The sequence below is a fragment of the Phascolarctos cinereus genome, unplaced genomic scaffold (genome assembly GCF_003287225.1).
Source record: "Phascolarctos cinereus isolate Bilbo 61053 unplaced genomic scaffold, phaCin_HiC Scaffold_3;HRSCAF=262, whole genome shotgun sequence".
Taxonomy (NCBI): Eukaryota; Metazoa; Chordata; class Mammalia; order Diprotodontia; family Phascolarctidae; genus Phascolarctos; species Phascolarctos cinereus.
Genome location: NW_027555736.1, coordinates 93,182,381 through 93,254,469, shown reverse-complemented (window position 1 = coordinate 93,254,469; position 72,089 = coordinate 93,182,381). Strand labels below are relative to the sequence as shown.

The following is a 72,089-nucleotide window of genomic DNA, read 5'->3' as shown; positions in this document are numbered from 1 at the left end:
GGTGTCTTAGCAATACTTAGTACAGTATGTGTCACATAGTGATTGGCTAAAATGTGCTTTTCCTGGAATGTATTGCATTTGAACCCAGCACAGAAATGGTGGGAACAAAAACAAAAATGGATTTGATGGGGTATCTTACCAGGGCAGTAAGAGGAATGAGGCACCTTAGTATTTTAAATAGTGTGCCTTTAGCACTTAGGAAAGAAGAACATGGATGTCCTTTATAATCATTTAGTGATTTTGAGGGGAGGGAAGTAAAATCTAAAACATTATTTTAAGAAGTCCTTCTTCTATGTAGCTGAGACCTCATCAAAACTGCCTTCTAGATTAATTTATTACTGAGATGTTCCTGTTTTTGGATGATTACAGGAAATGAAGTTTGCTATGCAAGAGTTGGATGCTTTACAGATGAGAAACCATGGGGGGGCACTCTACAAAGACCCTTTAAAGTGCTCCCCTGGTCTCCAGAAGACGTCAACGTCCGTTTTCTTCTGTATACCAATGAAAGCCCAAACAACTATGAAGTGAGTCTTGCTATTACTTTAGGATTTTTGACTTGTGTCTATTATTTAGAAGAATAATAGGCTGTCTATATTTCCTAGTTCCTCACTGAACATATACCAGAGAAGAAAGTTGGAATCTTTGGGGACTTTTTAAAAATCAATAAGATCCAGTTTTACTTTGCTGTGAATTTTCCCAGGAGTCACTTGTTTGTCTTATGACAAGTCAGGTCAAGTCAACAAGCATTTATTAGGCACCTACTATGTGCCAGGCTCTGTGCTACGTGCCAAAGACACAGAGGAAAAAAAAACCAGTCTGTGCTCTCAAAGAGTTCAGAGTTAATGGGGAAGACCACACTCAAACAACTATGTAAACAAGGTGAAGATCTATATTTCACATTTAAACTATCAATAATTGCCTTAGGTATAATAGATAAGGATCAACTCCTCCTTCTAGGTCATATTTTTGCACCTTTAACCTGCTCTCACTATCATTATTAGAACATACATTTCACACTGTATTTCCCATGTGATGGCTGAGTTGTGTGATATTTACCAATTAGGCAGTGATTTGCCATAGTGTCAGTGTAGCTATGAAGAACACCTCTTTCCCCTCATGTCAAAAGCATCATATGTCAGAAAACAGGTTGATGAGCAATTTTTCTCTTCTTAACACAGGAAATTCTTCCGGACAATTTGGTATCTGTCACAAGCTCTAATTTCAACAAGAACAGAAAAACTCGATTTGTTGTTCACGGCTTCACAGATAGCGGTGAAGGAGACTGGGAGACAAGCATTTGCACGGTAGGATAACATCAGTAGTAAACTCCACCCTCCCATTCTCTTATACTAATCTTTACAGAGCCCCTGAATCCCAACAACACTGTGAGGAGAATAGAACAAGTTTTAATGTCTTCTTTCTGTGAGAAACTGAGTGAGAACTGAGCAGTCAAATGTTATCCCTTATGCTCATACTCCCAAAAACAAGCTGTGAAGTGTAGTAGAAAATGCAATGGACTTAGAATCAAAGGAAGTGGGTTCAAATCCTGCCTCTAACGCCTCCTACTTGAGATCCTATGACCAGTTTGTAAGGGAAGTAACCAGCAAGATCTTTTGACTCCCTGACCAATGTCCTTTCTACTTTACCATTTTGCCCTTGATTATATCCTTGTGTTGCTATTAAAGATACTCTCTTAGTCTTTTTTCAGGGTTTTCTCATTAGTCTTGCATTCCCAAATGAAACGTTTAATTTGGCATAGGACAAAAATATTCCATCAGCCTTGATTTTTGCTCATTGACTTCTCACTGAAAACAAAAGATGTACACCTCTTCCATCCATTTGATCTTTATTTCTGATTTTAATATTTGCAACCTAGAAATGATTGTTTGCCTCCGATCATAAAAATTATAAAGAAAAAGAATTGAGAGATTTTGACTTTTAACCAAATATAGTCAGTTTCCAGTAGCTCAAGGATCTAAAAAAACATATAGTGTTATGGCCACATGCATCAATTAACTCATTCATTCAGAAAGTATAAACTGATAGCCTACTGTGTGCTGAGAAAATCATTGGCTTCTACAAAAATCCCAAACCAAATCAGTTACAGATTATGCCCATTTCTAGAGTTTTAGCCTAAAGGCTAATCCCTTCCTTTCATTTGTTTCCATGGATTATTTCTTAAACATTTATTAATTACTCAATATGCATAGAGATGCCTGGATGGCCCCAGGACATTTGATATAATTTAGTTCATTGAAGGGCAATCCACAATAATCATGGAGATCAGGTCAACTGTCCTTTTGCAATCTACTCATTTCACACTTTTACACATGATGAACTCTACTAATTTTCTAAAGTAAATGAAAACTGGACAGAGAAAATCTAGATAAAAACAAAGTAAAGCCATAATAAAATCATTTTTCTACAAGGAAGGATGAAAGCTACAAAGGAACATTTGTTGATACCCTCAATTTGTTCTAATATCATAGAACAACATTTCCTATAACATGGTAGGAATTATACGTGGAAAGAGCACTGATTCTGGAGTCTAGTCCTGGCTTTAGCATTTATTAGCTATGAGCCCTTTTCCAAGTCATCTGCCAGTGCTAGGCCTTACTTTCTTCACTGTTATGACAGAGAGCATGGAGGATAAGCAATGGATGTGTAGTCAGTGTTTTGGGGTTTAAATTCCAGCTCTGCTCTTCCCTAAGAGTGTGCTCTTGGGGCATTTTTGCTTCTCCAGACTTTGGTTTCCTCATCAATAAAATAGAGGGACTAGAGTAGATGACTACAGATGCCCCTGACTCTATTCTAAGGTGTTTGACTAGATGATCTGAGTTTGTGAGAGCTGGGTGGTACAATGGATAGTGCTTTGACTTTAGATTCAGGATGATCTGAGTAAAAATTCTACCTCAGACAGACACTAGCTGAGTGATCCTAGACAAGTCAACTAACCTCTCTTAGCCTTGGTTTCTTCCTGTATAAAATGGGGATGATAAAATAAAGTTAACATATGTAAAGTGCTTTGTAAATGTTAAAATCCTATACAAATGTTATTCTTATGTTTCCTTTCACTGCTAATATTCCTTTTGCAGTACTCTAACGGTTATAATTCTCACTTTCCCTTACGTTCTCAAGGAGCAGTGGCTCTAATGAGACAAATCTTAAGTGTCTGTGTTCTAGACTTCTGAAGCGAGGCAGAGGAAGGTTGAAAGGCTGTCCAATGAATGTCTAGTGGAGGTGAGGCACCTGCAGTCTCAAGGCCACATGTGGCCCTATATGTCCTTAAGTGCAGCCCTTTGACTGAATCCAAACTTCACAGAACAAATACATTCAGTTAAAGGATCTGTTCAGTAAAACTTGGACTCAGTCATAAGCTGCATCCAAGGACCCAAAATGCCACATGTGGCCTCAAGCCCACAGGATCCCCATGCTTGGGCCTCCTCAAGGGTTCTTCTCTAGGTGTTCTCTGATTTGTTGCTTGAGTGAGCAGGGCCTCAGGCCTCTGCTAGTGGGACATGACTGTCAGGAGCCAAGAGATCTTTTATTTTCTCTTCCTCAATGCCTCCCTCTTCAAGCATTTAGCAAACTTCAATTCAACAAGCATTTACATTGATTGCCTGGGTTCTCAGAAAACATAACTTCCTGTGAAGAAGCCAAGATGGGAGGGCAGGAGTCACCACCAGAGACATAACTAGAGAAATGTGACAAATTTATTTGGGTGTGTGAGGGCCATGGGGGCAACCTGCCCCCTATCCCCAAATGATCCTAGCACTTGTTCATACCAGGTTTGGGACTGGAGAGAGAGAGGAAGCTGATCTCCAGGAAAGGTGACTGTAACTACAGGGCTGTAGCCAAAGGGGATTGCATCCCATAATCCACTTCACATCCTACTTCAGATATCAGCTCCCTGGAGCAGGGCTCCATTTCCCCATTTCCCCCATGCTAGTTTTAGCTGTATAGAAGGTACACATGCCTAGAAGGGCCCAAGGTTTGATCTACATATCTGCAGGATATTATTTTTATGTGAAATACCATTCTGATGATATAGCTATAAAGATAAGTATACAGATTAGTCAAGAAATCCCTTTAGTTTCTTTGAAAACAGGGTATTTTAAAACAAACAAACTTTTTCAATTACCCATTATACTCATCTGTAAAGGGCCTAGTAGGAGAAAAGTCTGTACAAAGACAAATCCCGGATATTGCTTAATAATAGCAACACATTCTATATCATATTTCCTATAGTTTCCCATGACACACATTTTTTCAACATGCTACAATGGAACCCCGCAGTAAAGTCTTTGATGACCTTTAGATACCAGTTTTCAGGAAGGTTAGAATAATGGTTGGGAATGTTAAATGTCAAAGAGCGGTAATCCAATATTACACTATGCTGAAATGTTTTTATTATTGTTATTTGATGTATTTCTTCATCGTTTTTAAGATCTTGAACAGACCATACAGAAAATGAAGTTCATTCAGCTTGTTAGTAATAAGTAAAATAATCTTTAAAATATGGGTGTTCTAACACTCCCTTCATGGTTAAACTATTTCTGTTGTATTTGTTCTAGAATTTGTTGCAAGTGGAAGAGGTAAACTGCATCTGTGTGGACTGGCAAAAGGGTGCAAGTACTACATATAGCCAAGCTTCACAAAATGTTCAAGTAGTAGGGGCTGAAATAGCTTATTTTGTGGATTATCTTAAGGTAACAAGTGTTTTCATGTTATCTCATACTCTCTATTCATTATCCTCTGAATGCTGGGCTCATACAATCGCTAGAAGTCATTGTCCACCTTTCTATAAAGAGATTTTAGTTTTTTTGGTTGACGAGAAGGGAACAGTAGTGTGTCTGCAAAGAATGATGAAGGCAGCTCGGTAGACATAGAGCTATATCTTGAGTTAGGAAGATCGAGTTCAAATCTGGCCTCAGATACATGCTGGCTGTGTGACCCTGGGAAAGTCAGTTAACTTCTCTCTGACACAGTTTCCTAGTCTGTAAAGTGTGAGTAATAATAACATCTACTTCCCTAGGTTGCTGTGCAGATAAAATGAGATAGTATCTGTTAAGTGCTTTGCAAACTTTAAAGCACTATATGAATGCTGTTATTAGTGTTATTTTGAACACAGACCTATTTTTTTCATTTTGACTAAATACTCTGCTCAGTTCAGTTTTAAGAAAAAAAATCAGGTAATTAGTTTGATTTGGCCAACCCCCTAATCTCCTACAAGTGATTGTCACTTAGTTGACTGAATTTTGCTAGTTTTTAATATTACAGTGTTGAGAGTTGTCAAGGTTCAAATTATTTCTGCATGTGTACATATCAGCTTTTGGGAAATGTTGGGAAGCAGTGAGGTGCAGTAGAAGAACTCTTGATTCAGGGTCTGAGGATGTGGGTTCAAATCCCACCTCTACTACCTATCTTCTGTGAGCTTTGGCTAATCAATCTCCTGGGTTTCCATTTCTTAATATAGAAATGGCTGAACTGGATGATTTCCAAGGCCCTTTCACCACTAAATCTATGATACTATGATCAATATACCTTATCACCAAAAGACACAAGAAATATCTTAAGCTCAAACTGTAGATGGCTGGGTAATTTCTTCATTATCACTTCTTATTCCAAATCTTTGCTTTGGGAAGCTTCTAACAATTCTACATGGTAGATTTAGTATCAGATTTCCCCCTTCTCAAAAACAAGACCAAAGAATCATAAAGACATGTTACTTAAGACAAGAAGTACAGAATAAAAGTCATAAATCATTAATACTTTGTTATTTGCCCTCCCTGAAAAGTTAGAAATATCATTTCTCTGTTGAAGGGAAGTGAGAAGTCACTCTCAATAAAGACTGTCAAGGAGTGTGGCATAAACATGTCACTAATACCAACCTAGCCATTTCTGAAGGCCTTTTCTCTCATCAGACTGAGCTTGGATACTCTCCTTCCAATGTCCACATCATTGGTCACAGTCTGGGATCCCACATTGGTGGAGAGGCTGGGAAAAGGTCAAATGGTCTCATTGGACGAATCACAGGTAGGATTAAAATGGTGAAATCTGCAACATTGTGCTAATTTATCATAATATAATTGAGACATGAGGATGAACATGATGGGAACTTGGTGGTCTTTTAAATGTCAAGTAAAATATTAGAATGCTTGTTCATTTTGCCTGCTATGAGCAACATGTAGTGAATATGTATATAAAATTTTGTATTTTGTGGAAGAGAGCCTGGATCTCATGATATTTCCTGCCCTGGGATAATTTGGTTATTTTACCTCACAAAGATAATCTTATCCTTGACATGAGATGAAATTTGGGGGGAACATTGACTAAAAAGTTATTTTAGACTTTTCTCACTTCCTTTCTTTTCATCTCTGACATCATGGCTCTGTTAAACTAACCAGCAAAACTTACAGATTCTTTGAAGAATCTTTATTCTGCATTTTTATTTTAACAGCCTAGTAGGGGTATTTGGGAAAAAAATTACCTGGCATTTTCAGAGGGTTTAGATCAAAGTAAGAAAGTCTCCATAAAATTTTAACTTCTCTTGGTAGGCTAAAAGTAACCCATCCTTCTATTTCCCTCAAGCTTTATATCCCCTTAGTGTGATTCAATGATTGAGGGTTCTCAAACTGGTGAACCCTGCCTTCTATGAATTGAAACCTAGTGGTAATATCTGTGACACTCAGAAAAGTCCTTTTTTATAACCTAGATGGCAACAAAAGCGACAATGATATTCTAAAAATAATAAGAAATTCAAACAATCTTTCCCCACAATTATCCATATACATACACAAGTAAGATCTTGGGGCAAGTCACTTGAACTTCTTAGCCTCAGTTTCCTCATCTTCAGAAGGGAGATAATAATTACTCAAATTATGTATCTTAAAGGAATTTTGTGAGGGAAATGTGTTATATACACTCAAGCACTACTTAATTGTGAAGTATTATGTTATTATTATCATCATATAACATACAAATTAAAGTGAATATTTCTACAGATATTTTCTATAACACTTCTTGGGTGTAAGGACTATAACTATGATTTCATTGGATGTGAAGTGACCAATTCAGGTCAGTACTTTATAGTCTTAGAGAATTGCCTGAAACATAGAAAGGTTAAGTTACTTGCCCAGGGTGACCCATCTATTGTGTCAGATTGCACATCAAAGGGAGGAACAGAGCCCATGTCTTCTTGTTTGGCAATTACACCATGTCATAGCCACCACTTGACAATGGCTTATGTTATATAAGTTAAAAGAATATAACAAAAATGTAACAATATTTCTTCCAGGATTAGACCCTGCTGAACCTTGCTTTCAAGAGACCCCAGAAGAAGTTCGATTGGATCCCAGTGATGCTTTGTTTGTTGATGTCATTCACACAGATACTGCTCCTATCATCCCTAACCTGGGTAAGCCCTTCTCCTTGAATCTTGCAACTATGACCAGCCATAATTAAGTTTTGGCAATGCCTTCAAATCCACTTAACACTTGTTTCAAATGTCTTAGGTTTTGGAATGAGTCAGCTTGTGGGGCACCTTGATTTCTTTCCAAATGGAGGAGAGGAAATGCCTGGATGTCAGAAGAATATCCTTTCTGAGATTGTAGATCAAAATGGAATCTTGGAGGGTAAATCCAGTCAGCATATAACAAAAGTTCTTAGCAAAATGCATATGACCATCTTGCCAAATTCGTCAAGGTGTCTTGCAAACTCCTTGCCTTATTTTTCTATAAAACTATAGATTTTAAAGTCTGTTCCATAGTACTCTACTGTTGTATGAGACCTCCATTCTAGAGTGGAGGTAGGTAGTTATGAAAGCAAATGGACTTGTGAAAGATTTTCATTGGGTCAGTCTGGCTTGTCCTTTAATAAGCTATAGAACTCAAAGATATCCATTATACCTCAAAATAAATTCATGTGTATTTGGCCCCATTGTGTAACCATTAACTCCTTTTTAAAGCCAGAGTGGTCTAGTGTTTAGAGAGCTGATATCATAGAATGGAGACTTTGGGCAAATCCTGCCCCTGACAAGTACTGTTTATTTTATGCAAGGCAAGTCACTGACCCTCTTGGTAGCTCAGTTTTCTCCCTAAGTTGAAGAGAATATGCCAATCACCATTGGTAAAGAAGATGTCTTCCCAGGAGCTTTATATATTGATGAAATGATAAGCATGGTCTGACAGTGATAGTCCTAATGATAGCTGAATATATCAAAAATATAAATTATGATTTTTTAAAAGTATGATATGTCCTTAAACTTTGACCATGGTCCATGAAATCTATGACTTATTTAATGTAATAAATTTCCAACTATAATTTTGGATTCAAATAAATAATACAGTGTCCCTTCTGTATGATCCCATCTGCTTTCACAGGTATTGTTAATTTTGTAGCATGTAATCACCAGAGAAGTCACGAGTATTATGCAGATAGCATCCTGTCCCCAGATGGCTTTTCTGGATACCCCTGTGCTTCCTACGAAGATTTTGAGGCAGTAAGTTATTGCTTACCATGAGAATCAGCATTGCATACAGCATAGAGAACTTGGGTTCCAAGTCCATAAAAGTTGGGTTCTCTTCCTACCTCTGGCATACATTAGCTTGACCTTGGTCAGGTAGCTTAACTTCCTTGTGCTCTGGAAAGGTGCTGAACTGCTTTGATAGAGGGAATTTCCTTACCACAAGCTTTCTTATGATTGAAATCACTTGTTAAGAACAAGAAAAAAGATATTTCTCTACACAGAAAAACAGACTTGGAAGGAACAAGCACCATTACAGGGCATTTAATGAAAGCTATACTTGAGAGCAGTCTGTTTTACAACATGCCTGATAAGTGACCATCCAGGGGCTATTAAAGGCCTGCATCAAGGAGAACTCATCACCAGCCCTTTGTACTATTGGAAATTCTAATTGTTAATAATTTTTTACTATCATGTAGCCCCTTTATAACCCATAATTTCTGGTTCTGTCTACTGGGACTCAATAGAAAAATTTTAATCCCTTTCATTTAACAGTTCTTGAGATAGCTATCAAGTGGCTCCTGTTTCCACTTTTCTCCAAAATAAACACCTTTGATTCCTTCAATCCTTGAGAACAAGTAGATGGAGTATACCCAAGTCTACCATCCCCCCAAATCTCTATAGAATAGCTCAGAATATTGTGATACAGTGTAAAGAGTAATGAACCAGAAATTAGATGACCTGATTTCCAGTCCTATACTGATACTATGTGACCTACAGCATTGACTCTAGGGCTACAATTTATTTATCTGGAAAATGAGGAAAGTGGGCCAGATTTCTCTAAGTCCCTTCCAGCTCTAGCATTTATTGATTTCTGGTATCATCTTCCATACATGTTACATATTGAATCAATATTGCTACATGATTCTACCTAAAATCACATAATTTCACACAATGATATTAGCATTTTTCAGGGGAAATATGGAAATTTTCACTTTTGTTTAAATTATGCTAGTGATTGCCTCATCCTTCCATTCCCTTACAGGCACTGGTTAAGTATTTGTTTCATTAGATTCATTTTACAAACTTTCTTTGGAATAAAATGTCTGTCTACTGTCAAATTGAAAAATGTAATTAAATTCAGAAAGTTTATCAAAAATATGGATTATCTAAACATCCTAGTAACAGATTGGATTTTTCAGTTTTGTCCAGTACTGTAGCATAGTACACAGAGAGATTTAGATTCCTTATAAAGGACAAAAAAGGTTTGCTCAGGTATGTAGTACAGCATTACTGTGTTGTGATCTTGGACACAAATATTGATAAGATTCACCCAAATACTTTTAAAAGCTAGCCTTCCTTTAGTTCTTCCAAATGTTCATTCTAAAAATGATCAGTGCTGAATGTCATTTAACAAGGAAAAACAACTTGCATTGTAGTTGGTAGTTATGCACTGAAATTGGTGTTAGAATCACCCAAGTTTCAATTCTGCCTCAGAAAGATACAAGTGATGGGACCCTGGGCCAATTTAATCTCTCTCGGCCTCAGTTTCTTCATCTGTAAAATGGGGACAATAATCACACTTATCTTACGGGTTGTGCTGTAAGGACCAAAGAAAATGGCATGTCTATAGTGCTTGGCAATCTTTATGTGCTATATAAATGCCATCTATTATCATCGGGTGGGGGAATGGAAGGTGATAATTCCATATTCTGTTGTTATGTTATGCTAACACCCATTAGTACATGTTTGTTGAAAACTGCCTTCATCATTCACTTTAAGCTACCAGCTCAAGAAATATTTATTAGATTGTGAAGACTTGGTCTGGAGGATAGGATAACTCCTCCTTACATATTTTTTTCAACTGTTATAATGGTACCACAACTGTGTTTGCTTTTTAGGTAATTGAATGGATGAGGTGAGTGTAGGGAGGAAAAACTGGAAAAATAACACATTCTCATTAACCATTTGTTTATTTTCATCAGAATAAGTGCTTCCCTTGTCCATCTGGAGGGTGTCCACAGATGGGCCACTATGCTGACAGATTTGCTGGTAAAACGACCTCAGAGGGACAGGTCTTTTATCTCAACACTGGGGATGCCAGTAATTTTGCTCGTAAGTTTCCATTTCACTTTCCTCACTTCCAAAGCTCTGTGAAATTGTTCTGCCTATTGGAAAGACTTCCTCCAGTACATACAGAAAGAAGGAAAGGAGTGATCATATTTTAGAGATGACTACCAAATACTGATGGCAAGTTTGGAGGAGGTAGATTTTCCCTGGACTGAGGAATCTGGATGACAGCACAGCACGTTGGATATAGTAATGGACCTCTGTTTTCCAACTATTCTTGAAACAGATTGCTAAGTATCCAGAAGTTTCATAAAATAAATTTCCTAGATTCTGTAGGTGTGATATTGGTACATGCCCTTAGGGTCCTTAAACATACACTCATATTTTCTTTTGTAAATGTTAAAAAAACAATAGCTTGGACAGTCAGTTTCTTTATGCTGCTTCCCTAATAAATGTTGAAAGATCAACTCTATGAGGTGAAATAGTAGCTTATTCTTAGCTGAAAGTATATAAAGAATCTGACAATAGCTTTATATAGTAGAATGTGACATCGTTTTTATGTGCTCTGGCCAAAAATGAAAAAAGAGAGGAGAGTATAGAGAACCAAGAGGACAAAATCATGGAATACGCCTTTACCTCACAATTTTGCCCTCACACCGACCCAGCAGGATTGTAGTGTTGTATAGATGAGCCGTGTTGAGATAGTGTGGCAGAGTATGTAGAGTGAGGAACTCGAAATAAGGAAGACCTAGGTTCAACCCCACTTCTAATCCCTCTTAGCTGTATGACTCTGGCTAAGTCCCTTGATCTCTCTGATTCTGTTTCTTGATATGGTAAATGAGAGTGTTAGACTAGATGGCCTCTACAATCCCTTCCAGCTCTGAATTTTTGACATTACAATAATATTATACAGTTGAAAGATTGAAAGATTACTGGGCTTAAAGTCCAATATGAAGCAAGGTTCAATTCCAGTCTCCTCTAGATTCGTATATCAATATGTGACTTTTGTCAAATAACTCATACTTTCAAAGCCTCGGCTCTGTCATCTATAATATGGGGATTGAAACACTCTTTCATGAAGTTTTTTTGTGAGAAAAGCATTTCATAAGTTGTCAAGTATCATGATAGTGATCTCTAAGTTGGTGAAGTAACCATAAACAAGATAACTTTAAGATAAAATTTACAAATTTGGAAAAATTTCAGCTTGAGTCAGAGGAAAAATTAATTTAATGAAAAATATAAATTATAGACAATTTAAAAGAAATGCTATTTTAAGGAAGTAGAAGTCCCCCAAAAAGTCATAAAAATGTAGCAATAAAATGTAAAGAACAGGAGAGTAGAGAAAAAAATATTGGACAAAGTGTCAACAGACCACAAGTCTTGGGCTGGTTTTGCCACTAATTCACTGTGTGAATTTGTGCAAGACCGTGGTAGATTGAGTGCTGAAGTTGCTGCCTGACTTTAGTTTGAAATCATTTTATCAGTAAGAAGTGAAAATTTGAAAAAAAATGAATTACTTAAAACTTTGCATCCAATACAAATCCTTCATTGTATAATTAAATTATCATATATTTTACATTAGTGCCATCTATATAAAGTGTTTTGCTGAAATCTCTATTTCTTTCTGTTCATATATTTATATTTATACACTGAATATATTTATTTCTTCATAATTCTATTTCTACCTTCTCTACAGGTTGGAGGTATGGAATAACTGTCACATTGTCTGGAACCAAGGTTACTGGAACAATAGTAGTTTCTTTGTTTGGAAGTAATGGAAACAGCAGGCAATATGATATTTATACGTGAGTTCATATATCTTAAATGTTGGAATTATTACTTTATATAAATGCATGTTGCCTAAATTACTGGTTATATTTTCATTGCTATAACAATTTACATAGTACTAGGATATATATTTTATTAAGTTAATCACAAGAATTCCTTTTGAATAGTTCGCATTGAAATTGACTTCAGAATTGGTTTCTAACTTTGGTGCATTGCTACTTACTGGGCAAATCATTTATTTTTATTTCATAAAATGATTATTTTGTTCTTGTCACCAGGTGCTTAATTTATGATCAGAAAATAATTATGCTGCTAAGACAGATGGATGAAAGAGATTTAATGAGGTCATCAATTATTAAATTATAGAAGAAAGTTGTGACCAATACATGTTAAAATACTATGAGGCATTTGGGGCATAAATTACCACTATGCTTGTGTGTCTTTTTGCTTTTGTTTAGTACGTTACTAACACAATTTTATTAGCAAAAAATGTATCATGTATAGAATTTATAAGTAAATATATATGTAGAGATTCCTGTACTTGAAGTTGTTATCTACTTCTCTTCTAAGGGGGAGCCTAAAACCAGGTGCTACACATACTAATGAGATTGATTCAGATTTCAATGTTGGACCGCTTGAAAAAGTTAAATTTCTTTGGGACAACAATGTGATCAATCTAACTCAGCCAAAATTAGGAGCATCAACGATCACTGTAGAAACTTCTGATGGAGAAACGTAAGTCTTTTGATTGTGAACCAAGAGAGATAGGAAGTATAAAGAGGCATATTTGTAATATGCTGACCCAGAAAATCTACTTTGAGATAGATTTGTTTCAATAACCTTCTCATATTACCTTTAACTTAAAGGTAAAATATTTAAATTTCATCTTTAAGAAAATAGAAGTTTTAAAGATGTTTTGGTTGGTATTGTGCCATCCAATAAAAGTCCATGGAAAGGTCAGAGTTTGACCCTGAGACTCTCCCTTCATGAAATTCCAATTATTTAAGTAGGTCTCTACCTTACGTTCTTCAAAGGAGTAGAGAATCACAGATTTAGAGAGAGGAGGAGCCTTAGAAATCACCTAATCTAAGACTCTCATTGTACAGAAGAGAAAACTGAGGCTCAGAGAGACAAATGAACTTACAGTGTCATACAAGTAGTAAACATTTAACTGGTTCTAGGAAAACCTAAAATTAAAGGAAATGACATCATAGATGGCAGTTAGTTCCACAGAACAATGTGCTAAATACCATTATGAGTACAGTTGTGCCATGTTATCTTAGAGTTTGGTTATAATTCATTAATGATGCTATTGAAAAATGACTACTTTTTAATTAATTGGTTAAAATTGGTAACATGTGGTCACCAATAAGGAAATTAATTGAATGGTCATGTACCAATTTCTTCCTCCGTCCTTTCTGGGCCAAGAAAATCCTATTTCCATGTGTTTTGGAAAATGTCTAGTACAGTTCAAGTACTGCTATTGAGCTAAAATATGAGAAAAGCTAAACATAAAAAAAAAACCAGAAGTAAGAAAGGAATATTTTACTCTGGGCTGGTTTCTTGTGCTGCTTCACAGATCTATTTAACATTTAGCAAATATTTACTGAGAGCCCATTAAGTGCTGGACCAGGTTCTAGAAGGGAATAATACAAAGATGAATGAAAGTTTCTTAAAGATTTTTTCTGTATTTTTATATTCTCAGTACTTAGCAAAGGGCCTTGCATATAGTACATAGTAGGTGTTTAATAAATGCTGATTTAATTGTTAAATTGAATTAATCATGCTAACTGTCCTCACAGAGCAGGAGCTTCAGAGAATATGCAGTATTATGCTCAAATTCAGTTTCCCAAATGATGTTCCACAGAATCCTGATATTCAGCTCCCAACATGCATAAAGGTTCTAGGATAGTGTTTTAAAGCTAGCAATACTTTCCTCTCTAAAACATCAAGTACAAATTGTACCAAATGCACTTATTACCTGAAGTATTTTGAATGAAAAAAATAAGCTTATTTCCACTTTTTCTTTAAAATATTCTTGACGTTCCTTTATTCTGGAGGCATTCCATACCCCTAGAGTTCCTTGACCAGCACCTAGCACTGTGCCTGGCATGTAGTAGGTGCCAACTTCATGCTTGATTTTTTGATTGATTATAGTTTGTGTCATTATTTTTAAAGCCTATCAGCATTGTGGCCAAATTAGTTTTGCAAACCCATATTAAATAGTGCCCAGTGTTCTGGGCCTTGCAATTCTTAAAGTTCTCTGGAAGGTCCTTAGTTGGACACACTGGAGGCCAAAACTTAAAAATCAGCTGTTGTGAAACAATCCCTACCCTCTCCCCTTTTCAAAACAGTGGCTTTGATTCTGGAACCTTTCTTCTCAGTCAATTTTACTTTCTTCCTGATGAGGTCTAGAGGTTTAGGGGTGCTGGGACCCTGAGATCATGACATGTGGGCCCTGCCTGAAAGAATTCAACTGAAATCTTTCAGCCAGAGAAAAAGTTTATTGGAGATAAATCATACAGGCCAAGTGATGCCCATAAGGAAGAGTGGGCATGACAAAGTCTCAGAGTTTAAGTGGGGGCCAGGGTAGATCTTCTGTATACTCATGTAATTTTGGGCAACCAGAGGAGGGGCTGGGAAGAGAATCTGGGTAACTTAGGGAGATTTCTTATTGGAATATCTGTGATATTGAATAGACAATGGGGATAGATAGATTGAATAGATAATGAAGCTGGGCTGGGAATGTCCTGGAGATTGAATGGGAATACTAGGGCTTTCAAAGGGAGATAAGGAGAGTCCATAAGGAAAAGCCATTGGTTGGAATATAGCCTCAGGTAACCATTTGAGACCAGAATGAGGTAAAAAAAAAGTTTAAGGGTTTTCTGGGGCCTGTAGACAAATGGGAGCCAAATTCTTTTTAGGACAAGGAGCAAAGGTCTCTGCTAAGGTCCATACCCCATCATTCCCCCCTCAAATCACAGCTCAGGGTCTTATGGTGCTCATAGCTAGGTGACACAGTGGATAGAACATTGGGCCTGTAGTCAAGGAGACATGAGGTCAAATCCAGCCTTATTTTGCTAGCTGAGTGACCCTAGGCAAGTCATTTAACCACTGTTTATTTAAAATTCCTCATATATACAATAAGGATAATAACAGTCACCTACCTGTCAAGTTTGTCGTGAGAATCAAATGAAGTTACTGTTACGTGCTTAGCACAGTACCTGGAACACAGTAAGTGCTATATAAATGTCAGTTAATTAGTAGTAGTAGTAGTAGTAGTAGTAGTAGTAGTAGTAGTAGTAGCAGTAGTAGTAGTAGTAATGGTAGTGGTAATAATAGTAAAATGAGAGGGTTAGAAAAGATTTAATCCAATCAAACAAGCATTTATTAAATACTTACTATGGATAAGACACTATCCTAGGTATAGTACCTGACCTCAACATGACTTATACACTGTGTCTCTTCCGTCTTTAAGTCCTATAATAAAGGGACTAACAGTTTAATACAGGAGATATTACTTATTCAAATTACTAGAGAAAAAATAAAAAAGTTACAGGCAATATAAAATGCTGTGATATAGCTCTAAATATATGCATGTGTATAAAGGTAATAAGATACTTATAGTTAATAGTCCATTTTTTTTCCTACAGGTATGAATTCTGTAGCACAGAAACTGTAAGAGAAGAAGTTCTGCAAACTCTCTATGCTTGCTAAAAGCATGTTAAAGTGAAATGATTATTTCCTATAATAATAAAAGGCAAACATAAAGGTGTTCACTGTATTCATTCATCATTAATATCTACTTCATTTTCATAGTAATTTTTAGTGGTGAAACTTATTTTTATCAGGGGTTTGTTCTAGAACTATGCCTGAACATTTATTGAATTTCCCAGATTAACTTCTGGCATTTCACTAAGATGAAATATCCAAATCACCATTTATCATGATGGATTGGTGATCATTATTCAATTAATTAATGCTACTGTTGAGGTTTAGGGGTGCTGGGACCCCAAAATCACAACATATGGTTCCTGTCCTAAACAATTCAACACATGCAAAAAACAAGGTTTATTAGAACAACATTGGGCAGACTCTTAAGGAGTCTGAACATTAGTAAGGTATTGGCTAGATTTTAAGAATCTAAGCATCTTAATGGAGACAAGGTGGACCTTATATACAGAAAGACTATGGGAGGGACTCAGGAGTGGCCAAGTAGTTTGGAATGACTGGAGGAGGAGTCTAAGGAAGAGCTGAATGGAAGTGGCTAGTAAGCTATGGTGAACAGAACTCCTGGGACCTGAACCTTGTGGCCAAGGGAGAATGGAGCCCACCTTGGGTGGGAAATGCCTGGGGGTCATAGGGAGGTAAGACAATGGAGAGCTAGGTAAATTAAGGGAACAGAATTGGGAGATTGGGCATAGCCACAGTGAAAGGCCAGTTGATGGGATTATAGCCTCAGGCAAATGCCAGAGGTTTGCCCATGTGGAAAAGTTCAGGTCTAGCTCCCATCCTCATCACTACAATACATCACTATGTTTGTTTTACTATCACCTCGAGACAGAATGAGAAACAGGTGTAATTCCTACACTTTCTATGTTTAGACTGTTAGCAGGAAGGGAAGATAAGCATTTTTCTGTAGTTTTTGCTAATTTCACCACTTTTTTACCTGTTCATTTTACTTCTTGGAAGACATGACATTTAAAGAGATGAAAATATGATTGATATGAAACTACATAATAGTTAGGGTAATATGATATACAAGAGTGGAAGAAATTTAGTAGAAGATGAAAAAAGGGTCAAGAAAAGTTTAGTTTGAGTTCAGTAGAAAGAAATTGCAAAAGAATAGTCAGAATATCTACAGAAGTGACACTGAAGAGGAAGTAAGAGTTACCTAGAATTTAATGAGGAGTTGGAGGACATGAGAACTTAATAAGGATATATTTGATGGTTATCCCAGGGCATGAGTGTCAGGGACCACCATTTTCAAGGATATTGATGAGAGGTTAAATTCTGTACACACACACAAACACAGTAATGCACATGCCTATTATTTGCTTCTACTACTCATTTTCACATAAAGCATTAACTTCCAGATATCAAGAGTTCAGCAATATCCAAATAATGTCAATGCAATTTGTTGATAGAATATTTCTGTTTTTGTCCTTTTATTAAATAACAAGTGAGTCAATTAAACAACAATTTTATTTGATGGATCACAAAGCACTTTGATCAACGCAGGAAAAAAAATGTTTTGCATGACTTTATTGCACTTGGTCTGAAATATAGCTGTCCTCCAAGCTGTAATGTTTGTCCTCTTCACCTCTGACTCTTAGCTTTCTTAGTTTCTTTTAACACTTAACTCACAGCTCATTCACTACAAGAAGCTTTTCCCAGTTCCCCTCACCCCCACATAACCCTTGTACTTTCCTTTGAAGATGATATTTCATTTGCACTCTGTATCTTTTATATACAAAGTTATTTGAATGTGGTTTCCCACATTAGAATATGAATCTCTGAGGTGAGAGACCATGTTTTCACATTTCTCTGTATCCTCATCACATAGCAGAGTTCATTCACATGCACATACATATATAATTTATATGTATGTGTGTGTGTTTATCTATCCATCTATGTATGAATGTATATCTATCTGTATGTATGCCATTTAAAAATTCAGCACACATGAAATGAGGCAGCCCATCTATGAATTGGAATTTAGTTCCTGTTCATGGGCACAAAGAAGTCCAGCCCAAATAAAGAGGACTAAGAGAAACTGAAGATAGTTTAAAAAAAAGCCCTTTTTGCTAAAAAATCAATTTATTAAGATAATCTCTATTTTGAACCCTTTTTGAACTCAAAGTATTAATGCAATTTAAATATTTTAAGTTATTGTTAGGTGTATTTTAAAAATTAACTCAATTAATTTTGAACTCTATTTTTGAACTTAATGAAATGTGTCTGTTAAAAAAATTACTTCATTGCTTAAAAATTTCAATTCAAACTTTTCTCTGGAATTAGGGAAGATCTCATTTGCTAACATGTACAAAAAGGGTCAGCCTTTCTTCTTAAAGAGAGCCACTGGTGTTACATTCAATAAAGAGAAGTGGAAAGATAGAGTAAAATTAATTGGACACTAAATAATTTAACCCAAAGAATAAGTGGGTGAAAGAAGAGATCATAGAAACAACCAATAATTTCATTAAAGATTAGGGGAACAATATGACAACATATCAAAATTTGTGGGATGCAGTCAAAGCAGTACTTAGGAGATATTTTATTTCTCTAAATTCTTAAATGAACACAGAAAGAACAGATCAATGAATAGGGCATACAACTAAAAATAACTAGAAAAACAAAAAATTAAAAATCCTCAATTAAGCATCAAATTGGAAATCCTGAAAATAAAAGGTGAGAGTAATAAAGTTGAAAATAAAACTACTGAGCTAATAAATAAAAATAGGAGTTGGTTTTGTGAAAAAAAAAACAAGAATGTAAATAAACCATTGGTTAATTTCATTAAAGAAAACCATATTTCCAGTATCAAAAATAAAGAGTGAATTTACCATCAATGAGGAGGAAATGAAAGCAATCATTAATAAGTATGTCGCCCAATTTTGTTCCAATAAATCTGACAAAGAGAAATTCATGAATATTTATGAAAATATAAATCACACAGATTAAAAAAAGAGAGAAACTATAATATTTAAATAACCTCATGGTAGAAAAAAGAAATTAAACAAGCCATCAATGAGCTCCCTAAGAAAAAAGTCCCCAGGTCCAGAGGGTTCACAAATGTTCAATTCTGTATAAACTATTTGGGAAAATAGGTGAAGAAGGAATCCTAACAAATTCCTTTTATGACCCAAATACAGTCCTGATATCAAGACCAGGAACAACTGAAATAGAGAAAGAAAGCCACAGGCCAATTTCCCTAATGAATATTGACGCAAAAATTTTAAATAGATACTCACAAGGAGATTACAACAATATAGCACCAGGATAATACAATATGACCAGGTGAGATTCCTACCAAGAATGTAAGGCTGTTTCAATATGAGAAAAACTATTAGCGTAATTGACCATATCAATACCAAAATCACCAGAAATTGTATGATTACCTCGATGGTTTCTGAGAAAAACTTTTGACAAAATACAGCACCCATTCTTATTAAAAATACAAAGGAATATAGGAATAATTAGAGCTTTCCTTAAAATGAACCCTCAGCAAGCCCCATCTGTAATAATAAGCTAGAAGGCATTCCAATTACATGAGGGGTGAAGCAAGGATATTCATTATGATCACTATTATTCAATATCGTACCATAAATTTTAGCTTTAGCAATAAGAGAAGAAAAAGAAATTGAAGGAAGTAGAACAGGCAATGAGGAAACAAAATGATCACTTTTTGCAGATGATATAATGGTATGCTCAGAGAATCCTAGAAAATCAACCAAAAAGTACTTGAAATAATTAACAACTTTAGCAAAGTTGCAAGATATGAAAGAAATCTACATAAATCATCAGCATTTCTACATATTAGCAATAAAGCCCAGCAGTAAGAGAGGGAAAAAAAAATTCTGTGTAAAACAGCTCTAGACAATATAAAATACATGGGAGCCTACCTGCCAAGACAAACCCAGGAACTACATAAACAAGGCAAAACATTTTTCACACAAATGGAGTCAGGTACAAACAAAAGGAAAAATATTAATTGCTCATGGGTAGGCTGAACCAATGTAATAAAAATGACAGTTCTACCTCATTAATGTACATATTCAGAGCCATGCCAATCAATCTACCAAAAAGTTATTTTATAGACCAATGAAAAATAGTAACAAAATTCATCTGAAAAAAACCCATCAGAAGTAACAAGAGAATTTAGGAATGTGGCCAAGGCATACCAGATCTTTAGCTATATTACAAAGCTGAAATCATCCAAACTATCTGGTAGCAGCTAAGAAATAGAGCAGTGGATCAGAGGAGTAGCTTAAGTGCATAAGACATAGTTAAGTGACCATAGTAACCTAGTGTGTGATAAATCCAAAGACCTAAGCTTCTGGGATAAGAACTCACATTTGACAAAATTGCTGGGGAAAATGGAAAACAGTATGGCCTGAAAGTAGTATAGAGCAACACCTTTTTCTGTATACCAAGATAAGGTCCAAATGAGTAAATGATTTAGACACAGAGAATGATGCATACACAGATTAGAATAGCAAAGAATAGTTTACCTCTCAGATCCATGAAGTAGGGAAGAATTTATGACCAAAGAAGAGATTGATGATTGCATTGTAAGATATGAAATAGATAATTTTTTATTATATTAAATTTAAAAGGTTTTGCAAAAAACAAAGCCAATGCAACCAAGATTAGAAGGAAAACAGAAAGCTAGGAAACTATTTTTACAGTAAGTGTCTCTGATAATGACCTCATTTCTCAAACATATAGAAAATGGAGCCAAAATCAGAAGAATACAAGCTACTACCCACTTGATAAATGGTCAAAGGATAAGACTGTGCCGTTTTCAAAGAAATCAATGCTACCTATATTCAAATGGGAAATAAGTGCTCTAAATCACTATTGATGAGAGACATGTAAATTAAAACAACTCTGAGGTACAACCTCACCTACCATCTAGGTAATATGGCAAAAAGGGAAAATGATAGATGTTGGAAGGAATGTGGGAAAATTGGGACGCTAAAACACTGTTGGTGGAGTTGTGCACGGATCCAACCACTGTTCAGAGCAATTTAGAACTATGCCCAAATGGCAATCAAACTGTTCATAACCTTTGATCCAGCATTACTACTACTTGATCTGTAACCCAAAGAGATCATAAAAAAGCAAAAAGGACCCATATGTACAAAAATATTTATAGCAGCTCTTTTTGTGGTGGCAAAGAATAATGAATCAAGGAGATGCCTATCAATTGAGGAATGGCTGAACAAGTTGTGGTATACAAATTTGATGGCATACTATTGTGGTATAAGAAATGAGAAGAAGGCAGATTTCAGAAAAACCTGGAAAGACTTACATGCGCTAATGCAAAGTGAAGTGAGCAGAACCAGGAGAACATTATATATAGTAACAGCAGCATTGTGCAGTGACCAACTATGATTGACTGAGCTCTCTTTAGCAATACAATGATCTAACACTAGGGCTAGAGACTTATGGTAGAAAATGCTGTACACATCCAGCGAAAGAACTGATGGTGTCTGAATGAAGATCGAAACATACTATTTTTACTTTCTTTATTTTTTCTTTTTGTTCTTTTTTGTTCTTTCACAACATAACTAATATAGAAATATATATATATATGTATATATATATATATATATATATATATATATATGTATATATTTTAAGAATGGCCACTGTTTATGACTGTGCTAGGCCTTCTGGTTTAAATTGTTTCACTAAGGAAGGATATTGCAAAATTTGCTAGCAGAATAGACACATGATGGCCTTAAAAATTGAACAAAAAAAAAGGGGAGGACAATTTGGTTCAAATTATCTCTCCCCTGTGACTGGAGGATGGGAGGGAGGAGTGCCCAATTTCTCCTAATTCCTTCTGCTATAGAGGGCATAAACTTGACTTTGTCCACTTTCTTGCCCTGTTTTATGTATTATCCCTCCTCTCCACTCCCCCCTCCCACCTTGATTGCAAGCTCATTGAGGGTAAAGGCTATGTTTCTTTTAATTAACTGCATCCTTAGCATTTAGCACAGTGATTGTCACAGAGTAGGCACTTAATACTCACTGAAATAGCTCTGAAAACAGTAGCAAAAATAAACCCAAGCTCAGATTCTTTAAGAGTCTAGCCAAGGGCTCAGATTCTTAAAATCTGGTCCACTTGCATTAGCTTAGATGCAAATGCTTAGATTCCTTAAGAGTCTGGTCAATATGATGGATTCTTTAAATATCACCTAACCCCTACCAATGTTCTAATAAACCTTGTCTTTGATTGAAAGAAGGCTTGGGTCAAATTCATTTGGGCAGGACCCACATGTGATTTTGGGGTCCCAGCACCCATACACCTCTAAACCAACATTTTAATGGCACATATGGGGAAGCTGCCTAACCCCAAGGTCTTCTCCAGCCAAGACTGGAAGGTATTTAAGCCTTCTCTCCTCTTTCTTGCCCTGCAGTTGGGTTGCTCTCCAAGCACCTAGGAAGGCTTAGAAGCCCTTTTTGGGCAGCCTGTTACAAGGCTGTCTCAAGCTTGGGCTGGTTATTTCGGGCTTTTCATCCACTGGTTCAGTTCAAGGCCATGAACCTGAGTACACCTTCCACAGCACAGAGGACAAGGACAGATGCCCTATCCAGAAGCATGTTCCCAATTCTGTCAATTCTCTCAGTGCTAGGGAATTGGCAAAATTGTAGATGCTTTTTGGTTCCCTGAGGCTTACTTACTCCCTTCCCTTAACTCTTATGGATCCTCCTTCATGGAGGCTACAGGGAAAACTTAGAACAGCTCAAAACAGCTTAGCAGATTCTGGAAGTTTTGTGAATGATCATTAAGGAGTTTTGAAACTCCTCCTTACAACCCTGGTCAATCCCTTCTACCACTTCCCTCCCTTTAGTCAAGAAGGTATCTTTGTTAACACCTCTCATAGGAGAGGAGAGTTTCACCCCTCTTAATCCCCTTCAAATTTGCCCTCCCCCACCTGCCGAAAGGAAGAAGGGAGGAGGGGCAGCAGTTACAGCACAAGCCCCAATGGCAATGGCCTTGGGCCCTGGGCAACCTTTGCCTAGAAGCATCACCCAGGTTCAGGACATCCTGCTCACGCCCCACATCAATCCCCAGCAGACAGAAGGAGTGGGGATTGGTCAAGGTATAGAAGCTAGCCAGACTCCAACTTGGGTAAGGCTACTCTTTTAAAGTTGTAAGTTTAAATGTTAATGATGAGATGTTGATTCTCTGTGTAAAGAAATTTGGAAATGCCTTTAACAAAACTGAAGTCACCTGATTGGTAATGGGTTTGTTTCAAGTTTGAAGCTGGTAAACTTTTTGTATCAGTTATGTCAAGCAACTTTTTATAATTTGATTACAGCTGAAACAATTTGACTATCGTTTGTCATTGTTTTAATGTGTAAACTTGCCAAAAAACTTGTTTTGGTTGTAGCTTGCTGAGACTTTGCAAACATATAGAAATAATCTCTAACAATTGGCTTTTTACATCAGGACAAATTTAAATTTAAGATGTAAATGGAGGAGAAATTTTTCCTAAGTTGTTATTAATGAAACTTGCTGTTTGATGTAAAAGCTCATGGGACCATAAATGATTTTGTGTTCTCTGATGGATCATAATTACACATCCATTATCAATAATCCACCATCGGAGAGAAATGCCACAAGCTACTCTGAGAGAATGTGATACTGGTAGGAAATCAGCATCAGGAAAAGCTGAGAGGATGATCTTAGCCTTACTCTAAGATTGGATCCTCCTGGCTCAGTTTCCCCATTATGTTACTTTGAAAAGCAATGCTACCCACCTGACTATTTCCTGAGTCTGGCTATGAGTGTATTTGATACTGCATGATTGGAAAACTGTGAATTATCTGAATTCAAGAAGAGCTAAGGATGTTTTATCCTGAAATATTTGGGCCCTAAGTCTTGTCCCTGCTTTATCCTTTTATATCAAATTTCTATAGTCAGAGCAACTAGACAGCAAAGATATAAGCACAATGGAAGCGTGTGAGATCTTGCTGTTTTGACCTGATTGTATAATCATTAAATATCCACAAACTACTGAAATTAAATGAGAAACTTCTTCAGTTTGCTTTGGGGAGGAAATTTTCAGAGATAATTGAAGTGAAAGTCAGTCTCATGGTAAATTCATTTGTGTAATTATTGAGCCCATGGGTAGAAAACCTGTGCCTGTGAAAGTGCTACTTGAACTTTTGAAAAAGTGACAAGATCAGATAATCCTGCAGGTCAAATGTAAATGGTTTTAATGGGGATCTTACACTTTTACTTCTCCCTATATGTGGGCCCTGCAGTCTTTTCTGTCAGATTTGTCTTCCAGATTACAGACCAGTCACCTACTGTTGGTAGCAAACAGCAGGTACCAGCCAATGTCCCCCATTATCCCCTGTTTGCAGCCTGTTCTCAGTTCCAGTCAACCTCCTCTTTCAGATCCCCTCAAGGCAGGAGCAACTCTATGCCCCTTGCCAGTAGGAAACCAAAACCGTCACTCCTTACCCTAAAAGAATTTGGGTCCCATTTGTTTGAGGGGGGAATGATAAGGATGGGACCTGGACCCCTAAAAGGAAAAGGCCATGTCTTTGGGATCTGAACCCCAAAAAGGGAAAGCTCTGGACTTTCCCGCATGGCCAAATCTCTGGCTTTAACCTGAGGCTATAATTCTATCAACTGGCCTTTCATTATCACCTATGCCCAATCTCCCAATTCTCTGTTACCCTTAACCTAGCCTAGCCCTCCATTTTCTTACCTTGCTATGCCCCTCTCCCCTCTTCCCACTCTTAATCCTGTCTAAGTTCCATTCTCCCTTGGCCATGTAGTCCAAGTCCCTGGCATTTTGCTACCTCACAGTCACCCTAGCTTACTGGCCACTCCTATCCAGATCCTCCTTATACCCTCCTGCTCCAGTCACCCCAGACTACTTGGCCAGTTCTTGATCCCTCCCACAGTCTTTCAGTATATAAGGTCAATCTGAGCTCCATTAAGGTGCTCAGATTCTTTAAGAATCTAGCCAAGGGTTCAGATTCTTAAGATCTGGCCCACTTTCATTAGCTTAGATACAAATGCTTAGATTCCTTAAAGGTCTGGTCAACATGGCAGATTCTTTAAATCCCACCCATCCCTGATTAATGTTCTTACAAACCTTGTCTTTGGCTGAAAACAACAATAACAAAAAAATAAGCCTGAAGTTTGGGATAATGCCTTCTTATGCCTAAGTAAATAGAACCCAACTTTAGCCTAAAGTTCAAGGTCAAGAAATAAGATGAAAAAATGAGGAAAGAAAAAAGAAACAGAAAAGACCAAAGCACAAATTCAGGAGAAGACAACAGTGTCAAAATTCCTACAAAGTATCAAAGAAAAAAATGTTAATTGGACAGGAGCCAAACAAGAACTCCTGGAAGAGGGGCAGCTAGATGGCACAGTGGATAGAGCACTGGCTCTGGATTCAGGAAGACCTGAGTTCAAATCCAGCCTCAGAGACATAACACTAGCTGTGTGACACTGGGCAAGTCACTTAACCCCAATTACCTCACCCCCCCCCGCAAAAAAAAAAAGAATCCCTGGAAGAGTTAAAGCAATAAGAGTGGTGGAGGAAAAATTGGAAAAGAAATTAGAGTGATATAATAATATTATGAAAAGAAAATTAACAACTTGGCAAAAGAAGCACAAAAAATATTAAAAAAAAATCCACCTTAAAAAGCAGAATTGTCCAAATGGAAAAAGAGGCACAAAAATCCACTGAAAGAAAAAAATAAACTACTTAAAAAATAAAATTGTCCAAATTTAAAAGGAGGTACAAAAGCTCACTGAAGAAAATAATTCCTTAAAAATTAAAATTGAGCAAATGGAAGCTAATGACTTCATGAGAAATCAAGAAACAATAAAACAAAGCCAAAATAATGGAAAAAATAGGAGACAATGTGAATTATCTCATTGGAAAAACAGGTGACCTGAAAAATAGTTCTAGGAGAGATAATTTAAAAATCAGTGGACTACCTGAAAGCCATGATCAAAGAAAAAAAAAGAGCCTTGACATCATCTTTGAAGAACTTATGAAGGAAAACTTACCTGATATTTTAGAACCAGAGGGCAACAGAGAAATGGAAAGAATCCATTGATCACCTTCTGAAAGAGATCCCAAAATAAAAATTCTCAGAAATATTATAGTGAAATTCCAGAGCTCCCAGGTCAAGGAAAAAATATTACAAGTAGCCAGAAAGAAACAATTCACATATCATGGAGTCATAGTCAAGAAATATAAGATTTAGCAGCTTCTACATAAAAGAATCAGGGAGCTTGGAATATGATATTCTAGAGGGCAAAGGACTTAGGATTACAACCAAGATTCATCTACCCAGAAAAATTGAATATAATCCCTCAAGGGGAAAAATGGAAGTTCAATGAAATAGAGGACTTTCAAACAATCTTGATGAAAAGACCAGAGCTAAATAGAAAAGTTGACTTTCAAATATAAGGCTCAGAGAAGCATAAAAAGGTAAACAGGAAAGGGAAATCATAAGGGACACAATAAGGTTAAACTGCTTGCATTCCTACATGGGAAGGTGATACTTGTTACTCACTGGAACTTTCTCAATCTTAGTGCAGATACAGGAGTATGTATAGACAGAAGACACAGGTGTGAGTTGAATATGAAGGGATGATGTCTAAAAAATATATAATTAAAGGGTGAGAAAGGGATGTCCAGGGAAGAAGGGAAATAGAGATGTAGAATGGGGTAAATAATCTCACTTAAAAGAGGCAAGAAAAAGCCTTTACAATGGAGGGGAAGAAGGGAGAGATGGAGTGGACTGAGTGAATCTTACTCTCCTCAGAATTGGATCAAAGAGGGAAAAACGTGCACACTCAATTGAGTACAGAAATCTATATTACCCTACGGGAAAGTAGGAGGGGAAGGAGATCAAGAAGGGGGTTGGGGGACAAAAGGGGAGGTGATAGGAGAAAGGGAAGATTGGGGGAGGGGGTAGTCAGAAGCAAAACATTTTTGAGGAGGGACTGGGTAAAAGGAGAGAGAGAGAATAGAATAAAGAGGGTAAATAGGATGGAGGAAATATAGTTAGCAATAGTAACCATGAAAAAAACTTTTTAAGCAAATTTAAATAAAAAATCTCATTTCTCAAACATATAGAGAACTGAGTCAAATTTATAAAAATAAGAGTCATTCCCCAATTGATAAATATTCAAAAGATATGAACAGTTTTCGATGAAGTAATAAATTTTTTTTGTAGAAAAAAAAATTCCAACTCACTCGTCATTGGAGAAGTGCAAATTAGACCATTTTTTTTTTTTGGTGAGGCAACTGGGGTTAAGTAACTTGCCCAGAATCACAGAGCTAGTGTTATGTATCTGAGGCCAGATTTTAACTTAGGTCCTCCTGACTCCAGGGCCAATGCTCTATCCACTGCACTGCCCAGCTGCCCCAGATTAAACCAATTTTGAAGAACTACACATGTATGTGGCTAATACAACAGAAAAGGAAAATGGTGGATGGTGGAGGGGATGTGGGAAAAATGGGACATTAATACACTGTTGGTGGAGTTGTGAACTGATTCAACCATTTTTCAGAGCAATTTGAAATATGTCCCAAGGGCCATAAAACCTTGCATGCCCTTTGACCTAGCAATAAAACTACTAGGTCTATAGCCCCCAAAAGATAAAAAACCAAAAATTAAAAGGACCTATATGTACAAAAATATTTATAGCAGTTCTTTTCAGGGGCACAGGATTGGAAATTGAGGGGATACCCATCAATTGGAGAATGGCCTACCAAATTGTGGTATGTGATTCTGATGGAATATTACTGTGCTATAAGAAATCATAAACAGGATGATCTCAGGAAAACCTGGAAAGATTCACATGAGCTGATGCAGTGTCATGTACTGTGTACAAAATAACAGCAATATTGTAAGGTAAAAGAATGGCAGCTATTTTCAGCTATAAACTGATCCAGGAGAAATCTGAAGGCCCTTTGATGAAAAATGCCATCCATCCCCAGAGAAAGAACTCATTGTCTCTGAATACAGATTGAACATAAATAGATTTTTTTTTACTTTAGTTTTCTTTAAGGTTGTTTGGTCTATGCGTTTTTTCATGATGTGACTATTATGGAAATGTTTTGCATGACTACATATGTATAACCTATGTGTGATTACTTACCCTTTCAATGAAGGGTAGTTCAGAGAGAGGAAGGGAGAGAATTTGGAACTCAACTTTTTAAAAACAAATGTTACAAATTGCTTTTGCATATAACTGGGGAAAAATAAACTATTAAAAATATATTAAATATTGTATTAAAAAAGAACCTAAACATCTTAGTTCAAAAAATTATCAAGAAAAACTGGGTCAATACCCTAGATTGAGAAGATAAAATAGTTATTGAAAGAATCCATTGATCACCTCCTAAAAGAGATCCCAAAATGAATACTTCCAGGAATGTTGTAGCCAAATTCCCAAGTTCACAGGTTAAGGAGAAAATATTGCAAGGAGACAGAAAAAAGAGAAATTAATTCAAATATTGTGAAGCCACGGTAAGGATCACACAAGATTTAGCAGCCTCCACATGAAAGTGGTGGTGGTCTTAAAATATGATATTCTGGAAGATGAAGGAGCTAGGATTACAACCAAAAATTATTTACCCAGCAAAACTAAGTCTAATTCTTCAGGGGAAAATGGACATTTAATGAAATAGAAGATTTTCTAGCATTCTTGATTAAAGACCAGAACTGAATAGAAAATGATATTGAAACACTAGACCCAAGAGAAGCATAAAAAGATAAACATGGAAGAGAAAACATAAGAGACTCAACAAGGTAAAACTTCATATTCCTGTATGGGAAAGTGATACATGTAAGTTAAAAACTTTACCTTCATTAGAGCAGTTAGAAGTAGTCTACATAGAGAGAATATGTGGGTGTGAGCTCCACAATGATTTCTAAAAGTATAATAGAGGGGTGAAAAAGAGAGAGGCACTGGGAGAAAGGAGAAAGGAAAAAGGAGTGGTAGAATGGGGAGGGATTACCTCACACAAAACAGGCCCACAGTGTCATACAGTGGAGGGAAAAAAGGAGGTGTGGGCAATGCCTGAACCACATTCTCACTGAAGTTGATTCAAAGCAGGAAGAATATAGATATTCAATCAACAGGGAAAGAAGAAGGGAATCAGATGAATGAAAGTGGGTTAAAAAGGGAGGACAGATTAAGAGAGGCACTGGTCAGAAGACAGATATTTTGAAGATGAATGGGATAAAAAGATAGAGAAGGATAGAAGAATATAGGATAGAGAGAAATGGACAGTTAGTAATCAGAACTATAAATCTGAATGGGATGAGTTCACCTGTAAAATGGAAGTGGATAGCAGAATGGATTAGAAACCAGAATCCAACAATATGATGCTCAAAAGAAATACACTTGAAAGAGAAAGGCACACACACACACACACACACACACACACACACACACACACACACACTTAAAATAATAATATGGAACATAAAGTATTATACTCCAACTGATAATTAAAAAAGCAGGGGTATCAATCATGAAGTTAGACAAAGCAAAAGAGTAGAGATCTAGTTGAAAGAGATAATCAGGGAAACTACATTTTGCTAAAATGTAGCATAGACACTGAAGGAATATTAAAAGAAATTTACAGCAAATTTTTTTTCTGATAAAGGTTTCATTTTTGAAATGTATCAAGAACTGAGCCAAATTTGTAAAAAATGAAGAGCCACTCTGCATTTGAATGGTCCAAGGATATGAACAGGCAATTTTCAGAAAAAGAAATCAATGTTATACATAGTCATACGAAAAAATGCTCTAAATGATCATTGATTACATAAATACACATTAAAGCAACTCTGAGGTACCACTTCACATTTATCAGATTGGCTAATATGAAAGAAAAATAACATGATAAATGTTGGAGCAGATGTGGGAAAATTGGGACACTAACACACTGTTGGTGAAGTTGTGAATTGACACAGCCATTCTAGAGAGCAATTTGGAACTATGCCCAAAGGGTTATAAAACCATGCATACCCTTTGATTTAGCAATGCCACTACTACATCTGCATTCCAAAGAGACAAAAATGGGAAAAGGACCTATTTGTACAAAAACATTTAAAGCAGATCTTTTTATGATAAGAAGGAATGGGACACTGTGGGAATGTCCATCATTGAGGAATGGCTGAGCAGTTAGGAGAATATGATTGTAATGGTATACTGCCGTGTTATAAAAAATAATGAACAAGATTAATTAAAGAAAAAATCTGAAAGCCTTACATGAACTGATGCAAAGTGAAGTGAACAGAACCAGGAGAACATTGTGCACCGTATCAGCAATAGCGTATGATGAGCAACTGCAAATGACTTGGCTATTCTTAGCAACACAATGATCCAAGACAATTCTAAAGGAAAGATCTAATCCACATTCAAAGAGAACTGATGGAGTCTCAATGAAGTTTGAAGCATACCATTTTTCACTTTATTTTTTTTTTATCATTTTTTTACTTTGTGGTTTTTTTTAGCCACTTGACTAATATTGACATACATTTTGCCAGATTACACATGTATACCCTACATCAAACTGCTTATAGTCTCAGGGAGGGAGGGAGAGAATTTGAAACTTAAAATTAAAAAAAAAAAGAATGTTAAAAATTGTCTTTACATTTAATAAAGATAAAATATCACTAAGAATAAAATACAATAGTGGTTTCTTGACCCAATAGCAGGTATTTTTGTTTTTGTCAAATAGATTGCTCATTTGCTTCCTTATATAGTGTACTTAATCTGTTTCACTGATCAATGTCTCCTCTTTTTTTTAAATATAAATTTATTTTTAGTTTTCAATATTCACTTCCACAAGTTTTTGAGTTCCAAATTTCTCCCCCTCCCCCCACCCCAAGATGGCATGCATTCTGAATACCCCTTCCCCTGGTCTGCCTTCTCTTCTATCTCTCCCCCTCCCTTCTCTTATCCCCTTCCCCTTCTATTTTCCTGTAGAGCAGGATAGACTTCTGTACCCCATTTCCAGTATTTCTTATTTCCCAGGTGCATGTGAAAACATTTTTTTAAAAACATGTGTTTTTAAAACTTTGCGTTCCAAATTTTCTCCCTTCCTCCCTCCCCACCCATCCTCATTGAAAAGGCAAGCAACTCAATATAGGTTGTACATGTGCAGTTATGCAAAACACTTCCTTAGTAGACATGTTGTGAAAAACTAACTCTATTTCCCTTAATCCTATCCTGCCCTCCCATTTATTCTGTTAGAAAACAATGTGAAACATCTCATTGGAAAAACAACTGACACGGAAAATAGATCCAGGAGAGAGAATTTAAAAATTATTGGACTATCTGAAAGCCATGATCAAAAAAAGAGCCTTGACATCATCTTTCAAGAAATTATCGAGGAAAACTGCCCTGATATTTTAGAACCAGAGGGTAAAATAGAAATTGAAAGAATCCATTTGTCATCTCCTGAAAGAGATCCCAAAATGAAAACTCTAAGGAATATTGTAGCCAAATTCCAGAATTAACAGGTCAAGTAAGCAGTCAGACAGAAACAATTTAAATACCATGGAAACATAGTCAGGATTGTGCAGGACCTAGCAGCTTCTGCATGAAAGGATCAGAGGGCTTAGAATATGATATTCTGTAAGGCAAAGGAGCTTGGCTTGCAGCCAAGGATCAACTACTCAGCAAAATTGAGAATAATCTTTCAGAGGAGGAGATGGACAATCAGTGAAATAGGGGACTTCCACATTTTCCTGATGAAAAATCCAGAGCCAAACAAAGGATTTGATCATCATTAAAACACTCAATGGAAGCATAAAAAAGGTAAATGGGAAAGGGGGGAAAAACTATGCTGTTAAATAAGGTTAAATTGTTTATATCACTACATGGGAAGATAATACTTGTAACTTTTGAGAATTGTATCTTTATTATGCCATTTAGAACGGGTATACATAAACAGAGAGTGTGGGTATAAGTTGACCTTGATGTGATGATAAAAAAATAAGGATTGGAAAAAAAGATTGCACTGGGAGAAGAGGAAAGGAGGAGGCAAAAAAAGGGTAAATTACATCCCATGAAATGGTGGGAAGACCTATTATAGTAGAGTGAAAGAAGGGAGAGAGGCGAGCATTGTTCGAACCTTATTGTCATTGGATTTGGCTCAAAGTGGGAATAACATACACATTCAATTGGGTACAGAAATCTCTTTCCCTATGGGAAATAGGAATGGAAAGGGGAAAGAAAAGCAGGGACTGATAGAAGGGAGGTCAGATTGGGAGAGGTGATGGTCAGAAGCAAAACATTGGTGAGAAGAGAAAGGAGAGGAAAAAAAGTATAAATGGGGAAAATAGGATGGAGAGAAAGAAACAGTTAGTAATCATAACTGTGAATGTGAATGGGATGAACTCTCCCACAAAACAGAAGCAGATAGCAGAGTAGATTAAAAACCATAATCCTATAATACACTGTTTACAAGAAACACATTTGAAGAAGAGAGATACACACAGAGTAAAGGTAAAAGGCTGGAGCAGAATATATTATGCATAAGCTAAAGTAAAAAAAAGCAGGGGTAGCAATCCTGATCTCAGACAAAGCAAAAACAAAAATAGATATAATTAAAAGAGATAAGGAACAGGGAAGCTAGGTGGAGCAGTGGATGGAGCACCGGCCCTGAAGTCAGGAGTACCTGAGTTCAAATCCGGTCTCAGACCAAACGCTTGACACTTACTAGCTGTGTGACCTTGGGCAAGTCACTTAACCCCAACTGCCTTAAAAAAAAGAGAAAGATAAACAAGGAAAGTACAGCCTGTTTAAAGGTAGTATAGACAATGAAGTAATATCAATGCTAAAGATATATACAAGTCATACAGCATTCAAATTCTTAGAGGAGATGTTAAGTGAGTTACAGGAAGAAATAGACAGCAAAATCATACCAGTGGGGAACCTCAACTTCCCACTCTTAGGTGAGGTAAATCTAACCACAAAATAAACAAGATAGAAGTTAAAGAAGTAAATAGAATCTTTTAAATGTTAGATATAGTAGACATCTGGAGAAAATTGAATGGGGATAGAAAGGAATATACCTTTTTCTCAGTACATGGCACCTACACAAAAATTGTACTTGCACTAGAGAATAAAAACCTCACAATCCAATGCAGAAAGGCAGAAATATTAAATGCATCCTTTTCCAATCATGATGCAATAAAAACCATATGTAATAAAGGGCCATGGAAAAAGACTAAAAATTGGGGCAGCTAGGTGGCGGAGTGGATACAGCACCGGCCCTGAAGTCAGGAGTACCTGAGTTCAAATCCAGCCTCAGACCAAACACTTGACACTTACTAGCTGTGTGATCCTGGGCAAGTCACTTAATCACAATCGCCTAAAAATTTAAAAAAGACTAAAACTTAATTGGAAACTAAATAATGTAATCCTAAAGAATGAGTGGGTCAAACAACAAATCATAGAAACAATCATTAACTTTATCCAAAAGAATGAGAAAATTGAGATAACATGCCAAAACTTATGGGATGCAGCCAAAGTAGCTCTTAGGAGACATTTTATGTCTCTAAATGCTTACATGAATAAAATAGAGAAAGAGGAGATCAGTGAATTGGGCATGATACTGAAAAAGCTAGAAAAAAGAACAAGTTGAAAAACTCTGAATTAAATACCAAATTAGAAATTCTGAAAATCAAAAGAGACATTAAGAAAATTGACATTAAGAAAACTATATGAATAAAACTAAGAGCTGGTTTTATGGAAAAAATTTTTTAAAAAAAAGATAAACCTTTGGTTAATTTGATTAAAAAAAGAAAGAAGAAAACCAAATTACTAGTACCACCACCAATGAAGAGGAAATTAAAACAATAATTAAGAACTATTTTGCCCAACTGTCTGCCAATAAATCTGACAATCTTAGTGAAATGGATGAATATTTACAAAACTCCAAATTGCCCAGATTAACAAAACAGGAAATAAAATACATAAATAACCCTATTTAAGAAAAAAAAATGGAACAAGCCGTCAATGAACTCCCTAATAAAAAAATCTCCAGGATCAGACGGATTTGTAAGGGAATTCTGCCAAACATTTAAATAATAATTAATTCCAATACCATATATACCATTTGGAAAAATAGGCAAAGAAGGAGTCCTACCAAAGTCTTTTTATGATACAAATGTGGTGCTGATACCTAAACCGGGAAGAGCCAAAACAGAGAAATAAAATTATAGGCCAATTTCTCTAATGAATATTGATGCAAAAATTTGAACAAAGTATCAGCAAAAAGATTACAGCAACTCATCATGAGGATAATACACTATGACCAGGTGGGATTAATATGAGTAATGCAAGGCTGGTTCAATATTAGGAAAATTATCAGTATAATTGACCATAACAATAACAAAATTAATGGAAATCATATGATTATCCCAATAGAGACAGAAAAAGCTTTTGGCAAAGTATACCACCCATTCCTTTTAAAAACATGAGAGAGTATAAGAATAAATGGAGTTTTCCTTAAAATAAGTAGCATCTATCTAAAACCATGGGCAAGCATTACATATAATGGGGATAAGCATTTCCAATAAGATCTGGAGTGAAATGAGAATGTCCCTTACCACCACTGTTATTCAATATTGTACTAAAAATGTTAGCTTTAGCAATAAGAGAAGAAAAAGAAATTGAAAGAATTAGAATAGGCAATGAACAAATGAACATTGCCTACAATAGGCAATGAACAAAGTTATCGCTCTGGAGATGATATGATGGTATACTTAGAGGATTGTAGAGAATCAACTAAAAAAGTATTTGAAATAATGAACACCTTTAGCAGTGTTGCAGGATACAAAATAAACCCTCATAAATCACTGCAAGTTCTATATGTTACAAAAAAATAAAAAGCTCAAAAGCAAAAATTAGAAACAGAAATTCCATTTAAGTAACTGTAGAAAATGTAAAATATTTGGGAATCTACTTGCCAAGACAAACCCAGGAACTATATGTACAGAGCCCTTTTCACACAAATAAAATCAGATCTAAATGATTGGGAAAATATCAGTTGCTCATGGGTAGGTCAAGCTAAAATGATAAAAATGACAATTCTATCTAAATTAATTTACTTATTCAGTGCCATACAAATCAAACTAACAAAAGTATTTATAGAGCTAGAATAAATAATAACAAAATTCATCTGAAAGATCAAAAGGTCAGAATATCAAGTGAATTAATGAAAAGAAACACAGGAGAAGGTGACCTAGCTCTATCAGATCTAAAACTGTATTATTAATCAGCAATCTTCAAAACTACTTGATAATGTCTAAGAAGTAGAGTGGTGGATAAGTGGAATAGGTTAAGTACACAAGACACAGTGGTCAATGACTATAATAACCTATTGTTTGATAAACCCAAGGACTCCAGCTTCTGCATAAGAACTCACTATTCGACAAAAACTTCGAGGAATACTGGAAAATACTATGGCAGGAAGTAGGCACAGGCCAACAATTTAAATTGCCTAAGTTAACAGATCAGGAAATAGAATGCCTAAATAACACTATCTTAGAAAAAGAAATTGAACAAGCTCTTAATGAATGCCCTAAGAAAAAGTTCCCATGGCTGGATTGGTTCGTGAGTGAATTCTACCAAACATTTAAAGAACAATTAATTCTAATACAATAGAAGGCATATATAAAAAACAGGCAAAAAAGAAGTCCTACCAAACTCCTTTTATGACACAAATATGGTGCTGATACCTAAACCAAGAAGAGCTAAAACAGTGAAAGAAAACTATAGAACAATTTCCCTAGTGAATGTCAATGCAAAAGAATTTGAACAAAATACTAGCAAGGTGATTACAGCAATATATCAAAAGGATTATATACTTTAACCAGGTGGGATTTATACCAGGAACATGGCATTGGTTCAACATTAGGAAAACTATCAGCATAATTGACCATATCAATAACAAAACCAACAGAAATCATATGATTATTTCAATAGGTGCTGAAAAAACTTTGAAAAAATATAGCACCCATTCCTATTAAAAACACTAGGAAACATAGGAATAAAGAGAATGTTCCTTAAAATGAGAAACAGTGTCTATCTAAAATCATCAGGAAACATTATTTGTAGTGGGGATAAACTAGAAGAATTCACAATAAGAACAGGGGTGAAGCAAGGATGCCCATTTTCACCACTATTTTTCAATATAGTGCTACAAATTTTAGCTATAGCAATCAGAGAAGAAAAAGAAATCAAAGGAATTAGAATAGGCAATGAGGAAACAAAACGATTGCTTTTAGCAGATGATGTAATTGTATACACAGAGAACCCTAGAGCATCAACTAAAAATACTTGAAATAATTAACAATTTTAGCAGTTGTAGGATATAAACCCACACAAACCATCTGTATTTCTTTATATGACCAATAAAGCACAGCAGCAAGAGATAGAAGGAGAAGTTTCATTTACAATAACTGTAAACAATATTAAATACTTAGGAGTCCGCCTGCCAAACCAAACCCAGAAACTATAGGAACACAATTACAAAACACTTATCATACTAATAAAATCAGATATAAACAATTGGAAAAATATGAATTGATTATGGGTAGGCTGAGCCAATATAATTAAAATGATAGTTCTGCCTGAGCTAATTTACTTATTCAGTGCTGTATGAATCAAACTACAAAAATTATTTTATGGAGCTAGAAAAAATAACAAAATTCATTTGGAAGAACAAAATTAATGAATTAATGAAAAAATGCAAAGGAAGGTGGTCTAGCAACACCAGATCTCAAACTATATTATAAATCAGCAATCACCAATCTATCTGGTACTAGCCAAAAAATAGAGTGGTGGATCAGTGGGATAAATTGGGTGCACAAGAAAGAGTAGTCAATGACCATAGTAACCTAGTGTTTGATAAACCCAAATTCCCTAGCTTTTGGGATAAGAACGCACTATTTGTCCAAAATTGCTGGGAAAACTGGAAAATAATAGGACAAAACTAGGTAAAGACCAATATCTCACACCATATAACAAGACAAGGTCAACATTAATGCATGATTTAGACATAAAGAGTGACACACAAGGAAATTAGAAGAGCAAGGAATAGTATACCTATCAGATCTATGGGGAGGGGAAGAATTCTTGATCAAACAAGAGCTAGAGAGCATTACAAAATGTAAGATAGCTAATTTTAATTACATTAAATTAAAAAGCTTTTGTACAAACAACACCAATGCAACCAAGATTAGAAGGAAAGCACAAAGTAGAGAAACAATCTTTATAGCAAGGGTCTCTGATAATGGCCTCATTTCTCAAATATATAGAGAGCTGAGTCAAATTCATAAGAATACAATACATTCCCAGATTTATAAATGGTCAAAGGATATGAACAGGCAGGTTGGTTTTTTTTAGTAAAGAACTGAAAGCTATGTATAGGTATATGAAGAAGTGCTCTAAATCACTTTTGATTAAAGAAATGCAAGTTAAAATGACTCTGAGATACCACCTCACACCTATCAGATTGATTGATATGACAAAAAAACAAAATAATAAATATTGGAGACAATGTGTGAATATTGGGACACAGATGTACTGTTAGTAGAGTTGTGAACTGATCCAACCATTCTGGAAAACAATTTGGGAAGTATGCCTGAAGGGCAAGCAAACTGTGCATTCCCTTCGATCCAGCAATACCACTACTAGATCTGTATCCCAAGGAGATCATAAAAAGGACCTATATTTATAACAGTCCTTTTTGTGGTGGCAAAATATTGGAAATTGATGGGATGCTCATCAGTTGGGGAATGGGTGACCAAGCAGTGGCATATGAATATAATGGAATACTATTTTGCAATAAGAAATGATGAACAGGCAGGTTTCAGAAAATCTTGGAAAGACTTGCTTGAACTGTTGCACAATGAAAAGAACAGAACCAGGAAAACACTGTACATAATATCAGCAACACTGTGTGATGATCACCTATGAATGATTCAGCTCTTCTCAGCAACACAATGATTCAAGACAAGTACAAAGGACTCATGAAGGAAAATGCTATCTACATCTAGATAAAGAACTGAAAGACTCTGAATACATCTTGAAGCACAGTTTTTTCATTTATTTTATTCTTTCTCATGTGTTTTTTTTTCTTTTGACCTGTTTCTTCTTTTGCAACTGTAACTAATATGGACATATTTTTAGTATATAAATAGTATAAACTATATCAAACTCCCTACCATTTTCAGAAGAGGGGATGTGAAGGAGGGAGTTTGGGAAAACAATTTGGAACTCAAAATTTTGTGAAAATAATTGCTAAAAATTTTCTTCACGTGAAATTGGGAAAAATAAAACACTATTTTTCAAAAAGAAAATTGTTGGCAACTCCTTTTTATAGGCATCAATTTTGGTCTCTTCTTATACCCCCACCTTTACATGTCTATGTCCATGTCCATGTACATTTCTGTGTCTGTTCATGGGTTTTCCTTGGTTCCCTTGTTTGGGATGGAATCTCCTTTCATGCAATTGGCTGAATGATCGCTTTGCAATGTTTGAAGCAATCGCAGACTGTGGAACTTGACAGTCGGTACATCTCCATCCAGAATACCTTTGTCCCCTTGATATTTCTATGACTATTAATGTCAGTCCTGGTTAGTTTGTGCGTGAATTGTAGAGAACTGAACTCAATTTGTATGAGGACAGGTTAGGTTATCTGAAGATTACAAGTTTATACAGCACTTGGTATGTTATGTTGACATTTTGATTATCCTCAGCCACAGATGGCAAGTGCCCTTCACTTTCCTTTGGGAATGTAAGGCTGCCAGAACTCTCTGAAAGTTTGCACTTGTGTCAATATTGACTTGTCTGAAAATATAATTCTCCAAATGCTTGGCTTAGTAAAAGACAAAAACAACACAAAACAAAAGCAAACTATCCCTTTGCCTAAGTCATTACGATCAGAGCAAAGTTGAGGGTGATGCAAAGATCAAGTGAATTTTAAAGAACTTTTAATCTTTTTATAAATTAGCTGAATTTCTATGTAGAGCAGAGTCCTACTAATTCTGCCCTACTATTAGAATGGTTGAAAGGGTAAACTAGTTAAAAGACACTGGCTTTTTAATTTGAAGAGCATAGGATTTAGAGGAAGAAGAGACTTTAGACACATCCTATTCGTATTTTCTTATTTTACAAATAAAATGACTGAATCCCAGAGAGGGAAGGTGACTTTCCCAAGAGTACACAAGCAGTAGAGTCAGAATTCAAACCCAAGTCATTTGTTTCTGAGCTTAATGTTGTTTTGACTATACCTAATTATAGGGATGGTTGTGATGGTGCTTCCTTGAATATCCATGCATTGGGTCTGTGATCTGAAGATATTTTTGTGCAATGGATGTTGCTTATCTCTCTCTCCCCTCTCTCTCTCTCTCTCTCTCTCTCTCTCTCTCTCTCTCTCTCTCTCTCTCTCTCTTCCTCCCTCCCTCCCTCTGTCTCTCTCTCTGTTATGCTTATAAAATGTTTAGATGACCCAAACTTGGAAGAATATCTGACTTCTTAGATGATAGTAAGAATTTAAAAATATTTGATAAGATTAGAACACTGGGTCAAATATAACAAAATGAAATTTAATGAGTATAAATGTAAAGTCTTGGGCATGGGTTCAAGTAGTCGACCTTACAACTGTGAGATGTGGCAAGATAGCAGTTCACCTGGAAAAAAAATCTGGGACCTTTAATAAGTAGCAAGGATAATATGTCAGTAGGGTAATAAGGCAGGTAAAAAGGTTAACACAATTTTAAGGTGGCTTAAAAATAGCATAGTTTCTAGCTGTAGGGAAATCTGCTGCTATCTAAGCCACATCTTGTACTTGAAAATTTGATTATTTGAACCATGTCCTAGACTTTACATTTATACTCACCCATCTTCTTATATTTGACCCAGTGTTCCAACCTACCGAGGTCTTTTTGGATTTTTATTATTCAAGAAGTCAGCTTTTCTTCCTAGGTTTGGAACTCAGTTTCCAGTTCTATGGGAGTGATTATCCCAGCGTACTCTGCTATGGGCAGACTACATCTGTTATACTGGGTTCAGTTTTGACACCCCAATTTATTTTATTTCTTTCTTTTAAAAGTTATATTAATGCCACTATTTTTATGACAATCACCCACCTCAGTGATCTTTCTCTTTAAGAAAAAGGGGTGGAGTTAATGAATGACACAGCCATCACATTCCACAGTAAATGCAACATTTTGCATTTTGTACTTTAAGAAAATCAGGGAGGTGCCATTTCCTCCTACAGCTCATATTACAGATGAGGAAATTGAAGCAAACAGGCTTAAATGACTTGTCCAGGGTCACAGAACTAGGAAGTATCTGAGGACAGATTTGAACTCAGGTCTTCCTGACTCCAGGTCTACAGCTCTATCCATTATGCCACCTAACTACTCCTTTAAAACCCATAGATTCTATATAATTCTAAAAGGCCATCTCCAAATGAACCACTTGGTCTTGTGAGTTGGGACCACAGTTTATATTTCTGTGGGCTGGACACATTAAAGCAGTATACAAACTTGCTAACAGTCATTTTTCCTAGCTTGAAGAGTCAAGACAGAGTAATTCTCTTCTCTGAGAGGTAGTAACATTGTTTCTGTAGTCAGACTATGTAGACCCAGCCATAACTACTGGAAAATTGTCCCCACAATAAAGTAGGGAACAAAACCCCTTATATCTTGTTTCTGTGAAGGAAGAACAATATGGTTAAAGCACAGGTAAAAGAAAAGGTTTGATTAGCTGACCCTTGATATTTATCTTCTGAACAAATTTTAATATAGTTTCAACAAAGGTCATAAAAATCGTTGTGCTTTCTATGAAATCTTATAGGCAAGTTGGTATTATTGCAGATATTATATGAGAAAAAAAGAGAGGTAGACAGACAGATGAACAGACTATGCACTGGCTATAAAATCAGATCACTTGAGTTTAAATGGGGCAATTCACTTAACTTCTACAAGCCCCAATTTCTCCATGTGTTTAAAAAAACAATACGATGAAGCAGGGAAAGTTGGACTAGGTGAACTCTTAGGTCCCACCTAGGTCCAAGTCTGTGAAATCAGTTCTTTGAATGATAGCCATACTGTAGTAGATTATTAAAGGATATGAAGAGGCAATTCTCAAAGGAAGAAATCCAAGACATAACAGACATATGGAAAAAATGTTTGAAAGTTCTAATAATTAGAGAAATGCAAACCATTAAACCTCTGTTTACCTCATAACTAACAGATTGGCAAAAATAACAAAAAAGGAAAATGAAAATTGTAGGAAGGGCTGGTAAATTGTCATCATCTAGGTATAAAGTTACTATAATAAGAGTTGTGCAAATAAATATTTTCTTATATTAATCTTGACCCATTAGAATTGTATAGGGAAATGAAACCCCTACAAAAGCTATAAGGCTGAAACAGTGATGTGTGGTCCTCCATCTTTGATACCTTTCCCTCATTGTCCCTGAGGAAGAACTGACCCTTCTCCTCACAAGGGCCAACTTCTCCAATTGTGCACTGGAGCCAATTCTCTCATCTCCTCCAACAGCTTCTTCTCTTCATCATTCCCTTCCTTCCTCTTTTATCTTCAATTTCTCCCTATCTACTGACTCTTCCATCTACATATACTTAGGTCTGTCCCTTCCTTAAAAACAAAGCATCACTTTCATCCACCACTTAAGCATGTATTATATGTAATAGGGACAAGCTAGAAGCATTTCCAATAAGATCAGGGGTGAAACAAGGATGTCCATTATCACCACTATTGTTCAATATGGTACTGGAAACATTAGCTTTAGCAATAAGAGAAGAAAAAGAAATTGAAGGTATTAGAATAGACAAAGAAGAAAGAAAGCTATCACTCTTTGCAGATGATATCATGATATACTTAATCCTAGACAATCAAGTAAAAACTACTTGAAATAATAAACAACTTTAGCAAAGTCATAGGCTATAAAATAAACCCACATAAATCATCGGCATTTCTATATATTAACAACAAAGACCAACAACAAGAGATAGAAAGAGAAATTCCAATTAAAGTTACTGTAGACATTATAAAATATTTAGGAGTCTATCTACCGACACAAACCAAGGAAGTATATGAACAGAATTATAAAATGCTTCCCATACAAATAAAGCCAGATCTAAATAATTGGAAAAATATCAGTTGCTCATGAGTAGGCTAAGCTAATATAATAAAAATGACAATTCTACCTAAGTTAATTTACTTATTCAATGCCATACCAAACTACCAAAAATATTTTATAGAGTTAGAAAAAATAATAACAAGAATCATTTGGAATAATAAACACTCCAGAATATCCAGGGAACTAATGAAAAGAAATTCAAGGGAAGGAGGCCTAGCTATTCCAGATCTTAAATTGTATTATAAGGCAGCAATCATCAAAACTGCTTTGTACTGGCTAAGAAATAGACTGATGGATCAGTGGAATAGGTTAAGTTTGCAAGACACAGTGGTCAATGTAGTAATCTGTTATTTAATAAACCCAAAGACCCCAGCTTCTGGGATAAGAACTCATTCTTTGATAAAAACTGCTGGGAAAACTGGAAACGAGTTTGGCAGAAACTAGGCATAGACCAAAATCTCACACCATACACCAAAAAAAAAAAAAGCCAAAATGGGTTAATGATTTAGACATAAAGGCTGATACTGTAAGTAAACTGGGAGAGCAAGGAATAGTTTACCTATCAGATTTATGGAGGACAGAAGAATTAATAACCAAACAAGAAACAGAAAACATTATGAAATGCAAAATGGATAACTGAGATTACAGTAAATTGAATGAACAAAGCCAATGCAACCAAGATTAGAAGGAAGGTAGAAAATTGGGAAAGAATTTTTACAACCAGTCTGTCTGATAAGGGCCTCATTTCTAAAATATGTAGAGAATGAAGTCAAATTTATAAGAATACAAGGCATTCCCCAATTGATAAATGGTCAAAGGCGATGAACAGGCAGTTTTCATGTGAAGAAATTAAAGCCATCTATAGTTATATGAAAAAATGCTCTAAATCACTATTGATGAGAAAAATGCAAATCAAAATAACTCTGAGGTACCACATCACACCTATCAGACTGGCCAACATGACAAAACAGGAAAATGATAAATGTTGGAGAAGATATGGGAAAATTGGAACACTAATGCGTGGTCAGTGGAGTTGTGAAATGATCCAGCCATTTTGGAGAACAATTTGGAACTATGCCTAAAGGGCTATAAAAAATGTGCATACCCTGTGACCCAGCAATAGCGCTTCTAGGGGCTATATCCTAAAGAGATCATACAAATGGGAAAAGGAGTCACATATATAAAAATATTTATAGCAGCTCTTTTTGTGGTGGCAAAGAATTGGAAATTGAGAGGACGCCCATCAATTGGGGAATGGCTGAACAAGTTGTGGTATATGAATGAATTGGAATAGTATTATGCTCCAAGAAATGATGAACAGGCTGGCTTCAGAAAAAGCTGGAAAGACTTGTATGTTAAGACACTGAGTGAAATGAGCAGAACCAGGAGAATGTTGTACACAGTAACAGCCACGTTGTGAAACGAATAACGTTGATAGACTTTACCCTTTTTAGCAATACAAAGATGTAAGACATCTCCGAAGGTCTCCTGATGGAAAATGCTTTCCACATCTAAAGAAAGAAGTATAGAGTTTGAATGCAGATTGAAGCATAGTGTTTGCTATTTTTTTTCTGTTGTGTTTTGTTTCCCTTTGTGGTGGTTCTTCCTATTGGTTTTAATTCTTACTTACAACATCATTAATGTCAAAGAGTGTTTAATAAGAATGTATATGTATAGCCTATATTGGATTGCTCAGTTTTGGGGAGAGAGGTGGAGAGAGGGAGGGGGAGAAAAATTTTAAACTCAAAAGCTTATGGAAGTGATGGTTGATAATTCAAAATAAATTAATTAAGAAAGCAACACTTGATCTTTCTATCTCCTTAACTGCTTTTATCTTTCTGCCCATTTATTGTCAATCTTCTACTAAAAAAAAGTTGACTATAGTTACTGAATCCACTTCTTTTTAAAGAAAAATAGTATTTTAATTTTTACCAAATTACATCTTAAAATAATTTGCAATTTTTAAAATAAGTTTTGAGTTCCAAATTCTATCCCTCTCTACCTCTCAACCCTTTTCTAGGATTGCAAACAATGCTATGTAGTTGAAATATGTGCAATCATACAGTATATTTCCATAGTGGACATTTTGTACAAGAAGACTCTAGTATAAAAATAGAAAGTGAAAAACAGCATGCTTCAGTCCATATTCAGACAGTTGCAGCTCTTTCTTTGGAGACAGTAGCTTCATCAAGAGTCTTGGATCTTTGTATTGCTGAAAACAGCTAAGTCATTCACAATTCATTGTACAATATTGCTTTTACTGCACACAGCTTTCTCCTGGTTTTGCTCTCTTCATTTGGCATCAGTTTATGCTAGTCTTTCCAGGTTTTTCTGTACATGTACATACATATGTATGTAATTATTCTATACATACTTCTATTTATCGGTTTTTTCTCTTACCATCATGACAGAGAATCCCATTCACCTTCCTGGCTTGCTAGGTCCTTGGGTGCAGCCCTTTGATTGAGTCGAAGTTTTACAGAACAAATCCTTTTACTAAGGGCATTTGTTCTATGAAGTTTAGATTCAGTCAAGGGGGAGCACTTGAGGACCTAGAGGCCACATGTGGCCTTGAGGCCTCAGGTTCCCACCCATTATATATTATACTATAATCCCTTTTAACCTCTTGCCTGAATACTGCAATAACTTCTTAATTGGGTTATCTACTTCATGTTTCTGGCCTCTAATCACCCACATAGCAGCCAAATGATTTAGTTAAAGCTTAGGTCTGACCAGATCATTCTCCTACTCAATATACTCTAATGGTTCCCTATTACCTCTAAGTTAAAATATTAATTCTTCTGAATAGCATTCACATGCAAACATCTCTATTGACATTCAAAACTTTTCATAGTGTGGTCACTATTTAATGTTCCAGCATTTGACATGTAAACATTATTATGCAACCAAATTTCCCAATATTACACATGTGACGCACATAACTCCCTTTCATAAACTCTAAGGTTTAGCTATGCTGACGTCTTACTATTTTTCATAGATAGCACTGCATCTTTCATCTCCATGACTTTGTACTCTCTGTCCCCCAAACCTGGAATGCAATCCCACCTTCTACCTTTTATCCCATCTCTTCCTTTTAGAACCTCCAAATTCATTGAAGATTCAACTCAAGCAATACCTTTTACATGAGGCCTTTCTTAACACTTCCAGCTGCTAGTGCATTCATGGTTAAAAAAGTGTCTTATACCTATTTTTTTTTTAATATATGTATATATGACCGTGTTTGTCACTCATGGAAAAAAATGTGGAATGAAAGAAAGAAATGAATATTTATTAAGCATTTGCTATGTAGCAGGTAGCATGCTAAGCAATTTATTAATGGTATCTCATTTGATCCTCACAACAGCCCTAGGAGGTAGGTGTTATTATTATGTCCATTTTACAATTGAAGAAATGGAGGCAGAGGTAAAATGACATGCTCAGGGTTACAAAGATAATAAGTGTGATCAGGTTTGAACTTATGTCTTCCTAACTCAAGACTCAGTGTTTCATCCTCTGTGTCACTTACTTTGTTTTGTCTTTGTATCCATAGCGCACATTCTAGTATCTGGCACACAGGAGGAGCTTAATAAATGCTTATTAATAAATTGATTGACATTGTAGAAGAGGTTCTTGGTCAGGGATGGGTTGGACTATCTGACTTCTAATTCTGAGATTCTATCACTCTATGATTGCTTACTACACATTTATAACATTCAAGAACCCCAATTTCACTTTTTTAATTAAAATTTATTTTTGATTGGCATTCAGTTTTTCTCCCTTCCAATTATTCTCCCTGCTGGAAAAAAAAAGAAAAGCAAAATTATAATACTAAATATGAATTTTTAGTGGGATCTGTAAGCTAAGAAACTCTTTTGTTCAGTTTGTGTGTGTGTGTCAGACTTTGTTCCAACCTGTCTACAATAGCTATTAATGGCAAATAGTCTTTTCCTAAGTAGCTGTCCATACCCATGTTGCTGTTTAGTTGCTTTCAGTCATGTCTGACTCTGTTTCCCCTTTTGTGGTTTTCTTGGCAAAAGGTATTGGAGCAGTTTGTTGTTTCCTTCTCTAGCTTATCTTACAGAAGGGAAGTTTACACAAACAGGGTTAAACCAGGGTTACAGAGCTAGAAACTGTATGAGACTAGATTTGAACTCAGCTCTTTCTGACTCCAAACCCAGAGCTCTACCCACTGTGCCACCTAGCTACCCCTTCAACACCCATACATTCTATATAATTCTAAAAGGCCACCTCCAAATGAACCATTTGGTCTTCTGAGTTGAGGCCACAGTTTATGTTTCTGTGGCTGGACACATTAAAGCAGTACACAAAATTACTAACAGTCATTTTTGCCTAGCTTGAAAAGTCAAGATTGGGTAATTCTCTTCTCTCAGAGGTAGACACATTGTTTCTGTAGTCAGACTATGTAGACCCAGCTATAAGTACTGGAGAATTACTCCCACAGTAAAGTAGGGAACAAAATCCCTGATTTCTTGTTTCTGTGAAGGAAGAACAATAGAGTTGGACACCTAAAAGAAAAGATTTGTTTATCTGATTAGATATTTATCAGTTGGACTATTTTTAATATAGTTTCAATAGAGAGGTCATAAAAGCATTGTGTTTTCTATGAAATCTTACAGGCAAGTTGGTATTATTGCAGACATTTTATGAGAAACAAAAAAAAAGATATAGATGAATGTAATATACATGAATAGACTGTGTAAAGAGCACTGGCCATAAAATCAGATCACCTGAGTTCAAATTGGGCAATATACTTAACTTCTGTAAGTCCCAATTTCTTCATTTGTTTGAAAAAATAATAGGATGTAGCGGGAAAGGTTAGACTTTGTGAACTCCTAGGTCCCACCTGGGTCCAATTCTATGTAACCATTTCTTAGAATGATAGCCAGTCTCTAATAAATTATCAAAGGATTTGAAAAGGAAATTCCCAAAGGAAGAAATCCAAGCTATAGTAGTCATATGGAAAAAATGCTCCAAAATTCTAATAATTAGAGAAATGTAAATCATTCAACCACACTTTTTAACTAATGACTATAAGATTGGCAAAATGACAAAAAGAGGAAAATGACAAGTTTTGGAAGGGCTGTGGAAAGACAGGCACACTGATTTGCCATTGATGGAGTTGTGACTATATCTAGCCATTTTGGAGCAGTTCAGAACTACATTCCAAAAGTCAAGAAACAGAGTTTAACTGTTTACTCAACAATATTACTGTTAGATCTACATACTCAAGAAATAAAGAGAAAAAATTATTCATTTGTGCAGAGATATTTATAGTAGCTGTATTTGTTGTAGCAAACAACTAGAGACAAAGTGATGTATACATAACCATCTTTTTAGATTTATATAGTCATTTCCAAATTGACTATTTTCAAAATTCTCTTCTCACACTTGCTTTTCAGATTATTTCCCATCAGACTCTTTAAAAAAAACTGCATTGAATTCAGGTTAAAACAATTCGTAACATTTTAAAATAAGTTTTGAGCTCCAAATTCTCTCCTTCCCTCAATCACTTCCTTCCTCCCCTAACTCCTCTCTGGGGTGGTAAGCAATCCTATACAGTTTACACATGTTCAATCATGTGAAATATTTCCATGGTAGTTATTTTTTACAAAAAAACTAAGATTAATAGACAAAGAAAGAAGGAAAGAAAGAGAGAAAGAGAAAGTGGAAATAGCATCCTTCAGTCTGTTTTCAGACAGTATCAGTTCTTTTTCTAGATTCAGATAGTATACTTCATCAGGAGTCCACTGGGATTGTCTTGGATCACTGTGTGACTGAGAACAGCTAAATCATTCACAGTTCATTGTACAATATTGCTGTTACTGTGTACAAAATTCTCCTGGTTCTGTTCATTTCTTTTTGCATCAGTCCATGTAAGCCCTTCCAGGTTTTTCTGAAATCATCCTGCTTATCATTTCTTATAACACAATAATAGCAAAATCTACTTCTTTAGCATCCTGTCACTACTAAGTCCCATTACAATATCACTTGCAACCCAATAAATTGACTGAAATTTTTAGCTCCAAGACTCCCAATAACCTCTTCATCGCTAAATTCTGCAACCTTCTCTTAGGCCTCATTGTTCTCATCTGTATCTTTTGACACTGTCACAACCAACCCCTCAATGCCTTCTTTCCTTCCCTCTGCCTTATAATTTGACTCTGCAGGGTATCTTTAAATTTCGCTTATCATTCTTTAGACATCTTTGCAGGATAGATCATTCTCCATCTCTTCTACTTTTAGGGTTAGAGTATTACAATGCTCTCTCTCTCTCTACTCTCTTAGACATGTCATCTGCTCTCATGGATTCAAGAATCATCTCTATGCAGATGACTCCCAAATCTATAAATCAACCCCTTATTAGTTTTTCTGAAATCTTCTCCTACATATCTATTATTTGCTAGACATTTCCTCCTAAATGTCCCATAAACATCTCAAAATGATTATTTACAAAATGGAACTCAGTAGTTTCCCCCTAACCTCATCCTTTACTGAGGAGAAAATATTGACTTCTTAATATTTTATTTGCGGGATTCAAAGCCCGCCACCATCTGTTTTCTACCTACCTCTCCAGCCTGATACCGTATTACTCCCTTCTCTGCACTCTATGTTTGTTGAATTTGTTGAATGTTTGTTGAATCTGAGCAGCTAGTAATCAGATTAACAAAGACTGTTTAACACCTACCCATGTTCTTTGCCTGCCTATAATTATAATGGAAAATTTACCCACCATTTGGTTTTATCTGTGATTAAAATTAGAAATGCACACTTGGCAGCTTATCTCTTTTTGTGCCCCTTTCCCACTGCAATGCCAGCAGAAGATAAGATTTTGTTATAAAAGAACATTTACAGGCTGTTTTGAGTGTTGCATGGAGTTTGCCTGAATTTCCATGGTGAGTGAGGGATGTCTTTTCCAGAGCTCTTTTATTATGTACATTATTCAAAATAAAACAGAATATTTGAAAAAAGGTCAAGTGAACATGAATCACCACAGTCTTTGTTGTTTCTTTCCCAAGACTCACCTATGTATTTGGCTTTATTTAGATGCTGCTAATTTGGACAATCTCTCTGCTATTGGGCACAGTGGCAGGTAAGAAACCATATTTCTGTCAGTATTGGACATGTAGGCCTCTTGTGAGTGTCAGTCTGTGAAATGGTTCAGAATTATTTTCTATATAGAGACAGTCTGATAGAATAGATTGAAAGCCAGCCTACACACCAGGAAAGCTGGGTTCATGTCTCACCCCTGGTATATACTGGCTGCATTGATTGTGGGCAAGTAACTTAACCTCTCTGTGCTCTAGGTAGCTGTCTAAGACTAAGTTGCAGAGTAGGGGTTAATCTGCATTGTTGAGGGAATGCCTCACAATAATGTCTCTACATTCATGGAATCACAGGATGGCCACAAATAAATATCCCATGCCATAGTGTTCTAACCTTAACTTCAGGTAACTTTGCCAACACTGAACATTTTTTCTTTGGGGGAGCCCACCGACATTGTAATGTTCGAGCCCAGAATTATGCGAACTTCAGATTTGACTTCCTTACATGCTGAGCCTGCATCTCCTTCATTTTGAGTGCCACATGGGCCGAAGTTTTGGTTGGGCCCAAGGGATGAAAGTTTTTTGGGTCATGGATAAAATTTAAGCTGTCAAGTGAATGTTCAACACTGACTAGAGCTGGGAGCATTTCTGTCCCTCACACAGAATGGAAGAACCTGTTGGTTCCCACTTGTACAGTGCTTTGCTGTTCAGCACAATTCAACAGGAATGTACTGAATGCCAACTGTGTACCAAACACTGTATATACAGAGAGGAAGAAAACATAGTGCATTCCCCTAAGGACTTAGAATGGAGCAAGGAAGATGAGGTATGTGCCCAAATAGCTATAAAGCAAAGTAGAATATGCTAAGGGGAGAGATCCAACCATAGGGATATGAGAAATTTGAGGATAGGGAAATCACATCCAGCTGGCAGAATTAGGGAAGACTTTTTCAGGAAGTAGTACTGGAATTGGGCCTTGAAGAAAATAAGAGGTAAGGGAGAGAATGGGAAGCCTGAGGGAAGTATAATCAGATCTAGAGACTGAAATGACTCAATAGGTTTTCTAGTTCAACCTTCTCATTTTTACAATTACCTAAATGAGGCTCAGGGAACTTAAATTACTTTGCAAGGTCACACAGCTCAGACTAAGGGTCTGAGTCTTTCTGACTCCCAGCCCAGTCTTCTACTCAGTATACTCCCGACAATATGTGAAGCAGACAGGATGACACTGAGGATGATTAATAGTCTAGTTTGACTAAGAGTATATGAAAGGGATTGATATTTAATAGAATTAGGCAAAGTTATAAAGGAATGATGGAATTGTATCATTTGAGAGCTTTAAAAGAAAAGGATGTTATACTGTATCCATCAGATAGTGGGAAGTCACTGATGGTGTTTGATAAGAGTCATAATTTAAAGATTTACATTACCAAGATTTCAACAGAGAGAACAGAGAGACTGGAGGCAGATGGACCCATTAAAAGGTATCGCTATTGTCCCACTGAGAAGTGATTAAGCCTTTAAGACGGGGAGGTTGTAGTAGTAGTAGAAATGAAGGGCAGGATGTGAGAGATGCTATTGAGGTTAAATCAATAGAACTTGTAAACCGATTAGATGTAGAGAATAAAGAAGAGAGAAAAATGCAAAATGACTTTGGGTTTCCAGGTTCAGAGACTGGTAAGATTGTGCTGCCATTAACAGAAATTGACAGGTTAAAAGAGGGGCAGTTTTTTGGAGGGAAGGGATGCATGCAGTTGGAATCATGTTGAATTTAAGGGACTGATCTGACAGGTGCTGTAGGCAGCTGGAAATACATATTGTCTCATTGGATCCCCCAAACACCCCAATTATGTATTATTATTATCCCCATTTTACAATAAGAAAACTGAAGTTCAGAGCTGCTGTGACTTGTCCAGAGTCATACAGGTAGCGAAAAAATACAAATCACAATTATATGTTTCTTTAAGTTTATTTATTCATTCATTTATTTATTTATTTGTTTACTTACTTACTTATTTTTTGTGAGGCAATTGGGGTTAAGTGACTTGCCCAGAGTCACACAGCTAGTGAGCGTTATGCATCTGAGGCAGGCTTTGAACTCAGGTGCTCCTTACTTCAGGGCCAGTGCTTTACCCACTGTGCCACATAGCTGCCCATTCTTTATGTTTTTTAAAGCAAGTTGTCAGAATACTTCTTTAAAAGACAAAGGTTATTCTACTGCTCCATTCTACCTTTAATCAAGGTGTACTGTTTTTGTATTTTTTTGAGGTTGGATCTCCCTATGTCTCTCAGGTTGGAAGACCAAGGGTTACTCACTGGCCTCATGTAATCACCACTGGTCAACATGAAAACTTTGATCTACACTGTTTCTGACCTGGGTCATTTCACTCCCTCCCTAGGCAACCTGGTGACTCCCTGCTCCCCAAAACCTGACATATTGAGGCCAGTTTGGTTCCATTGCAGCTTAAAAGTTCTGAGCTCAGGAGAACCTTCAAGGTTAGCCCTCCCCCACAGGTGGGACTATAGTTTGGGCTACCACAGCGAGCACTAAGGTATCTTAGCAGTACTTAACACAGTACATGTCACATAGCAGGTGCTCAACATATCTTTCTTGATTGACTAAGGTGTGTTTTCTTCAGATTGTATTGCCTGTCGACCCACCACAGAAATGGTGGGAACAAAAAAAAATGGGTTTGGGGTAAGATCTTACCAGGGGCAATAAGAGGAATGAGGCACTTGAGTATTTTAAATACTGTGTCTTTAGCACTTAGTAAAGAAAAACATGGATGTTACTTATAACCATTTAGTGACTTTGAGAGGAAAGTAAAACGTAAAACATTATTTTAACAAGTCCTCCTTCTATGTAGCAGAGAATGCATCAAAACTGCCCTCTAATGAAAAAAAAATGCTCTAAATCACTGTTGATTAGAGAAATGCAAATCAAAACAACTCTTGAGGTACCACATCACATCTATCAGCTTGGCCAACATGACAAAACAGGAAAATGGGTAATATTGGAGAAGATGTGGGAAAATTGGAACACTAATGCATTGTTGGTGGAGTTGTGAAATGATCCAACCATTTTGGAGAGCAATTTGGAACTATGCCCAAAGGGCTATCAAAATGGGCATACCCTTTGACCCAGCAATAGCATTTCTAGGGCTATATCCTAAAGAGATAATACAAATGGTAAACAAACCCATATATACAAAAATATTTATAGCAGCTCTTTTTGTGGTGCCAAAGAATTGGAAATTAAGAGGATGTCCATCAGTTGGGGAATGGCTGAACAAGTTGTGGTATATGAATGGAATGGAATACTATTGTGTTATAAGAAATGATGAGCAAGAAGAGTTCAGAAAAACCTGGAAAGACTTATATGTTCTGAAGCTGAGTGAAATGAGCAGATTCAGGAGAATGTTGTACCCAGTAACAGCCATGTTGTGCGATGACTAACGTTGATAGACTTAGCCCTTCTTAGCAATAGAGGGATGTAAGACATCTCTAAAGGCCTCATGATGGAAAATGTTATCCACATCCAAAGAAAGAACTATGGTGTTTGAATGCAGATTGAAGCATGCTATTTGCTGTTTGTTTTTCTTCTGTTGTGTTTTGTTTCATCTTTCTGGTGGTTCCTCCTATTGGTTCTACTTCTTACTTACAACATCACTAATGTGAAAATGTGTTTAATAAGAATGTATTTGTGTAGCCTATATGAGATTGCTCACAGTCTTGAGGAGGGAAGTGGCGATGGAGGGGGAGAAAAATTTAAAACTCAAAAGCTTATTGAAGTGATTGTTGATAAAAATAAATTAATGAAAGATGGAAAAAACTGCCCTCTAGGTTAATTTATCTCTGAGATGTTCTTTTTTGGGGGATTACAGGAGATGAAGTTTGCTATCCAAGAGTTGGATGTTTTACAGATGATATACCATGAGCTGGCATTGTGGAAAGACCCTTTAAAGTGCTCCCCTGGTCTCCACAAGACATCAACACACGTTTTCTCCTGTATACCAATGAATCCCAAACAACTATCAAGTAAGTCATGCTATTACTTTAAGATTTGTGACTTGTGCTTATTATTTAAAGGAGATAATAGCCTGTCTCGATTTCCTAGCTCCTCAGTGAAGACACACCAGAGAAAACAGTTGGAAACTTTAGGGACTTTTTAAAAATCAATAAGATCAAGTTTTACTTTACTCTGAATTTTTCCAGGAGTCACTTGTTTGTCTTATGACAAGTCAAGTGAAGTCAACAAGCATGTATTAGGCACCTACTATGTGCCAGGCTCTGTGGTAAGTGCCAAGGACACAGAGGGAAAAACCAAACCAAACAAACAAAAAACCAGTTTCCAAGAGTTCAGAGTCCAGTGGGGAAGACCACATAACAAAGAACTGTGCAAATAAGTTGAAGATCTATATTTTGTATTTAAACTATTAATAATTGCTTTAAATGTAATAGATAAGGATCAACTTTTCCTCTTTCCAGGTCATATTTTTGCCCATTCAAACTGATTTCACTACCATTATTACAGCTTATGTTTCACACTGTATTTCCTATGTGATGACAGAGTCCTGGTGTATTTACCAATTAGACTGTGATTTGCAACAGTGTCAATGTAGCTATGAAGAAGACCTCTTTCTCACAAGCTTTTCTTCTCTTGTCGAAAGTATCATATTTCAGAAAATACAGAGGTTGATAAGCAAATTTTTTCTTCTTAACACAGGAAATTCTTCCAGACAATTTGACAACTGTCAAAAGCTCTAATTTCAACAAGAATAGACAAACTCGATTTGTTGTTCATGGCTTCATAGACAAAGATGAAGAAGACTGGTTGCCAAGCATATGCAAGGTAGGATAACAGCAGTAGTAAACCCCACCCTCTCATTCTCTTATACTAATCTTTACAGGGCCCCTTCATCCCAACAACAGTATAAGGAGAATAAAACACTTTTTATTGTGCTCTTTCTGTACATGTAAGAACTGAGCAATGAAATGTTATCCTTTGTGCTCACATTCCCCCCCCCAAAAAAAAGCAGTGAAGTGCAGTAGAAAATGCATGGGACTTAGAATCAAAGGAAATGGGTTCAAATTCTGACTCTGATGCTTCCTACTTGAGATCCTATGACCAATTTGTAAGGGAAGTAGCAAGCAGGATCTTTTGACTCCCTGACCAACATTCTTTCTACCTTATCATTTTGCCTCTGATTATACTCTTATGTTGCAACTAAAGATACTCTCTTAGTCTTTATTCAGGTTTTCTCATTAGCCTTGCATTCCCAAATGAAACATTTAACTTGGCATAGGACAAAAATATTCCATAAGCCTTGATTTCTGCTCATTGACTTCTCACTGAAAACAAAAGATGTACACCTCCTCCATCCATTTGATCTTTACTTCTGGTTTCAATGTTTGAAACCTAGAAATGATTGTTTCCCTCTGATTAGAAAAATTATAAAAAGAGAATTAAAATATTTTACCTTTTAATGAAATATATTCAGTTTCCAGTAGTCCAAGGAAATAAAAAGACAGTATTATGGCCACTTGGATTAATTCACTCACTCTTTCAGAAAGTGTGTGCTGAGATCATTTTCTTCTACAAAACTCCCAGACCAAATCAGTTACAGGTTATACACATTTCCAGAGGTTTAACCTATGGCTAATCTCTTCATTTCAATTCATTTTCATGGATTATTGATTAGAATTTATTAATTACCAAATATATGTAGGGCCATCATGATGGCCCCTGGCCATTTGCTATAATTTAATTAATTGAAGGGCCATACAATAAATCATGTAGATGATGTCAACTGCCTTATTGCAATCTACTCATTTCATGCTTTTACACATGATGAATTACACTAGTTTTCTAAAGTAAATGAAAACTGGAGAGAGAGAAAATTTAGATAACAACAAAGGAAAACCATTATAAAATCATTTTTCCTACAAGTGAGGATGCAAGCTACAAAGCAACATTTGTTGACACCCTCAATTTGTTCTAATATCACAGACACAACATTTCCTATAACATGGTAGGAATTATACATGGAAAGAGCACTGATTTGGGAGTCTAATCCTGGCATTAGCATTTATTAGCTTGTTGCCCTTTTCCAAGTCATCTGCCAGTTCTCCTTCTCATTTTCTTCACCGATATGAGAGGGAGCAAGGAGAACAAGCACTGAATGTGTAGTCAGAATTTTTGGGTTCAAGTTCCAGTTCTGCTCTTTACTAAGAGTGTGCTCTTGAGGCATTTTTGTTTCTCTGGACATTGGTTTCCTCATCAATAAAATCAAGGGACTAGAGTAGATGACCACACATTGTCCTGATTCCATTGTAAGGTGCTTGACTAGATGATCTCAGTTTATGAGAGCTGGGTGGTACAATGGTAGTGCTTTGACATTAGAGTCAGAATGATCTGAGTGCAAATTCTACCTTAGGCAGCCACTAGCTGAGTGATCCTAGACAAGGCAACTAACTTTTCTTAGCCTTGGTTTCTTCCTCTATAGAATGGAGAGGTGGTGTAGACAAAATGAAGTTAACATACATAAAGTGTTTTGTGAACTTTAATATGCTATATAAATGCTAGGTAGCATTATTCTTGCTTCCTTTCAGCCCTAATATTCATTTTGCACTACTCTAATGGTTATAATTCTTACTTTCCTCTACATTCTCAAGGAGCAGTGGCTCTTTGATTGAGGTAGCAAGGTTCCTAATGAGACAGATCTTAAGTGTTTGTGTTCTAGACTTCTAAAGCCAAGCACATTAGGGTTGAAGGCTGTTGAACGAATATCTAGTCTTCTCAGTGTTTCTTGTTCAGGGGTACTCTTCTTTGTTGCTTGAGAGAGCAGCCTCTGCTGGTGGGACATGGCTGTCAGGAGCCAAGAGATCTTTCTTTTTCTCTTCTTCAATGCCTCCTCGTCAAGCATTCAGCAAACTTCAATTCTACAACAGTTTGCATTAATTTTCTCTGTTCTCAGAAACCCTAACTTTCTGTGAAGAAGCTAAGATGGGAACAGAGGAGTCATTAATAGAGCTGTAACTAAACAAATACTTCTCTGGCAAATTTATTTGAGAGGGTGAGGTCCAGCGACACAGAAAAACCATTAATCCTTATGCAGACACAAAGACATTCTGAGCACTTTTGTATGCCAGGCTTATGCCTAGGGGTGGGGAGAGAGGAAGCTGGTCTCCAGGACAGGAGACCATAGCTACTGGACTGTAGCCAGAGGTGATTGTATCCCATATTCTGCTTCACTTCCTACCTAGGATATCAGCTCCTTGCAGCAAAGCCCCATTTGCCCCATGCTGGTTATGGCTCTATAGGAATGTACAAATGCCTTGAAGGGCCATATCTGCAGGATATTTTTTCATGTGAAATACCCTTCCAGTGATGTATCTGTAAAGATAATGATATGGGGGGAAGCTAGGTTGTGCATTGGATAGAGTACAGGCCCTGGAGTCAGGAGGACCTGAGTTCAAATGCAGCCTCTGATAACACTCACTTGCTGTTTGACTCTGGGCAAGTCACTTAACCCCAATTGCCTCACCAAAAAAAGAAAAAAAAAAGATAATTATATGGGTTTGTCAAAAAATCTCTTTAGTTTCTTTGAAAACAAGATATTTTAAAACAAACTAACAAACATTTTCACTTACCAATTATACTCATCTCTAAAGGGCCTGCCAGGGAAAAACTCTGTACACAGACCTATCCCTACTGTTGATAACAATAGCAATATATTGAATATCATTCTTCTTGTAGTTTTCCATGATGTAGTTTTCACCACTACTGTAATGGAACCTCTAAGCAGAATCTTTGCTGAATTTCAGATACCAGTTTTCAGCAAGAGCAAATTAAGAGTTGGGAAAGTTAAATGTCAAAGAGTGGTAATTCAGTAACACAGTATCTGGAAATGTTTTTATTATTGTTAATTGATCTATTTCTTCATATCTTGAACAGGCCATATAGAAAGTGAAGTTCATTATTCTTGTTAGTGATAAGTAAAAAAAAAATCTTTAAAAAATGAATGTTCTAACACTCCCTTGAAGATTTAATTATTTCTGTTGTATTTGCTCTAGAATTTGTTTTAAGTGGCAGAGATAAACTGCATCTGTGTGGACTGGAAACAGGGTTCATGGACTTTATACAACCCAAGCCTCACAAAATGTTTGAGTAGTAGCGGCTGAAATACCCTATTTTGTGGATTATCTCAAGGTAACTAGGCGTCTTCACATTATTTCATACTCTCCATCCATTGTCCTCTGAATGCTGTGCTCATACAATAGTAAGAGGTCATCATCAACCTTTCTATAAAGAGGTTTTAGTTTGTTTTGGTTGACCAAAAGAGAACAGGAGTGTGTCTGCATTTGGGTTTTTGTCTGCAAAGATGAAGGCAGCTCAGTGGATATAGTGCTAGATCTTGAGTCAGGAAGACTGAGTTCAAATCTGGCCTCAGATACTTACTGGCTATGTGACTCTAGGTAAGTCACTTAACTTTTCCCTGCCTCAGTTTCTCCATCTGTAATTCATGTAATTCCCCATCTGTAATCCCCATCTATAATGTATGAGTAATAATAGCATCTACTTCCTTGGGTTGCTGTGCAGATAAAATGAAACAATATTTGTTCATTGCTTTGCAAACTTTAAAGCACTGTATGAATGCTGTTTTTAGCATTATTATGAACACAGACCTATTTTTCCATTTTGACTAAATTGCCTGCTGAGCTCAGTTTTAAGAAATAAATCAAGTAACCTTTTTGATTTGACACATCCCATACCCAATCTCCTACAATGGATTTTCACCAGTTGGTTAATTTAATTTTGCTAATTTTTAAAACTATGATGCCTAGACAGTTATCAAGGGTCAAATTATTTGTGCATATGTCATTATCAGCTTCTAGGAAATGTTGGGAAGCAGTGGGGCACAGTGGAAGTAATACTTGATTAAGGTCTGAGGACCTGGTTCAAATCCCAGCTGTAGTATTTACCTTCCTTGCATGAGCCTAAGCTGGTCAATTTTTTGGGTCTCCATTTCTTAATAAGAAAATGTTGGACTGGATGACTTCTGAGGGCCTTTCCATCACTAAATCTGTAATCCTATACCTATGTACCTTATCACCAAAAGACACAAGAATTATCTTAAACTCAAACTGTACATGCCCAGGTAATTCTTCATTATCGCTTCCTATTCCAAATCTTTGCTTTGGGAAGCTTAGAATAATTTTTTATTTTGGCTAGCCAATGGGGTTAAGTGATTTGCCCAGGGTCACCTAGCTAGTAAGTGTTAAGTGTCTCTGGTTGGATTGGAACTCAGGTCCTCCTGAATTTACCCCAGTTTCTAATAATTCTACATGGTGGATTTAATATCAAATCTTACCCTTCTCGATAACATAACTAAAGAATCATAAAGACATGTTGCTTAAGGAAACAGGTACAGAATAAAAACCATAAACCATTAAAACTTTAGTATTAGCCCTCCCTGAAAACTTAGAAATATCATTTCTCTGTTGAAGGCAAGTGAGAAGTCACTCTCAGTAAAGACTCTCCAGGAGTTTATCATGAACGTGTCACTAATACCAATCTAGCCATTTCTGAAGGCCTTTTCTCTCATCAGACCAAGCTTGGATACTCTCTTTCCAATGTCCACATCATTGGTCACAGTCTGGGATCACATATTGCTGGAGAGGCTGGGAGAAGGTCAAATGATCTCACTGGACGAGTTACAGGTAGGATTAAAATGGTGAAACCTGCAACTTTGTGCTAATGTTGCCATGATATAAACAAGACATGAGGATGAATATGATGGGAACTTGGTGATCTTTAAGTGTTATGGAAAATATTAAAATGTTCCTTAATTTTGCCTGCTATGAGCATCATAGGTAACATGTATAAAAAATAGTGTATTTTGTTTGAAGAGAGTTTGGTTCTGACTACATTTTCTGTCCTCTGATAATTATTTTACCTCACAAAGCTAATCTTATCACTGATATGAGATGAAATTTTTAGGGAACATTGACTAACAAGCTAGTTTGGACTTTTATCTCTTCCCTTCTTTTGACAAACTTAGCAGCAAAACTTAGGGATCATCTGAAGAATCTGCATTTTGTATTTGTATTTTGACCACCTAGTAGAGGTATTTAGAAGAAAAAAAAATTATCCTGTATTTTCAGAGGGTTTAGTTAAAGGAGACAAATTCTCAATAAAGCCTGAACTTCTCTTGGTAGGCTAAAAGTACCCCATACCTCTATTCCCCTCAAGCACACCACTGTGGTATGATGCAATGGCTGACAGTTCTAAAACTGGTTATCGCTGCCCTCTATGAATTGAAACCAAGTAGTAAATTCTGTGATGCTCAGAAAATTCCTACTATAACATAGATGGCAACAAAAGAGGCAGTGATATTCTAAAAATAATAAGAAGTTCAAACTATCTTTTCCCACAATTACCGTATACATACATATACCCATAAGATCTTGGGGCAAGACTCTTAACCTTCTTAGCTTCAGTTTCCTAATGTTCAGAACAGAGAAAATAGTTACTCAAATTACATATCTTGAAAGAATGTGGTAAGGGAAAGGTACTATATACCCTCAAGCACTACTTAATTGTGAACTATTATGTTATCATCACCATTGTTATTGCATAAATCACCAAATGAAAGTACATAAATCTACAGAAGTTTTCTGTAAAAATTCTTAAGGGTATGGCTTAGACCTGTGATTTCACTGATAGAGAATTCTTGGATGTGGAAGTTCTTCTACAAACTCTGGTCAGCACCTTCTCTGCCTTTTATAGTCTTAGAGAATTGCCTAAAACATGGAGAGGTTAACTTATTTGCCCAGGGTCACACATCCAGTGTGACAGATTCCACATCAAAGGGAAGAATAGAGCCCAGGTCTTCCTGCTTGGTGGTTAGCTTTCTATACACCATGCCTTTGCTACCACTTGATAATGGCTTATGTTACATGGGATAAAAGAATATAACCAAAATGCAAGAATATTTCTTCCAGGTTTGGATCCTGCTGAGCCTTGTTTGAAGGGACCCCAGAAGATCCCAGTGATGCCTTGTTTGTTGATGTCGTTCACAGAGATGCTGCTCCTACCATCCATAACCTAGGTAAGTCCTTCCACTTGAATCTTGCAACTATGACCAGCCATAATTAAGTTTTTGGCAATGCATTCAAACCCATTTAACACTTGTTTCGAATGTTTTAGGTTTTGGAACAAGTCAAATTGTGGGACACCTCGATTTCTTCCTAAATGGAGGAGAGGAAATGCCTGGATGTCAGAGGAGTATTCTTTCTCAGATTGTAGATATAAACAGAATCTGGGAAGGTAAATCCATTCAGCATATAGCAAAAGGTACTAGTAAAATGCATATTACCATCTCGCCAAACCTACCAAGTTGTCTAACCAACACCTTGCCTTATTCTTCTATAAAACTATGGATTTTAAAGTCTGTTCCATAGTACCCTACTGTTGTATGAGACCTCCCTTCTAGAATGGAGGTGGATAGTTATGACAGGAAATGGTTTGTGAAAGATTTTCATTGGGTCAGTCTAGCTTGTCCTTTAATAAGCTACAGAACTCAAACATATCCTTTATACCTCAAAATAAATTCCCCCTACTATGTAGATTTGGCCCCATTTTTGTAACCATTAACTCCTTTTGAGAGCCACAGTGGCCTAATGGTTAGAGAACTGATCTCAGAGTAAGGGAGATCTTGAGTGAATCCTACCTCTGACAAGTACTATTTGTATGATGCTGGGCAAGTCACTGACTTTCTTGGTAGCCCAGCTTTCCCTCTAAGTGGAAAAGAATGTGCCAATCACCATTGGTAGTGAAGCTGTCTTCCCAGGAGCTCCATATATTGATGAAGTGATAATCATGGTCTGACAGCACATAGTGATAGCTGAGAATCACAAAACATACATTATTCTTTTTTTTTTTTTAAAGTGTGGCATGTCCTTAAAGGTCAACCATGATCTATGAAGTGTATGACTTATTTAAATGTCATAAATTTACAATTATAATTTTGGATCAAAAAAATAATACAGTGCCCTTCTGTATGATCCCATCTACTTTCACAGGAACTTGAGATTTTGCAGCATGTAATCAATCACCTATGAAGTTACAAGTATTATGCAGATAGCATCCTCAACCCAGATGGCTTTTCTGGATACCCCTGTGCTTCTTACAAAGATTTTCAGGCAGTAAGTTACTGCTTACCATGAGAATCAACATTGCAAATAGCGTAGAGAACTTGGTTTCCAAGTCCAAAAAGTTGGGATCTTTTCCTGGCACACCATTAGCTTGCCCTTAGTCAGGTAGCTTAGCTTCCAGTACTCTGGAAAGGTACTGATCTGCTTTGATAGAGGGAATTTCCTTACCATGAGCTTTCTTATAAATGAAATTACATGTCAAGAATAAGAAAAAAGGTATTTCTCTACAAAGAATAACAGACCTGAAAGGAAGAAGGACCATTAGAGGCTATTTAGTACAAACTATATTTGAAACAATCCTTATTACACAATGCCTGATAAGTGACCACTTAGGGGCCTTTAAAGTACTCCATCAGAGGGGTGGGGCTCATCACCAGCCCATTGCACTATTGGACCTCTAATTGTCAGTAATTTTTTTTTTTTTTACTGACATGAAGCCTGTTTCCACTTCTCCTGTAATTCCTGGTTCTGCCCACTGGGGCCCAATGAATAATTCTGATACCTTTCTCACTACAGTTCTAGGGACAGCTATCAGGTGGCTCCTGTCACTCTTCTTCTCCACAATAAATACCCTCAGTTCCTTCAATCCTTCAGAACAAGGAGATGGAGTATACCCGAGTCTCCCATCCCCCCAAATCTCTGTAGAATTCATCAGAACATGGTGATATAGTGGAAAGAGCACAGAACTAGAAATTAGATCACCTGGATTCTGGTCCAATTCTGACACTATGTGATCTACAATATTGTCTGTAGGGTTCCAATTTATTTACCTGGAAAATGAGGAAAGTGGGCCAGATTCTCTAAGACCCTTCTAGCCCTAGCATTTACTGATTTCTAATATTGTTTTCTACACACACTGTATGTTGAATGAATGTTGCTACATGATGATTCTACCTTAAGTCATATGAACCCAATTTTAATCACACAATAATATTAGCATTTTTAGGGGAAATATGAAATTTTCACTTTGGTTTAAAGTACCCTAATGATTGCCTCATCCTTCCTTCCCTTATGGACACTGGTAAAGTATTTATTTCATTTAGGGTCATTTGGGAAACTTTCTTTGGGAGCCATTTTTGAAAAGAAGAAAGCGTACAGAAATCTGAGCTAGTATCTATTTACTTTCGAACTGAAAAATGTAATTAAAATCAGAAAATTTTCCAAAAATATGGATTATCTAAACATCCTGATAACAGATTGGACTTTTTAGTTTTGTCTAGAGTTGTAGCATAGTATACACAGAGCTTTGGATTCCTTATAATAGAAAAAAAAGTTTTCTCAGGTATCTAGTGAGTATTTTTGTGTTGTGATCTTGGATCCCAAGTACTGATAAGGTACACTCAATTACTTTTAAAAACTAGCCTTTCTTTCGTTCATACAAATGCTCATTCTAAAAATGATCAGTGCTGAATGTCATTTAACAGAGAAAAACATCTCAAGTTCTAGTTTGTAGTTCTGTCACAATAGACACTGTACTGCACTTGGTGTCAGAAACACCTGAGTTCCAATTCCACCTCAGAAAGCTACTAGTGATGTGACCCAAGGCAACTAATTAAATCTCTCAGCCTCAGTTTCATCACCTGTGAAATGGGAATAATAATCAGACCTACCTTACAGGTTGTGTTGTAAGGACCAAAGGAAATGACATGTGTGAAGCAGTTGGCAATCTCTATGTGCTATATAAATGCCATCTATGCTTATTGGGTGGGGGAAGGGAAAGTCAGAATTCCACATTCTGTTGTTAGGTTATGCTAACACTCATTAGTACATGTTTGTTTAAAACTGCCTTCATCATTCGATTTAAGCTACCAGTTCAGAGAACACCTATTATATTATACGGACTTAGTCTGCAGGATAAGATAGGTGTTCCATATATTTTTAAATGTAAGATTATTTTTTCTCAACTGTTATGAAAGTACCAGAATTGTATTTACTTTTTAGGTAATTGATGGGGTAACTGTAGAGAGGTAAAACTGGAAAGATAACATGTTCTCATTAACCATTTATGTATTTTCATCAGAATAAGTGCTTTCCTTGTCCATCTGGAGGGTGACCACAGATGGGCCACTATGCTGACAGATTTGCTGGTAAAACGACCTCAGTGGGACAGGTCTTTATCTCAACACTGGGGATGCCAGTAATTTTGCTCGTAAGTTTCCATTTGACTTTCCTCATTTTCAAAGTTTTGTGAAAATATTATTGCCTCCAGTACATACAGGAAAAGGAAGGGAATGACTGTATTTAGGAGATGACTCCTGGATACTGATGGCCAATTTAGAGGAGGTAGATTTTCCCTGGGCTGAGGAATCAGGATGACAGCAAAGCATGAGTCCACCGTTAAATGTGTTGGAGGCAGAAATGGACCTCTTCTTTCAGATGCTTCTTGAAATAGATTGCCAAATATCCATAGGTTTCACTAAATAAATTTCCTAGTTTCTGTAGTTGATACATTGGCACATGCCTTTAAACATGCACCCATGTTTTCTTTGTGAATATTAAGAAAAAACATTTTGGAGTTCAGGGGTGGTGAAGCTGGGGCGTCAAGGACACATGTGGCCCTTTATGTCCTCAAGTGTGGCCCTTTGATTGAATCCAAATTTCACAGATTCACAGATTTGTTCTGTGAAGTTTGGATTCCATCAAAGAGCTACACTTGAGGACTTCGGGGGCCATGGGTCCCTATACCTCTGGTCAGGCATTTTTTTTTCTTTTTATGCTGCTTACGCAATAACTCCTGAAAGATGAACTCTATGAGTTGTAATAACAGCTTATTCATTGATGGGAGTATATAAAGGATCTTAGAATAGCTACACATAGTGGAATGTGCCATTATTTCTATGTGTTCTTGCCAGGAAATGAAAGAAGGGAGGAGAGGATAAAGACCCAATAGGCCAAAGATGTGTGAGAAAACTTTACTTCACAATTTTGCTCTCACACTGTCCTAGCAGGATTGACGTGCTGTGTAGATGAGCCATGTTGAGATAGTGTGGCAGAGTATATAGAGTGAGGAACTTGGAGTCAGGAAGATCTAGGTTCAATTCCCACTTCTGATCCTTCCTAGGTGGGTGACTCTGCATAAATCCATTAATCTCTCTGACTCTCACTTTCCTCATCTGGAAAATGAGAGTGTTAACAAGATGGCCTCTAAAGTCCCTTCCAGCTCTGAATTTATGATCTTCAAATCATATTATACAGTTGAAAGAGTACTGGGCTTAGAGTCCCGATAGGAAGCGAGATTGAATTCCAGGCTCTGCTAGCTGTTTATATTAATATGTGATCTTGGTCAAACACCTTATACTTTCAAAGCCTTGGCTTTCTCATCTCTAATATGGGGATAAATATACTCTTCACAAAGTTTGTTTTGTGGGGAAAACATTTCATAAACTGTCAAGCACCATGATAGCGAGCTGCAAGTTGGTGAAGTAACCATAGATGACATAACATTTTTAATATGAAATTTACAAATTTGGAAAAATTGCAGATTGAGTCAGGGGACAGATTAATTTAATGAAAAATATCAATTATAGACTATTTAAAAAGAAATGCTATTTTAAGAAAGCAGAAATCCCAAGTCATAAATATGTAGTAATAAAATGTAAGGAACAGGAGAATGGAAAAAAAATACTGGACAAAGAGTCAACAGACCTCAAGTCTTGGGCTGGTTTTGTCGCTAATTAACAGCATGAATTTGGGCAAGACCAGAGTAGATTGAATGCTGAAGATGAAATCAGAAGATCTGAGTTTGACCTTGGACAAGTCATCTAATCTCACTAAGTCTCAGTTTCTCCTTCTGGCAAATAGGGATAAGAATAGCACTTCCCTCATAGGTTATTTTGAGTAACTAATGAGATACTATGTGTAAAGCAATTTGCAAACTTTCAAGGGCTATAAAAAATATTAGCTATTATCATTATTCTCCAAGCTCTGATTTTCTTAGAAGAGCTCACATTTGTATAAGATTATAAGGTGCTCATCTACAAAAGTGAAGGGGTTAGATTAGAATTTCACTTGGGTTTCTTCCACCTTTTATCTTGTAGAGATGCATAAAAATTGGGTAAGTTAATATTAAATATTATTATGCTAGGCCCCCATTATATCACAGTGAAAAAGTTCTTTAACAGAAGTATTGCCAAACAGAAGTTGCAAACATTATGAAGAAGTAGTCAATGCCTAATCACTTAGAAAAGTCCTCTTCTGCCTTTAGTTTGAATTTATTTTATTAGTATGAAGTGAAAATTTACAAATAAAGGAATTAGTTAAAAATTTGTATCCAATAAGAGTCATGCATTCTCTAACAAAATTATTATGCATTACACATTGCTGGTATCTAAATTAATTTTATTAAAATTTCTATTTCTTTCCCTCCATATACATTTATATATTTAAGAGATTTGTTTCTTCATATTTCTATATTCCTCTATAAGTTGGAGGTATAAGGTAGCTGTCACATTGTCTGGAACCAAGGCTGCTGGGACAGTAATAGTTTCTTTGTTTGGAAGTAATGGAAACAGCAGGCAGTATAATATTTACAAGTGAGTTCAATATTATCAAATATCTTATGTGTTGGAATTATTTCTTTATATAAATATGTTTTAACCAAATTATTGTTTATATTTTCATTACTATGAAAATTGACTTAGTATTAGTATGTATATTTTATGAAGTTAATCTCAAGACTTCATTTTGAATTTCACACTCTGAAACTGACTTCACAATTTGCTTTCTAACTTTGGTGCATTGTTACTTACTGGGCAAATCATTTATTTTTATTTCATAAAATGATTTTTTTCTTCTTGTCACCAGGTGTTTAATTTATAAGCATAATTATGCTACTAACACAACTGATGGAGGAAAGAGATTTAATGAGGTCATTGTTTATTAAATTATAGGAGAAAGTTGTGACTAAAACATGTCAAAATATTATGAGGTATTTGGGGCATAAATTACAACTATGTGCATTTTTTGCCTTTGCTTAATATATTGGAAACACTATTTAATTAGCAAAATATGTATCATGTGTAGATTTCATAAGTAAACCTATGTGTAGAATTCCTGTACTTAAGTTTGTTATCTACTTCTATTTCAAGGGGGAGTCTACAACCAGGTTCTACACATACTAATGAGATTGATTCAGATATCAATGTTGGAACACTTCAAAGGGTTAAATTTCTTTGGGAAAATAATGTGATCAATCCAACCCTGCCCACAGTAGGAAAATCACTGTAGAAATTTCTGATGGACAAACATAAGTGTTTTTTATTGTGAACCAAGAGAGACAGGAAGTATAAAGAGTCATAGCTGTATTATGCTGACCCAGAAAATCTACTTTGAGATAGATTTATTTCAGTAGCCTTCTCATATTACCTTTAGCTTATAGGTAAAATATTTCATGAGGTGATAGCTTACTCTAGGAAAATTGAAGTTTTAAAGATGTTTTGGTTGGTATTGTGTCATCCAATAAAAGTCCATGAAAAGGTCAGAGTTTGACCCTGAGATTCTACCTTCGTGAAATTCCAATTATTTAAGTAGGTCCCTACCTAATGTACTTCAAAGGAGTAGAGAATCACAGAGTTTAGAGAGAGGAGGAACCTTAGAAATCACCTAGTCCAAGTCTCATTGTACAGATGAGAAAACTGAGGCTCAGATAGGTGAATGAACTTACAACATTGTACAAGCAGTAAACATTCAACTGGTTCTAGGAAAACATATATATATAAGAGAGAGAGAGAGAGAGAGAGAGATAGAGAGAGAGAGAGATTTAATATATTTGTGTCTTCATATTTCTATATTCCTCTATAGGTTGGAGTTATAAGGTAGCTGTCACATTGTCTGGAACCAAGGTTGCTGGAACAGTAATAGTTTCTTTGTTTGGAAGTAATGGAAATAGCAGGCAGTATAATATTTACAAGTGAGTTCAATATTATCAAATATCTTACACGTTGGAATTATTTCTTTATATAAATATGTTTTAACCAAATTACTGTTATATTTTCATTATTATGAAAACTGATTTAGTATTAGTATGTATATTTAATGAAGTTAATCAGAAGACTTCATTTTGAATTTCACACTCTGAAATTGACTTCACGATTTGCTTTCTAACTTTGGTGCATTGCTACTTACTGGGCAAATCATTTATTCTTATTTCATAAAATGATTTTTTTCTTCTTGTCACCAGGTGTTTATTTATAAGCAGTAAATAACTATGCTGCTAACACAACTGACGGAGGAAAAAGATTTAATGAGCTCATCATTTATTAAATTGTAGGGGAAAGTTGTGACTAAAACATGTTAAAATACTATGAGGTGTTTGGGGCATAAATTACAACTATGTTTGTGTATTTTTTTGCCTTTGCTTAATATATTGGAAACACTATTTAATTAGAAACATATGCATCATATATAGATTTCATAAGTAAATATATGTGTAGAGATTCCTGTACTTGAATTTGTTATCTACTTCTATTTCAAGCGAAAGCCTAAAACCAGGTTCTACACATACTAACGAGATTGATTCAGATTTCAATGTTGGAACAATTCAAAGAGGTAAATTTCTTTGGAACGCCAATGTGATCAATCCAACCTTGCCCACAGTAGGAGCATCAATGATCACTGTAGAAACTTCTGATGGACAAACGTAAGTCTTTTTTATTGTGAACCAAGAAAGATAGGAAGTATACAGAGGCATAGCTGTATTATGCTGACCCAGAAAATCTACTTTGAGATAGATTTGTTTCAGTAGCCTTCTCATATTACTATTAGCTTATAGGTAAAATATTTCATGAGGTGACAGCTTCCTTTAGGAAAACTGAAGTTGTAAAGATGTTGTGGTTGGTATTGTGTCATCCAATAAAAGTCCATGAAAAGGTCAGAGTTTGACCCTGAGATTCTACCTTCATGAAATTCCAATTATTTTAGTAGGTCCCTACCTAATGTACTTCAAAGGAGTAGAGAATCACAGAGTTTAGAGAGAGGAGGAACCTTAGAAATCACCTAATCCAAGTCTCATTGTACAGATGAGAAAACTGAGGCTCAGATAGGTGAATGAACTTACAACATTGTACAAGCAGTAAACATTCAACTGGTTCTAGGAAAACATAAAGTTAAGGGAAATGGTATCATAGATGGCAGTTAGTTCCATAGAACAATGTGATAAATACCATGAAGAGCACTTTTGACTGAATAATATAGTAAAGTTATACCATGTTATCTTAGAGTTTGGCTGTAATTCATTAATGTTGTTATTGAAAAATGACCATGTTTGAATTAATGTTGTGTGGTAAATGCCTGGTTACTAATAAGGAAACTCACTTAATGGTCATGTACCAATTTCTTCCTCCATCCTTTCTGGGCCAAGATAATCCTATTCTATGTGTTTTGGAAATGTCTAGTATAGTTCAAGTACTGCTATTGAGCTAAAATATGAGAAAAGCTAAACATAGAAAAACAATAGAAGTAGGAAAGGAATGTTGTGCTGTGGACTGGTTTCTTGTGCTACTTCATATATTTATTTGACATTTAGTAAATATTTACTGAGTGCCTATTAAATGCTGGACAAGGTGCTAGAAGAGAATGCAAGAATGATTAAAGCTTCTTAATGATTTAACTATTCTTTGTAACCCCAGTATTTAATAAAAGATTTTGCATAGAGTACATAGTAGGTGTTTAATAAAGGCTGACTGATTTAATTGTTAAATTGAATTGATCATGCTAACTGTCCTCACAGAGCAGGAACTTCAGGAAATATGCAGTATTGTGCTCAAATTCAGTTTCCCAAATGGTGTTCCATAGAATCCTGGTATTCAGCACCCAAACTGCATGAGGGTTCGAGGACAGTATTTTGAGGCTAGCAATATTTTCTTCTCTAGAAAATTACATACAAAATTATGTACCCAACAGACTTATTACCTGAGGTATTTTTAATGAAAAAAAATAGGCTTATTTCCATTTTTTCTTTAAAATATTCTTGACATTCCCTTTATTCTGGAAGCATTCCATACCCCTAGATTTCCTTGACCAGCATCTAATACTGTGCCTGCCATGTAGTAGGTGCTAAATACATGCTTGATTTTTGGATTGACTGATTATGGGTTCTGTCAGTATCTTTAAAGCCTATAAGTGTTGTGGTCAAATTAGTTTCTCAAATGCCACATTAAACAGCTGGCAATATTTTAAAATACATAGACAATACCTGTTCCCATTCCTCTGGGCCTTGCACTTCTTGAAGTTACTGGAAGGTCCTCAGCTAGACGTACTTGATGCAAAACTTAAAAATTAGCTCTTTTGAAACATCCAGTACCCTCCCCACTTCTCACAAGAGTGGCTTCAATTCTAGAACCTTTTTTCTCTGTCCATTTTAGTTTTTTCCCAGATAGAGTACAAGGTAAGCTGGCAATCTTAGTAAACCCAGTCATCTGTATTTATGCTTTAAGACACTATAAAAAAGCATTTCTTGAGTACCTACTATGATCAAGGCTCTTAATTAAATGCTTTAAAGGATGCAAAATGTTTGCTACATATGTGAGCTTAAAGGAGTTACTGAATCTCAGGGCTTCATGGTGCTCATAGGGGGCAACTCGGTGACACAGTGACACCCAGATGTGTGAACCTAGGGAAGTCATTTAGCGTATGTTTAAGATTCCTCATCTGTACAATAAGGATAATAACAGTCACCTACCTCCCAAGGTTGTTATGAAGATGAAGTGAAGTTATTGTTAAGTGCCTGGAAACAGCAAGTACTATATAAATATTAGTTAGTTGTAGTAGTAATAGTTTGTAGTAGTAATAGTAAAATGAGAGGGGTAGAATAGATTCAATCCAATCAAGCAAGCATTTATTAAGCATCTACAATGTATAAGGCACTATCCCAGGCATAATTCTTGACCTCAGTGTGGTTTATATCCTACTGTTTCCTCCAGCTTTAATTCCTACGATAAAGGGGTTTATATTCGAATAAAGAAATATAACTTACTCAAACTACTAGAGTAAAACTATAAAGGCTTAGGAGAAATATAAAATGCTGTGAGATAGCTCTAAACATGCTTATTTATGAAGGTAATAAGATAATTATACTTAATAGTCCATTTTTTTCTGCAGGTACAATTTCTTTAGCAAAGAAACTGTAAGAGAAGATGTTCTGCTAGCTCTCAATGCTTTCTAAAAGCGTGTTAAAGTGAAATCATTATTTCCTGTCGTAATAAATGGCAAATGTTAAACTGCACATTGTATTCATTCATCATTAATATCTTCCTTATTTTCATTGTAATTTTTCGTGGAGAAACTTATTTTAAATTAAGGGTTTGTTCTAGAACTATACCTGAACATTTATTGAATTTCCCAAATTATCTCCTGGCATTTTGCTAAGATGATGATTTTGGAAATCACCATTTATCATCATGGATTGGTGATCATTATTCATTTAAGTAATGCCACTATCTTTATTTTTTACTGCCTTGTCCAGACTTAATGAAAACAGTTGTAATATCTATACTTTCTAGGTTTATATCATTAGCATAAAGGGAAGGTGAGCATTTTTTCTGTTGTTTTTGCTGATTTTACCACTTTGTCACCATTCCACCTGACTTCTTAGAGAAGATGATATTTAAAGAGATGAAATCATGACTGATATGAAATTACCTAGTGGGTTGTGGAATATGATAGACAATAATGGAAGAGATTTAGTAGAAGAGGAAAAAAAAGGCCAAGAAAAGTTTGAGTTCAGTGGAAAGAAATAGAAAAATAGGCAGATTATCTATAGGAGTGACACTGATGAGGAAGTATGCATTACCTAGAGATTTATGAGCAGTTGGAGGAAATAAGAAGTTAATAAGGACATATTTGATGATGATCCTAGTGGGTGAGTGTCAGGGAGCACCATTTTCAAGTATATTGATGAGAGGTTAAATTCTACACACATACACACACACACACACACACACACACACACGTAGCAATGCGCATACCCATCATTTGCTTCGACTACTCATTTTCACATAAAGCATTAAGTTCCAGCTATCAAGAGTTAAGCAATGTCCAAATAATGCCAATGCAAATAATTTGTTGATAGAATATTTTTTCATCCTTTCATTAATTAACAAGTGAGTAAACTAAACAATTTAATTTATCAATACATGAAGAAAAATGTTTTGCATGACTCTATTGTGCTATATCTGAATTATGGCTGTCCTCCATGCCTGGAATGTTTGCCCTCTTCATCTCTGATTCCTAGCTTTCCTAGTTTTTTTTTTTAAGACTTAACTCAAAGCCCATTTCCTATGAGAAGCTTTTCCCAGTTCCACTCACCCCTACACATCCCTAGATTTTTCCTTTGAAGAAAATAATCCATTTACACACTACATGTTATATATACATAGCTATTTGAATGTGGTTTCCCACATTTGAATGTGCACCCCTTTGAAGTCAGGGATTATGTTGTCACCTTTCTTTGTATCCCCACCAAATAGCACAGTTCCTTCATGTATACATAAATATGCATATGTATGTATTACATACATATGTGTGTATGTATATATATGTATATATGTGTATATATATACA

The 72,089-nt window shown here is 36.0% G+C and overlaps 1 protein-coding gene and 1 pseudogene across 1 annotated transcript in view; both read left to right on the top strand.

The window, feature by feature from the left end:
• The window catches only part of LOC110209539 (pancreatic triacylglycerol lipase-like), an 18,634-nt gene extending 2,556 nt beyond the window's left edge, over positions 1-16,078 (top strand). The window contains exons 3-13 of the mRNA XM_020988151.2: positions 370-524; positions 1,179-1,304; positions 4,575-4,709; positions 5,925-6,036; positions 7,298-7,417; positions 7,515-7,634; positions 8,382-8,500; positions 10,450-10,579; positions 12,231-12,339; positions 12,893-13,057; positions 15,976-16,078. Coding sequence (XP_020843810.1) covers positions 370-524; positions 1,179-1,304; positions 4,575-4,709; positions 5,925-6,036; positions 7,298-7,417; positions 7,515-7,634; positions 8,382-8,500; positions 10,450-10,579; positions 12,231-12,339; positions 12,893-13,057; positions 15,976-16,039 — 1,355 coding nt within the window. The 3' untranslated portion in view covers positions 16,040-16,078. The remainder of the gene's footprint in view (positions 1-369; positions 525-1,178; positions 1,305-4,574; positions 4,710-5,924; positions 6,037-7,297; positions 7,418-7,514; positions 7,635-8,381; positions 8,501-10,449; positions 10,580-12,230; positions 12,340-12,892; positions 13,058-15,975) is intronic.
• Positions 16,079-49,314: 33,236 nt separating this feature from the next.
• Positions 49,315-70,692, top strand: LOC110209607 (pancreatic triacylglycerol lipase-like; annotated as a pseudogene).
• The last annotated feature ends 1,397 nt before the right edge of the window (positions 70,693-72,089 follow it).